Genomic DNA, 72,089 nt, shown 5'->3' with positions numbered 1-72,089 from the left:
GTTGTAGATGAGTGTGGGAGTGGGTTTGACAATAATCCCACATGGGAACTTTTGGGAGTTTTAGAGTTTTTGTATAAAAAGTGGCTCATTTGAGAGCTTAGGGACATTGGGCAAACTCATGTTTGAGCTCTCTTGAGACAAGCTCTCCTTCTTTTCGCATAGAGGTGCAAGCTCTTCTCTCTCCCCATCTACATTGTTGTAAGTTCTATTTTTTGTTAATTCAATGCAATGAGTGGATGTTTGTCTCTCTTCTCATGTCAATTCTCTAGTGTGCATGTTTCTTGTTGATAGCTTCAAGGTTTGTGTGCATGCTAGGATAATGAGTGTTTGAGAATGAAGAATGCTTTGATCTTGTGTATGCAATAGCTTAGCTTTCTTCTTGTGTTGAATGTATGAATGAGTGGGATGATGAGTGAGTGAGTATGGCAAGATTGAGCTTGTGTGTATGTTAAGTCTATGTCAATAGTAGTAGTATTCTTAGCATTCTCTCCATCAATTGGATAAGCTTTTGTGTACCAGTACGGGTTGAATCCCTAGCTCCGAAAGGGATGCAAATCCCATTGGATTGAGCTACATGTGGATCATACTACTCTTGCTACTACAAGTGAGAGAGTTTTCCGTCTCTCCATTAGCGCCGCTGCCGGGGAGAAGACTCAAATCCGGTTGAGAGTGTGTGGAAACCACCACTATTTCCTCTTTTGGTTGCAAAACCATTGAGTGATTAGGTTAAGTTCGGGTGTGCGATCCCGGTGTGAGTGGATAAGGTTAGGATAAGAAAAAAAAAACCATTGAACGGTTGAGGTTTTTCCCGTATTATTTTTTATGTTTTATTGCCTTTATTCCTTTTCAAGTACCGTCATTATGCTTACATTCATTGTTTTTTTTGTCATTTCATGCTTTCATGCTTTTCGCTAACATGTAATTAGTAAAAAAATAAAAATAAAAGAGGTGCGTTGCTAAGCTCTTCCATAGCTTATGCAAGCTCCATAGGCTCCCAAGCATGAAGCCTGCTTAAGGAAGAGAGGGAAAGAGAAGGGAGAAAGGAAAAAAAGAGGAGGAGAAATAATTTTTGTTATATATTTAAAAAAAAGAAAACACACAAAAGGCGGTGGCTATTGGCTGACTGGTTCGAAGACGTTGAAGTTGGCTGTGTGAAGAGGCGTGGAAGTGGCCGTGTGAGAGGGCGTTGACTAGCCGTGTGGAGAGCAAGGCTGTTGACTGCGTGGAGCGGTGGCCGCGTGGAGGTGAACCAAGCGTTGAGACTGGCCGGTGTAGGAGACGAAGGCGGATGCGAAGTGGCTGCTGGCTGGCAACGAGGTGAACCAAAAGCGTTGACTGGCCGGCGGTTGCACGACCAGTGATGAGGAGGAAAGGAAGGCTGGCGCAGCAGGCGTCAGCGCGAATGCAGAAGAAAGAGCAAAGGTGGCTGTGGCTGCATGGCCAAAAACTGGCCGCGTGGAGTTGAGTGAGCTGCAGCCTGTAGAAGGTACTGGCGCAAGGTGTGAAGGCGAAGGAGCAAGGTGCGAAGGCCGGCGAAGAAGAAAGAGCCTAGGCGACAGCAGCAAAAGGAGCTGTGAAGGCAACTGCTGGTCGGCGTGGAGGGCGCCTGGTGTGAAGTGGCGTAGGGCGAGGAGGCCGTCGAAGAGGAGAGAAGGGAGGTCTGGCCAACGCAGGCAAGGGTGGCAGCCTGTAGAAGGGCGGCGACGTCGGCTGAAGCCAAGGTGAAGGGAAGGCAGCTGGGGGCGGCAGGCAGAAAAAGGCCAGCGTGGAGGGCGCCTGAGAGAGCAAAAGAAGGAGAGGCGCTGCTATGGACGCGGCGGCTGCGTGGAGTAGCGAAGAAGGCGAGAGCCTGGGGCTCTGACGCAGCAGACGAAGGCGGTGGAGAGGAAGGCAGCTAGCTGCAGCAAACAGCACGTGAAGGCAGCGAGCGGTCCGGAGCTGATAAGGTTAGTGATTTTTTTGTTTTTTTTAAAATTTTTTTTAATTTTCTTGTTAATTGTAATTTTTTTAAAAAATAATAAAAATAATAAAAATAAAAAACCATAAAATAATAAATTTTGAAAAAAAAACAATTTTTGTGTTTGTATTTTGAGTCCATATATTTTGTAATTTTTTATTTTTTTTAAAATTTCTGTAATTTTTTACATAATTAGAGTAACTTGCATTTTTTTTAAAAAAAATTGTAATTTTGTGCATAATTAGTATTTGTGTGTAATTAGTTTTTTTTTTAAGAGAAGAAAAGAAAAGAAAAGAAATAGATATAGAAAAATTCTGTAAATTTTGTGTTTTTTTTAGGAGTCCATATTCTTTGCATATTTTGTAATTTTTCTTTTTTTTTAAATTTTTGTAATTTTTTGCATAATTAGAGTAACTTGTATTTTTTTTAACCTTTTTTAATAATTTTGTGCATAATTAGTATTTTTTAGCGTAATTTATATTTTTGTGTAATTAGGAAAAAAGAAAAAAAAGGTTAAAAAATAAAATTATAAAAAAAAGAAGTAAAAAAATAAAATCATAAAAATTTTAAAAAAAAGAAAAATAGATAGTTACACACATACTCATTTTAGTTGCATTTAGTGGTTAGGTAGGGTAATATATATATATATATAACAAAACAAAAAAAGAAAAACATAAAAAAACATAAAAAAACCAAAAAAATTTGACCTTATGCACTTACGGTCGGGACGTCACATAGACTCTGCCATAGGGCCTAGGTCACCTTCTAGAGTACCTACGCAGGAAAGTGGGACCCAATCGGTAGGAAATTTGGCAGATATTGCTGAAACCTTTTCCGAATCCCAATCTCATACCCTTTCCAGAACAACTAGCTCATTGTCCATGGACAATCTAGGGCCGTCAAATAGTCATCCCTTAGCCCCAAATAGAACACCCACAAGATCTTTTAATCCATTTGAAGCCGACACCATGGGGTTAACACTCAATGTGAGACTCCAATATGTCTACACGAATGCTCAAGGAGCTGAGATCTTTAGGGATCCACAACAACGGTATCTTGTTAAGATCGCAGACTTCTTCTCAGAATTTGATAGAGCACCTCTAGCCAATGACCAGGGTAACATGTACATGGGTGGAGATGGTGTTCGCTACGAAGTCACCTACCATCCAGAGAATGTAGACAAATTAGGGGAACTCTCTAAAAGCGAGTTCTTAGACTTATCAAAGCTTTCCAGAGCAAGGGAGTCTAGAGATGATTGGCTCATTGAGCCGGACATGCCTGGACCATCCAATGCCCAGTCCTCAAAGCCATCCATAGATGATTTACTTCTTGTAGATCTAAATTTGGAAAGGGATAGGAAAGGCAAGAGCAAAATGGATCAGGGGGCTGAGAACCAATGGGAGTTTGTACGACAAATTCCAGTGACAAAGGTCTTACAGGATGACCCACTTCAAGAGGTCTATAAGGACTCTTTAGAGGGATATTATGCCACAACTAGATTGCCAGAGCTAGATCTTCCTCTAGCACTTGTGGTGGTAGGCGAGAAGCTTGTAGGACACATGAACCGAATAGTTGATAAATGGGCCAATGAATACCAAACCTTAGATTGGAAGGAGATTCGGGAGCTCACGTGGAAAGGACAACCATTATTCATGGAAGTGTTCTCAACAAATACAGCTAAACCAGGAGAGACAGCCTTTCTTGGAGAAACTGTTGCTCCTCCCCTACGAGAGTTCACTAGAGAGGGAAAATCAACATCAAAGTGGACCACTGCTAGTAGCCCAACTCTAGTACCAAGATATTATCCTACACCAAAAGTGCGACCACCACAGATCACACCACAACAACGTTTCTCTCAGTATGACAATCAGAGGGTAGGGGAGCCAACTCGGCCTCCCATAAATGCACCTCCTGAAATGCGGGTAACAAGATCTTTGGAGGGGGTTGGTGAGGCAGGTAATAGGGGACCCACACCAATTTGGGATGCATGTGGACCATCTTACCAAAGAAAGGAACAATTCCCACTGAGAGTGAGAGGTCGTAGGCCCTATGATGAGTATTCAAGACAAGTAAGGCCATCAACTCTTCAGAAACTGGTAAAGAAGTATGAAGGGTCGGGAGATCCATACGACCATGTAGCAGCATTTAGGCAAGCAGTTCGAGCTGAGCAAGTGGCTGACAAGCATACTCAAATTGAAGGATTTGGGCTCACTCTTGAGGGAAAGGCCCTTGCTTGGTTTCAGGCACTAGAGGCTTCAGACAAATCTTCTTTACGAGTTTTGGAAGAGAGATTCATTGTTGCTTTTTCCTTGATGGGGATTCAACATGACACGGTAGCAAACATCTACTCTTTCAAGCAAGGTGAGAATGAGAGTGTTAGAGATTGTGTAAATAGGATGAAGCAGTACATTAATCGTTGCCCAGAAGATGAGAAGCCCACCCAGAGTCGATTAATTTCTCTCTTCTTAAAAGGACTCAAAAATTCAACACTGCATACACATCTCTATGCAAAGAAGCATACAAATTTCAATGAGTGTTGCCATGATGCTATGGATTTCACAGATAACTTCAAATTCCAAGATGGTTCTGACCCTGAGGTGAAACCTAGTAGAGATCAGTGGGGTGATGACCAAAGTTCAGGGTCTAGCGCGCTAGTAAATCTAGACCAGATAGCTAACCTAGTACTAAGGAGATTGGGACAAACCTATCGCCCACCCATGCAGCCACAACAACAGCATCAGCGAATAAGGAGTGTACTACCTACAGGTCCTCATCTTTGTGGAGCATGTGGGGGTAACCATAAAACAGAAGAATGTAATACCTTTTCTCCTCTAGTCACAAACCAACCCACAAAGAAGTGGTGCCAAGCCTGTGCTTGGAACTTTACCCACACCACACAGGAATGTACTCGCATTGCAAGAATGAGACAGGAGCGTGAGCAGCAAAGGGGTGGAGTGGCTCCACAAATACATCAACAGTATACTAATTTTGAACGAAGCCACCGATGGCACAAGAGCAAGCAAGAATGAGACAGGAGCGTGAGCAGCAAAGGGGTGGAGTGGCTCCACAAATACATCAACAGTATACTAATTTTGAACGAAGCCACCGATGGCACAAGAGCAAGCATGACCTGTTCTTGGAGCTCAACCTCCTGCTCCTGGGACTGCTCTTGTGAGGGTTGTTGACTACGACAATTCAAATATGTGTAGAGACTTGGTAAACCCAGGCTATGTGGAGGAGGAATATGCATCATATTCATCCAAGGAAAATCTCTTTGAAAGTCCCGCATATCCAAGCCAAGCACTGGAGGCTCAACCAGGGGAACAAAATTCTTTGATGTTGCTAGGTGGCTACCAACCTAGGACTCCAGGCCCCTCAGGTCAATGGCAGCAAAGGAAAGTAGAAGCCAAACCAATGGGCCCCTGTTTTATGAGTGCGGAGAACCCCATTGGGCTCGTGATTGTCCACATCGCTCAAGACAAACAGCTCGATCCAATACAACAGTACCACAGTTTCCACCAATTGAAAGATATTGTCTAGGGTGTTGTGTAGAACACTTCCCAAAGGATTGTTTGCTGAAACCACATGAGGAAGGCACCTCTCAACCAAAGGTCTCACTCAACCTTGTAGGGGCAGTTCCATCGCCACCTTCATCTGAGAATGAGGATGTTGTGCCACTTAGAGTCATGACTAGATCACAGACACGAAATGCCGAAATGCAGACTGATGAGACACCTCGAACTAGGGATGCAAAGGCAAATCTAGTGGACAAGACACTGCATTCCAATAGAAAAAGGACCACTAGGAGGAAAAAGAACCGCAACAAGCGAACTAAAAGTGCATCCACTAGTTCTCAAGAAGTCTCTAAACAAAACATGAAGGATCAAACTTTTACATCCCAAGAAGTGCACGAGAAGCATCAACCTCAACCTGGGCCTAGTGCCAAACAAGATTGTTGAAATTTGAGCATAATGATGAGCTATGGTGGATCATACACTAGAATCAACATGATTAACAAAGTGATTAGCAAATGATTAAGACGTAATTAGTGAATAATTAGCAGATAGATTAATGTAGGCATGGATACTCAAAAACCAGCAAATTCTCATTAGGGCTATGCCTCAATTTATAGTGTTTACATCAAGCATCAAATCCCCTTGATTTCTCCATGATTCACTCCCTGAATATCTCCACCTTTTGCCTGATTCTCTCCACCTCTTCTCTTTTCCCTGAATATCTCCCAGAATATCTCCACACTCCTAAATTCCCTCATGCTACCCATTATTCTCTCCCAGTAGATTCTCCTAACCTTTTCACAGGTTCTTTCACAATTACATCTCCTCTTTTACAGCCTCTATCCAAGAGCTTGTTCCCACACACACCCTATTCACTTGTATATTTCAACACCTCCCCTCAAGTGAATAATCCTAGCACACCTAGACCCTATACCAAGTTTGCCTCCCCTTACTTGGTAGTCCGCGACCAGTGTCTACTCCTCCCCTCAAGTTATCTCAGCACACCTGGACCCTGTATCAAGTTTCTCTCTTACTTGACAGTCCGCGACCAGTGCCTCAAGTCCCTAAACTCCATAGTCCTTGACACTCTCTCTCTCTATGTGTCCAAGGCTACTATAAGTGCCCGCGACCTTGACTAAAGTGCTCACACATACATCTACCACGTGGCCTACATCATCGGTGGCTCAAAGGTGGTTTTACTTTATTGGGGCAGGTTACATTGGGTTGTGGGGTCTCTCTCTCTCTCTCTCTCAGAGATTTTCATATGGCTCCTCACTCTTTGGAGCCTCACATCTTCTCTTTTCTTCAGTCTTCTTCTCGTGGCAGCATCTGTCCACGCGTCCGTCTCTTCTTTCAGTCTTCTCGGGGCAGCTTCTCTTCTTGTGGCAGCTTCTCTTCTCATGTCCATGTCTTCCTTCGGATCTTCTTCTCGGTGTGGATCCTCTTCTTGGGAAGAGATATTCTTCTTCTTTCATGGCTGGGGCCATGAGCTCGTCCGTCAGGTCATTTTGCTCCATGTGAGCAACATGTTTCAATGTTTTGCTGACAGTTCCTTTGGGCTTTTTATGTTTATTTTGTATCATTATGCAATGCAAACCCAAATTTATGCGGGAGGTCTTACCTCTTGCCTTAATCTGGACAAGGGCAGTGTCTGTTCCCATTTTTACACTGATAAAATGTGCCCAATACATAATGCGTATAGCATTCATTCTCATGCACATTCCAAATGCAACTCTGGCTGTGAATAATCTTGAATTTGAGTGAGATTTACAGGCATTAACCAAGGGTTTAATGCAAAATGATGATTTTCACAAATTTTATCAGCACAATTTTCTAGAAATTACACTAAATTAAGGGTAACCAATTTGTACGGGATGGTTGGAGTATCAAACCAACTCCGATTTGAAATCTGAAGTTATAGGGATCTGTATCAGATACCTAATGGTTAATTTGAACCCTCAATTGCACCAAAGTACAGTGATTAGCACTGATTAATCACTGATTAGCAAATTAATGCTCTGGTTTGTGTGCAGAAAACAGAGTATGCGGGGAGCTCAGATCTGGTGCCTTCCACTTCAAATGAGCTCAAATGCTTTCAAAGGCATCAATAGCAATGAGTCTAGTAGAGGATTAAGCCAAGAAACACAAGATTTGACCAAATAATGAAAGCTTAATCTCTGTTTTACCAAAGTCACCTGCAGATTTGATGAAGAGCTTTGATCTCTCTGTAGACTTGATGAAATTGATTTCTGTCTTCACCAGCTTGTAGAGCATGCTTGAAAACCCCCGGGGCTAAGAGGAATTGAAGCAATTTGATTGGATGAGCACAAGATCTGCAATTTCATCAGAGAATTCTGCGCTGGAAAAAATACGAAAATCTCCTGAACCCGCCGGCGGTTTGCTGCGTTTTCTTGATAGGCTTGAAGCCAAAGACCTTAGCTAGCTTGTGTAAGAATCTTATGCCCTAATTTTGAGTGTGCTAGATGCTAGAGACCCTCCACTGGCTGGGGGTGAAGGGGAAGAGTGAAAACTCACTAAAAACTGATTTTTTTGCTAATTATCTTACTAATCGTGATTAATTCACTAATGGGCTCATAAATCTGGTTGATTCTAGGCATGGCTCTGATACCATGTTGAAATTTGAGCATAATGATGAGCTATGGTGGATCATACACTAGAATCAACATGATTAACAAAGTGATTAGTAAATGATTAAGACGTAATTAGTGAATAATTAGCAGATAGATTAATGTAGGCATGGATACTCAAAAACCAGCAAATTCTCATTAGGGCTATGCCTCAATTTATAGTGTTTACATCAAGCATCAAATCCCCTTGATTTCTCCATGATTCACTCCCTGAATATCTCCACCTTTTGCCTGATTCTCTCCACCTCTTCTCTTTTCCCTGAATATCTCCCAGAATATCTCCACACTCCTAAATTCCCTCATGCTACCCATTATTCTCTCCCAGTAGATTCTCCTAACCTTTTCACAGGTTCTTTCACAATTACATCTCCTCTTTTACAGCCTCTATCCAAGAGCTTGTTCCCACACACACCCTATTCACTTGTATATTTCAACAAAGATAAGGCTAGTACGACCGAGGATAGTTCTGGGGGTTCTGTTTTTGTGGATAAGGTGAATGAAACTCTAGATGCCATCATTGATGCTCATAGAAGTCGCATTGCAGCTTTATCTGAGCTACCCAAGAAGCTTCAAGAATACCCAAACCCTCGTGAGGAGAAGATCAATCTAGCTGTACATCAGCAACTCATTAGGGAAGCTCAATCAATACTTGAGGGACCACCTCCACCTATTCCTCGGGGCCCAACCTCTCTTAAGCCAACATTAGAAACCATACCAGAAGTGTCATCAAGTGGGGAAATGAAAAGTGAGCTCATTTCACAAGCTCCTAGCGAGAGGTCTGCACCAATTGACACCCCATTGAAAGAAGGTATTCTGCCACCACCTAGCCTTGCCTTCCCATGCAATAATGAAGTTATTGATGCTAACGAGGACATGGCAAATGAGATGTGGGCAGCAGTTCATGAGAAAGTTAATGAAAACATGTCCTCTATTATCTCACCTCCATTCTCTGAGGTAGATTTTACCAGGGGCACAGAAAATAACTTTAGACGCCCAAGCATCCAGGAGGAAGTTCAAACACTTCAATGAAAACCTTACCATCATATTTGGGAGAATATGAGAACTGTTCTCAAACCTTGAGGATACCCTCCATGCATAGAAGGTTGACAAAGGAGATGGATATGGGTATCGTGCAAGCTATTTTGTCAGCACCAGTGGCTTGTACCCTACCTTTGCTTGATTTGATAAAGCTTCATCCAGAGTTGTGGAATGATATTGCCACATGTTTGTCAGAGTAGGTATTGCTACAAAAGGGTCACCATCATTGTACTATACACCTTGAGACAAAGCATGTTATGCCAGTTCCTATCAACAAAGTAGGAAAATTTTGTGAGGACGATCTGGGAAATGCAACCCTCCCATTAGAAGTGCGAAAAGTAGCTTCAACTGCAATACTTGATAGTGGTGCAGGAGTGGGCATTGTGACAAGGTCCATTTGGGAAAAGTGGGGCAAACCAGCTATCAGAAGTACCAGGATGCGCTTGCAGCTAGCAGATGGAAGCTTAGAACATCCCCTTGGGCTGCTTGAGAACATATTGGTCACCACATGTGGGATTGAATATGAGCACACCTTTGCAGTAGTGGATTTTGGAAAACATCCAAACTATGAAGTAATATTGGGTAGACCATTCATGCGACAATTTCAAATGATTCAAGATTGGGGATACAGTTATTTGTACCTCCGACACGATTCTGTCATCACAAGAGTCAACCTAAGGAATCACTCATATCGTGATGTAACAAGGTCTCCAATAGATGAGTTTGATTCTGCTTCATCCGAGGGCTCAAGAGTTACATTGTCAAACGGGCGAGAAGACCTGTGGATGTGTGGAGCCTCATGTAAGGATTTCAACACTGAGAGACTTAAGGGTAATCGAAGTGTATCAGATGAGGCATACATTCCACAACCCTTCCCTGAGCACTTAATTGATCCACTAGAATGGAGTCATGTCCTTGCAACATTATCGACCTGTGCTTTACCTAAGCCAATTCAATTTTGTGACTCAGATGGATATGACATTATTCCTATATGAATGGTACAACCACGTGACCTTCTAGATGATTTGTACTATGGGGATGCATCCAAAACAGCATTGCATGTAGAGGAAGTCTCAGTGGAGGATTTAACACTCGAATCTGCTCTTGAAGCTCCAACACAAATGATGTGGATAATCGATGAGTCCTCAAGTGAGGGCCATGGCTGGCATGTTCCAACTACTCTAGTCACTGCTCAAAGAAGGCCAGGCAAGAAGGAATTATCAATGTGGCTACCCAAAGATACGTACAAACTGGTACCATCTAGCCTAGTTGCTAAGCCTCCTAAAAAGCACATCTTTTCCAAGCCTAAACCTCAGATTGTTACTCGTTGGGTCCCAAAGCATGTTCTTAAAGCACAAGGCTATTATGAGGGTGCAACAGCACTTTGGCTTCCCAAATGCCATGGTTTGCTAGGGGTAAAAGAGTGTATCATAAAGATTCCAAAAGCCACCCTTGGTTTTCCATATCAGTGGGTGCAAAGGAAATCAACACAACCTCTTCAAGATAGGATAGGTGGTTGTGATAGCACCTACGAATCTCCTTGTGTTGACCTTCCCAAAACAAGTATTGAAACACCAGTTGTCCCAATTTCTCCTTGTTACACAATTCCACCATCAACTTGTGTGCCTAAGACAAGTCCAACTTCACATGAGTCTCCTTTGAGCATAGATTCTAGCACTTCAATGCCTAAATCCTCTTATCTTGCTCAAATTCCTCGACAATTGCTAACCTTCCCACCTCTTAAGAAGGACATACCAAAACCAAAGATAAGGCATTAACACTACAATTGAAGCTCTTTGGTAGATCAATGTTTGAATAGTGTGGTTCCTTATGCCTTTAGAGGATTGTGTTCTTTGTGAGATGATCTTATTTAAAATGTTTTTGATTGGGATTGTAATGATGGATATGAGTGTTTCTAAATTTCATTGTTCTACGTCCAGATAACTCCTGATGGATACTTGGCAAGATACATGTCCACCATGCATTGACCCCGATAGTACTCGACATGAACATCGCGGGGGTTATAGTGCTCCTCCTTTTCAAACTCATTCTAGGTACTTCTATGCTCCCTTAGGTGAAAATTGCTGTGGGCATCACTTTGTCACGTTATTCTATCAACAGCATCACCCATTTCCACATTGTCAAGAGTGTGCACGACTCTTATTAGGAGAAGCTTCACACATTTGTTGGATATGCCGCTCTTCCTTTAGACGATATGGCACGGGCTTAATGAAACAAATTGTGGGAATTACACCCCAATGCCATAATCTTCTTAATGTGAGAATACCAGAGAGAGGACCAAATCAACGTAGATTACCTGAGGAGGTTCAAGCACAACAATGGAGGTATACATGCTTAAATGACTTGCAACCACCTATCTTGCAAGCCCTCCTTCCCCCAGCCACATCATGTCAATTTTGGATCAATATGAGTACCTATATTGCGCAGTTCCAAAATCGAAATTGTCTGCTGAACCTTCCCATAGAACCAATGCCATATTTTAGCGAGGAAGCACTCCTTCCTCTACCACCTTCTCCAGAGGCCGGTTTTTGTGAAGGGTTGTCCCTGCATCCTGAAGTAATTGATACCATCTTTCCAGCAGAAGTGGACACGGATCCAGCACCAGCGTAAGGGTAAGCTCAGCGACTCCACAATAAGATCAACAAGCCAGGGCACTTTTCTCCCACTGGGTTATATTCGGTGATTGGCACCAATAACAAATTTTATTCCTTTCTTTTCTTTTCTTGTTTGTTAATAAACATTTTGCAGAGATCTCAGCTAAACAAGAGCATACAACCACGCCCCAATAGTCCACCTACTGTGCACACAAATTAGGAAGGGGGAAGACATGCAATGCCTACAAAGAGCAAAGAGAAGCAATCTGCACAACATCAACAATGCATCAATGCAAACGAACAACATCAACGAGCACTATAACAGGTGTATTCAAATCATAATCTTTTGTTCTTTATGTGCTTTTAACTTTTGGTTATATTGTTTGCGTGTTCACACACAGTTGGCTGGTTTAAGTTTTAGATGAGTTGTTACCATGTGGTGAGTAATTTCTAGATTCTTAGAGGACTTAGTAGAAGATATTTCTATTTGAAGACAGTATAGGATATATACCAACGGAGTATGCCAAGTTCTTATGCTCTCGAAGTATATTAGTTATCCCTAGTGGTAGAGCTACCTCTTAGGTATGAGCTAGGTGGTAGGATTAATAAAAAATTTACGAAAATATACCTTAAAAAATATATACAAGTGAATCGAGACATGACGTGTCTACAGCCATGTGGAATGCTTGGTAGGACCTAGGGTTGTCTTAGCACCTTGGGGCCGATGCCTTGGTTTCCATGGGGTGAACACTGACGTCTAAAAGATTCAGAAAAAGACCTTCAAGGACTCTATCGCCTTGATAGATGTTGGTAGGACTCTGGGGTACATTATGGGCCCTCGAGACCAATGCCCTCATCTTCATGGGGTACTCCTTATGTCACAAAAGAAAGAAAAGGGTCTGTCGTCCTTGAGATACTTAGCGGCCTTTAGATTCTCTTGGCGGAGGTCTCTTGGCCATTGCTTGGGTCTCATTGGGATGGAACCTTCCTCTTTATCATCTTTTACACACACACCAAAAGAAATATTTTTTTTTAAAAAAAGAAAAAAAGAAAGAAAGAAAAAAGTTGTCCAATCACCTTTGCTCATGTTTAGGAGTAGGTTTGCCATTTAGGAATAACTTAAATACTAGTAGGACATTGAGACTGCGGACATGGCCATCCGGTCTACCGTCGGTCAGGCGTTACAGCCTACGTGACAGGTTCTCTCCATTTTGGAGTGGCCCCCACCCCTTATGAACTGGCAGGGAACTAGTGCCTGAGGGCCCGAGCTTTTCGAGGAGCTCTATGCACTACTGTCCCCCGAGCCTTTGAATCCAAAGTAAGTAAAAATTGAAATGAACAAAAATCTCATCATGTGAAGGCTAATAGTAAAAATTGAAATGAACAAAAATCTCATCATGTGAAGGCTAATATTTTTCGAGATGCCCTCACAAAAGGCTAATATTTTTCGAGTTGCCCTCACAAAAGGAGCTAATGTCAACCACGTCAACCAATGGAAAGTCGACATTTCATTTAAAGGAAGCGAATAATGTGTTGCCATCTAAGATGCGCTTTGTTCGTCATTTTCATTATCAGAGAACAGAAGAACGTAGCTGAAGTGGGTTGAGAATATTCTGTTTAGCTTGGAACACCTGCGGGAGAAGAGATGCAAGCCCTTCCTGCATCCGCCTCTCCTGCAGCCGTATTAGTGCAGGCAAGCAGCAGCAGCGGTGGCCTCCATGGACTACCGCCATCTCCCTTTGCTTTCCGGCAGCTTTCAGCTCTTCGATTGAACAAGCCTCTGCTTACCGGCCGGCAGAACAACGCTGGCTTCAGCTGCCGTAATCTAGCCGCTCGGCAACCCTTCCGGGTCTTCGCAACGGAATCGTCCGTCAAAACAGAGAAATGGCTTCTCCAGCCTATTGGTAAGCCCTAACCCCCACTGTTTTCCTGCAAGTGATGAAATTTGGAGACGAAGTGGCACTGCACAATCATGAAGTTTTTCATTTTTCTGAATCTGCATCTGACTGGGCAAAATCGGATGTACTCGTCTGCTGCTATTGCTCGATGAATCTGACGTGTAAGTGCCTCCTAGCTTCCTGTGTGGTCAGCCTTTCCCTCAAGGAAAAGGAGCTCCCGGCTGCCGCCAATTGCCCCTTCTCCTCTATGGATAGGTCCCCCCGAGCATTTCCCTATGCCGCTGACATAGTCCTGGCCTCTCCTGGGTCGTGGGAGGCTGAATCCCAGGCATACAATCGAGGCTCTTTATTTTGCAGAATTTGCAGGAGATTCTGACAAGTCAGCAACTGCAGAAGAAATTTTGAGACGGCTGATGCCGCATCCCTTAATTGCATTAGGGGTCACATTATAGTTGAAAATCACATCCTGCTGAGTTGTCAGAGAAATCTGCAGCAGGCTGTGGCTTTCAAAAATTCAGAGACCACCATGACAGCGGGGAATGATCATGGAAAATCTGTTGCAGCTTTCGAAAATTCAGAGATCAGTCTTCAAGAGCCATGACCATTCCCCAATCCATAATAGGCATAATATTGTTTCCTTTCTATTTTCCTTAGCGTGTTGTGGGCCAATATCCTATCAATAACTTTCTTGATAAACTCCCTTGTAGAAGTCACTGAAGCATCCCCATTCACATGTGCACCTGCTCAAATAAATCAGCAAAACTTTCTTTGTAAACTTCAAAGCAGTTTTGCAGATGAAAGAGATGAAAAAGAGTACATGTTGCTCCTCAGAATCTCTTATTGGAATGTGTATCCACTACCAGCTCCATGTTGGGCTTAAGCTTTAAATGCTGGCTCCTCCATATGGACACCCTCATGTGTAAACATAGTTGCAATGAAACGCGTTTCATTCCATCTGAATGAAACGAAACGTTTCATAAACGTTTCATTGGAATGAAACGCGTTTCTTTCATGCTGCCTAGGAAAACCTACGTTTTTCAATGTTTTCTATCTAGAGAGCACGTTTTTCGAAAAAAAAACGTCCACAGGCGACTGGGAAACTGATTGAAGGAGCTCTTGCCTTACACAAATCAGCTCCTCTAGTTTACTATTTGTCATCATTCATGCATGATTACATCTATCAGGCTTCAGCATGCTTTACTTTGTGTATTTCAGACTTCAGTTTACTTTTTTTGTATCAACTTAGGATTCAGTTTACTTTTTTTGTATCAACTTAGGATTCAAACTTTTTGTGTTCAGTTTGAGTGCCATTATTGATGATGAAATCCAGATCTTGATTCTTGATGTTGCCAGTTTATTTATGCCAATTGGTGAGTGACTCAGTTGGGTGCCCACTGTAATTGGGTCACCCAGATTCTTTAGTTTTGGCTTGTAAACATGTTTTGAGGTGTAAATGATGCATGTTTTGAGGTGTAAATGATGCATGTTTAATATTGTTTTGCAAGGAAGGCAACATATTATAAACCTGTATATAAATTTTGAGGCCTGTACCCCCCCTTTTTGTGTAAAACGTTTTTGAAACTTCTAGAAAATGAATGAAACGTTTTTGAAACTTCTGGAAAATGAATGAAACGTTTTTGAAACACGTTTCATGAAACGCCTGGCAACTGTGTGTGTAACATAATCAAGAGACTGACAGCAAGTTCTTGGCACAAACAAGACTTCTGAGAGCGTGATCTCACCAAAAAAGTTTGGTTGCACGTGCATTGGTGTGCCACAGGTTGCTAGAACCTTTTTTCAGTTCCACTATAGAAGAAAAATTTGCAGTCATTACTGTTGGGTGATAGTCTCTTGAAGCAAGATCAACAGCCTGCAGAAACAAGCAAGGTAGACAAAGGTTGCCAATTGGCGAGGGAAATTCCCCATGTGTTGAATAAAAGTGATGAACTCATAAACCTGTGGTGAAAAACACCCTTCTTCCATGTTTCTTCAAACTATGTGAGTAGTTTAGTAGAGTGAACTCCTTTAAGGTTGGTCATTGGGAGGCCTCTTCTATCATGGTCTAATTGATGCTAGATTCCTTCCACCAAAGGAGGATTGGACCTATCAATGCTATGGAGACAATATGAAGCTAGATTGTTTCCAATCCACATTCTGGCGCAATGGCCGTGGACATTTCCCGAGTCCCAACTGGCAGACATAGGTGCATGCCTCCGAGGGGTTGCAGCTGCCCGGAGGCACGTCATACATTGCCTATGAGAATGGTCACAGTTCAGGAACCAAGAGCAACGAAGAACGGTGTTGGATGGTGTTGGTCACTGTTGGAAATGCGGGAGTCTTGCATTAGGACAAATTGAGTAGCAAATGAGCATGGAGCAGAAATGGACAGGTTTGGTCTTACCCAATCTTCTACGTGCAGTTGATGGTCATTGGCATGCCTCGTATGCTTGTTCTGGGACTTTCTAGTGGCTTTCCACACCCGAGAACAAGTTGTCTCAAGAGCCCTGACATACTCTTTGTTTGGGGGATAGGAGGAATTATAAGCAGCTTTCCTTGTGGATGCTGCTGTCCTTACAGCCCAATTTCTGTCCGCACTACTATGCTGCTGCTGGCCGTACACTCTCTGCAGCCGTTGTCTGATACTTACAGCTGTGCGGCTGTCCACACAGATGTGCTGCTTTCTGCAGGCGGTAGACTCTGTACAGATGCCTCTCTATGCCTTGAGATCAGTGCTTTTGCAAAAGTACTCACCAGAGCTTAGTGACCTCAACGTTGCTTTTCAACGAAATCAGGTCACATTCCATACTTGTACTCTACCTTGTGATCTGTACAGTACTTAGCGTACTGTATGGGTGTACTATACACCATACAAAATGCACAAGTTCCTATATAAAGTTTGAAGCTCATGTTTGTCTCACATCTTATTAGGTGTCTCCTATGCATCATCCATGGATCCCATATGCTTTCCCATGCAACTTGCATGCATTATGTGTAATCAATTGTTTCCAATTACCATATTTTATATTTATACTGTTCAAACTAGGAAAAACTGGTGTACTTAACGTACCTTATCTTATCAGCACTTTCTGTACTCGTATCGAATACATTTTGTACGTATCATACCTAATTTTCCTAACCACCTTGTTCAGTGTGCTTTCTTATTTAATAGTGTACCTACAATAACTACGGCTAGAAAAACACATATAACATTAATAAAATTAGGGTTAGGAATTATTCCCTACCCCATGCAAATCCCATGAGCCAATTTATGAGTTCACAAGGTAGTAGATTCCTTTAACCATTCGTGCTTTTGGGGATTCCTTGTGCCCATGAACCCTGTTGACATTCACATGCAAATAAATCCATTCCATGTCCATGTTCATGTCCAAAAATGAGTCACAAGCACATGTTCAGAAGTTCAATCCCATGCAACATGTGTAACACAACAAAAAATTACATAAATTGATATCATAGAAATCTCCATCTTATGTAGCTTTGTATAATATTTCCAAGTGGATGGTCTGGGAATTTGAATTTGAACTCAAGAATGAGCCTCTCTTACCCCAATTCGGTGCCTCTCTTGTGCAAACGTAGGTGCAAGCCTTTTTTGCTCAAACTTCGGAGCAGGTCCTTGCCCAATTTAGGGTGAATTTAGGAGCTGTGTCAATGCCTCGTGACATCCACTGGGGATTATATCGCAGCCTTGTGACAGAAGAAGAGGTGCATTTTTGGCCTTGGAGAACCACTACTTTGTGGAATCCTCTAGCTATGCGTGAGTAAAGGGCACTATTTGTAGTGCATCTAGTGGGTTGTGGTTATATGAGAAGCTAATAGTCCAAGAATAATTCATGAAGGTTGCACCCAAGGACATCTGAACCTTATAAAACCATGCTTTTTAACTCGCACAAACAAACTCTCCTGGACCTAAGTGACAAGTGATTAATTTAACGCCTCTATCCAAGTTACAATGTTTCCATATCCCCATTTCTTATAGCTATAATCGGGACCCAAAGCTTGTGTTTTTGTTAGAATTTGTGAATCTCATTGTGTGTGGGGACCGGATCTTTTATCGGCACACATGTATTTTTCACATTTATGCTGGTTGTGAATTTATTTAGGTTGTGGGCTGCTGTTGGCCAGCTCCATGGGGGTAGTCGGCCACCTTCTGGCCTCCCTATATAAGGTCCCCTTCCCTTCTCACTTGTTTTTCATTGAACCTATTCACAGGCACTTGTTCTTTACCCATCAGCTGGCTGGTATTGCCATTGTAAAAGCCTCTTGCTACATAATCAAGATGTTCATTGTCTGATGTCTCTCTCTCTTTTTTTTTCTTTTTCGTGAAATGGTGTTTTGTGATATTCCATTTCCTTAGATGGACAGGACTTTGGCATATTTGGAGTACACGGAATGGGTTCATCTTTGATTCCTTGTCTGGAATACATGGGCACATTCTATGTATCCGCGGTTTGCTGCTTTGGCAGTTTTCTTCTCTTCTCTCAGCTCAGCTACTACTGGATGCAGATGTTATTTCGTTATGGTCTACGGCGGCTTGGCTGGCTCATCTTTGATGCTTTTATCTGGGATGCTTATTTGGCTAGGAGGCTTTCTTATTAGTGTACAGGTTTGCATGGTCATGATCCTTTAGAGGATCTTTTGTGGGGTTTTTTTTTTTTGGGGCCATAGGTTCTGTGTGAGCCATGTGGCTGATGTACATTTTTACAGATGTCTCTCTCTCTCTCTCTCTCTGCCCCTCTCCCTCTCTCCTATGTTTTGCTTCCGCATTGTGCAGCTTTATCATGGTATCAGTCGCCTAGGTTTCTGCCACCCACATGTGCATTTTTTAGTGTTTTTCCTCGAGTGGTGATCCGGTCCTTGCGTTAACTGCACGGCGTCAAGGTGCAAGCCTTCTTGGCTGCATTTCTTACTTCTTCAAGCATTTTATGCAGCAGCTGGTGGTGTTTGGTCTAATCTTTTGCAGCCAGGACAGCAGTGGAGGGCGGTGTGTTTGCATATGGCGCATGTGGCCCGACAAGTGGTTTCGATAGATCCTCTTATTCCCCGGCTTCTTTCCCCTTTTGGAGGATGCTTTTTGATGCATTTTGGTGGACTGTTTGTTGCTGTCCAACCCCTCTCTCTCAGTTTGAGAGGAGGCTGATTGATCCTCGCTCCTTGTCCCGTTGGAGAAGTGTTGGAGATAGTGTTAGCAGTCATCTCCTGTCTGTACATTACACCAGGGCCTTTGTTGTGGGTGTGCATGCCCAGTTTTGGTGTTCCTCCATTTTTCCTCACTCTCCATGTATTTTTTCCCATTTTTCTGGGTGTGGGAGGGCTGTCGGCTGATTCAGTTGTTGGCCGACTGGTTTGTTGCTACCCGACTTGTCGTGGTGACCTGGCCGATTGCTGGTCACCTGGCCGACTATGCATTTTTGCTGGTGGTGAGCATATATGTTGCTGTTGGCTTGTTTTGGACTGGCCGACTAGCAGCCTGGGGCCATATAAAATGGCCCCTTGCGCCCCACACTTGCCATTGTACATTGTGGGATTTTTTGGTGTGTATATAGCAGAGTTATACAACTTCTCTCTCCCTCTCTCATCTGCGTTTTGCTCTCTACAGCAGTTGTTTTCATTTCCGTTGTGCATTCTGACATGGTATCAGATCCCCAGGTGGCTTGAAGCTTGGAGACAGTGGGACCTCGAGGGTTTGCTGATTTGAGGTGCTGATTGGAGATTGCTTGGGCTGTTTGGGACTTGGAGATCGGGTAGAAGGCGGCCATCATCGTTGGACAGCCACCTTGCATATTAGTTGCAGCCTCTTCTTCTTCTTTTTTCCCACCCACCCTCCCTTCACAAGACCTTGTGAACCCTTGAGATGGCAGACTTGCTTGAGATGGCTGAGAAGCACGTAAAGATCCCTACACTCCCCACATTCCCAGTGGACCGACAGTTGGATGGGAACAACTACGGCATATGGAAGGTAATGATGGAGTCCGTTTTGGAGTCTTTATGACTTGGGCCAATTTTATTGTAGTTGGTGTTCCACGGCCGAAGTTGGAAGATGGGGAGTTACCCTCTATACGAAAGGAACGGGAGGCTCAGGCACAGTTATGGGGTCGTGTCAATGTCCGCGTCCGTTCTTTCATCTTCCTAAATTACACACCAGAGGTGATTAATCATATAAAGCTTATGACGTTGGCCATAGGGATTTGGCAGCATTTGGCTTCTCTCTTAACAGGGTATCACCCATGAAGCAGATCTCCTTGGAAGTTCAGATGTGGGTGATGAATCCTGCAAAGTCGTCAACAATGCGAGAGCACATCAATAAGTTGCAGGCTCTTCAGCAGGAGGTTCATCAGGCAGGGAAAGAGATATCTTTAGAGGACATGGCCATCACCACGTTGTCCCATTTGCCCTCTCAATACTTGGCGTTTTACACCTCTTTGATCACCAGTGGCAGGTTCAACACCATCACTTGGGAGGAGCTTGTGCCAATGGTATTGGACCAAGAAGAGCGTTTTACGAACCCTCCGCAAGGCGGAGGTTTTGAGGCCTTGACTGGCCAATGGTCGAAAGGCTGTAACAACAACAATAAGGGCAAAGGGAAGTCTTCATCGGAGAAGTCTTCATCGGAGAAGTCTTCTGAGAAGAAGCCTGATTCAGACCGTGAGAAACTGAAGGCTAAGCGGACCTGTAATGATTGTGGCGATAAAGGCCACTATTGGAGGAAGTATCCCAAGCAGAATACCAAGAAGGATGTTGATTCTTCAGCTTAAGCTGCAAAGACTCCAGCCTTTGTGCACTTGGATATTTTGGACACAGATGCTTCATCTTCTTCGAGTGAGGAGGCAGTTGGCTTCACCGCTAGGGATACTCGGGAGTGGATTCTTGATAGTGGTGCTTCCAGGCACATGACTCCTTCCCGTGAGTTCTTACAGGATCTGAAATGACAGATTCCACTATACCGATTCATAGTGAGGGTAGGATAGAGATCATTCCCGATGGCACAGGGAGGAAGCATTCCTCATGTTCTTTACGTCCCCGCACTTGGTTTTCATCTATTGTCAGGGCATGAGGTTTGCAAGACTGGCTTTCGGGTGGAGTTTGAGGAGCATTCTGTTGCTCTACGGGACATAGAAACAAGCCAGGTTGTATAGGAAGGCGGAGTGGAGAATGGTATCTACAAACTCTCAGTACTCTCCTCTCTGACAAGCACTTAGATCGGTGACTTGTGGCACTTTCGGTTTGGCCACTTGAATGTGGATGCGTTGCGGCGGGCTTTTCGGGACCACATGGTGGTTGGCTTGCCAGATGTTGGCAGCGGGGAGGGACGTTGTAGTTCTTGCATTCGTGGTAAGCAACACATGAAATCTTTTCCGAAGCAGGCTTCTAGGCAGGCTTCGAAACCTTTGGAGTTGGTACACAGTGACTTGTGTGGACCTATGCAAACCCCATCCTTGGGAGGTTCTTTGTATTTTATGCTGCTTGTTGATGATTGTAACATATTCACATGGGTTTATTTCTTTTCCCAGAAGGGCTAAGCCTTTACTCGGTTCAAGGAGTGGCATGTGATGGCAGAGAAACAGTCTGGCTTGTAGATAAAGACTCTTCGGGCTGACAAAGGAGGAGAGTTTTCTTCCAATGCGTTTTTGTGGTTTTGTGCGGAACATGGCATCAAGCGGAAGCTGGCCAATACACGTTCGCCTTCAGAGAATGGAGTGGTTGAGCGTAAGAACCGGACTGTGGTGGAGATGGCGAGGACGATGTTGGAGCATCGTGATCTTCCTCGTCCACTTTGGGGAGGGGCTGTGGTTACGACTGTCCATATCCTCAACCGATCCCCGACGACTTCAGTACCAAAGATGATCCCCTTTGAGGCTTATTTTGGCAGGAAACCAGATGTCTCCCATTTTTGTGTATTTGGGAGTGATGCTTATGTTCACATTCCAAAGAAGCAGAGGGGGAAGCTTGACTCGAAGTCCCAGAAACTTGTCTTTGTGGGATATAACTCTCTCTGCAAAGGATACATACAGGTTGTGTGACCTAGAGCGGAATGAGGTTGTTGTCAGCAGAGATGTTGTTTTTGATGAGCATGTTCTAGCTTGCACTGTTGATGAGCCGCCACTACTTGTAGACCCCGACGAGTCTGATGATGATTCCCAGTCGATTGTTCGAGTTGGACAGCCTCAGTCAGTTGAGGAGGTTGAGCCTGCGGCGGCTGGAGATGAGCCCTCGCAGCAGCAGGATGCTCCGTGTTTTGTGCTCGCCCAGTTTTGGTGTTCCCCCATTTTTCCTCACTCTCCATGTATTTTTTTTCCATTTTTCTGGGTGTGGGAGGGTTGTCAGCTGATTCAGTTGCTGGCTGACTAGTTTGTTGCTACCCGACTTGTCTTGGTGACCTGGCCGACTGCTGGTCACCCGGCCGACTGTGCATTTTTGCTGGTCGTGAGCATATATGTTGCTGTCGGCTTGCTTTGGACTGGCTGACCAGTAGCCTGGGGCCATATAAAATGGCCCCTTGCCCCCCACACTTGCCTTTGTACATTGCGGGATTTTCTGGTGTGTATATAGCAGAGTTATATAGCTTCTCTCCCTCTCTCATCTGCGTCTTGCTCTCTACAGCAGTTGTCTTCATTTCCACTGTGCATTCTGACAGATAGGTGGAGTGCTGAGATCATCGGTGGCACAAAGGCTTGCTTGTGGAGGTGTGCTATTGTCGTGGATATGGGTTCCCTCTTGGAGGAGGAATCTTATAGTGCAACAGACAGGATGGTGTGGCTACTACTCTTGTCAGAATTAGGGTCATTTGGCCAAGGATTGCAAGAATAGTGGTGAAGCCCAGGCTAGGACCAAGTTCTCAAAGAAGGGCAATGATTATATATAGGATGATGACTCTAATGCTTCTAGTGTCCCCAAGCTGCAAAAGCCAGGGAGGACGTGGATGGTCAGCTTCTATAGCTGTACAGATAGTTTTCCCCCCTATGCTTCTAGCCAAAGGAGGCTTGTGGGCGCGAGAGGGGGGTGTCACATAAGACGTGACTTTTGGTGCATGGGACCAATGTGTTGGAGTTCCAAGCATGTTAAAATATCTGGCGAGACAAGTTCATTTTTTGGAGCTATGGACTGGATGTGCTCCATGTCTATTGCTTAGTGTAGTAGAGGTTATGGATTGGATGAGTTCCAAGTTCATTGTTCGAGATCTTTTGAGACGTAATGTGTTCACCATCTATTGTTGGGGGATGATGGGCGCGGTGTTTTCCGTAGACTCATAATTCTATACTTGGAGCAAAGTAGATTTCTTTGTTGTTCAGGGTGGCATTTTGTTTGGAGGAGTCCGGTTAGCAGTGCTCTTTGTTGGGTATGGGGGAAGAAGCCTGCACACAAACACACACACAAACAAGTGCAAGAGAGAGAAGAACTTGTGAAGCTCAAGAGTGCTGGAAAAGATGTACTCAATAATGATATGAAAGTACAATGTGAGGACATAAAGTAGCCTAGGGCAAAGTGCCCAACACACATAAGTGTGTACACACGAGGAAAAAACCTATGTCCAGTCACAGGGAAAAAGTGCCCGTGAGAGTAAGCTGTGTCATGACCAACAAACCCCCCTCAAGTGAATGGTGTGAACGGGGACAGGGTGTAGTAGACTACTCTGGAAGAGGCTGTAAGCTCAAAGCTTTGCGGAAAGCTTCAAACTTTTCCACCGAAAGAGGCCTTGTAAACCCATCTGCTATATTGGCATATGTAGACACGTAAGCCAAGTCAATCTCTCCTGCATGGAGCCTTTCCCTGACATAATAATAGTGAACCTCAACATGCTTTGTGCGGGCATGAAATACTGGGTTTCGTGCAACTACCAAAGCACTTTGACTGTCAGTGTAAATGGTGGTAGGGGACTGCTGTCCAACACTAAGATCGGCTAGAAGGCGTCGTAGCCAAACACATTCCACAATAGCTGTAAAGGTTGCCTTGTATTCAGCTTCATCATGAGATGCATGAGTCACCAAGAAGAAAACAGTTACCATTGGTTGACACTCGCGTGTCATAGCAACTTGCCCAATCACTATATGTAAATGCAAGCAAGCATAGTGTAGAAGAACTGCCATAAAACAAGGCAAAGTTTGAAGTGCCTTTAAGATAGCGAAATACACGCTTACACGCTTGCCAATGCATAGTGCTCGGACAATGCATGAATTTGCTCAACTGAGAAACATCATACTGTATGTCCAAACAAGTAGAGCATAAATAGATAAGGCATCCCACAGCTTGCTGATAGGTGGCAACATAAAAAGGCTCACCAGCATGCTCAAGTGACAGTTTTAGACCTGGTTCCATAGGAGTAGAAACAGGTTTACAATCTATCATGTGAAAAACGCTCAAGGAGCTGCTCAACATATCTGCACTGAGATGACATGATACCACCCTCAAAAGGTATAAACTATATGCCCAAATAGTAATGTAAATGCCCCATGTTTGGGACATCAAATGCATGCTGCAAATCAGCTTTAAAAGCTGAAATATCACCCTCTTCAGGGCCTGTGAGTGACGAGCATGTCATTCGCCCAAAGAATAAGGTTGAGAACATTGTTCCCAATGTGGCGTACATAAAGTGTACTCTCAGCTGAACTATTCTGAAACCCTTTGGTAGTCAAGTATGCATGAATTTTGTGGTACCAAGCACGAGGGGCCTGTTTAAGACCATACAGTGCTTTATGTAAACGACATACTTTACTTTCTGCACCTTTTTGAACAAAGCCAGGAGGCTGAGACACATAAACTTCCTGCTGCAAATCGCCATTCAAAAAAGCAGTTTTGACATCCAACTGATGCACATGCCACTGCTTGTGGGTAGCCAATGCAATAATAGTACGTATGGTAGTCATATGTGAAGTGGGAGCAAAGGTCTTCTCATAGTCAATACCCTCACGTTGGGCATACCCTTTGGCGACCAAGCGAGCCTTATGGCGATCAACTGAACCATCAGGCTTATGCTTAAGCTTGAAAACCCATTTTGTGCCAATAGCACGCTTGCCTGGGGGCAAGTCACATAACTCCCAAGTAACGTTTTTGTCAATGGAGTCCAACTCCGAATGCATGGCTGCCACCCAATGGTAATCCTCCAATGCATCAACATGAGATATGGGTTCCTCATTACAAGCGGTGGCAACAAGAGTTGTATCCACACAATGTGAAGATGCATGGCGAGAAGTAGTACGTGTACGACCTGGCATAAATGTAGACTATTTGCTATCACGCAAAGTGAACCAGCCATCTAGGAACAGTTTTTGACTTCCTAGTATCTGCATCTTCCTCTGCCAATGCATCACCCAAGGTATCTTGATCAATTTGAGGCATTTCAGGATCAATTTGGGGCAAGTTCAGCTGCTGATTTTGCTGGTTTTCAGCAGGCATAGGTGGCTGTAAATGAGCTGAAACTGGCTCTACATTGTCCACATTTGAATTGAATAAAGGCAACAAAGTATCAAACACATTTTCCGGCCCAATAGATGGCTGTTTGGTACATGAGACAAGTGGTTGAGATGCATATTCATCAAAGATAAAATCTCTTGACACAATGATCTTGCCTGTATTAGGCACATAGAGTCTGTATCCTTTACTCTCAGTACTATAACCAATGAAAATGCATTTGATGGCCTTTGCATCAAGCTTATGTCTTTGTTGTGTGGGCACATGCATATATCCCAAACACCCAAAGACCCTCATATGAGTCACCACTGGAATCCTGCCATTCCATGCCTCATAGGTAGTCATAGATTTCAAGGCTTTAATGGGGCAACGGTTAAGCACATAATTGGCGCACATAACCGCCTCAAGCCAAAACTTGCTGGGCAGATCCTTGCTTTTGAGCATGCAACGTGCCATCTCCATAAGTGTACGATTACGTCTCTCTGCAACTCCATTTTGCTGAGTATAGGGGGTAGTACACTGATGAGAAATACCATGTAATTGCATGTAAGCTGTGAACTCATTTGACAAATATTCCCTCCCTCGATCTGTATGCAATGTGACAAGCTTGTGTCCACAAGCATTTTCAGCCATGGGACGGAAGTCTCTGAAAGCTGCAAAGGCACCTGCCTTCATTTTTAATCCATACACCCAACAAAACTGAGTGTAGTCATCAATGAACGTGATGAAGTACAAGTGTCCTCCAAAAGATGGAGCCCTCATGGGGCCACAAAGATCACTATGAACAAGCTGTAATGGTCGGACAGCCCTCATAGCACCATCTTTAGGAAAGGAATTCCTGTGCATCTTTCCAAGGATGCATCCCTCACATACATTCTTGAAGGGAACTTGCATAGGAGGAAGCTCATGCACCATACCTTGCTTCTGCAAGCGTACAAGAGATGGGAAGTTCAAGTGACCAAACTGAGCATGCCATAACTCAGTGTCACTCAACACACGGGAGGTGGATGCAAGCATAGCATCATGAGAATAAGTACTCTTGTCATACATATCAAGCTTATACAAGCCACTGCATAATGTCCTAGAAAGCGTAAGAGAAGCTGAATCTCTGCTGTCATACACTGAGCAACAATGGTCAGAAAACTGAAAGCATAAGAGAAGCTGAATCTCTGCTGTCATACACTGAGCAACAATGGTCAGAAAACTGAAACCCAGATAATGCAAGGGCTGAAACAGAAATGAGATTCTTCTTGATGCCTGGTACATATAAAGTGTCACAAAGAGTAAAGCTATCCCCATTACATGCTGTTAGCTCCACATTGCCAATGCCTTTAATGGAGTAAGAGGCATCATTGGCACACATAACTATGCCACTTGGAGGTGAATCCTACAAATTGGCAAATAGATCTCTGCAAGAAGTGATGTGCTTAGAAGCACCATTGTCAAAGTACCTGTCACGTGCATCCCGCACTTGGATGCCACATTGACATATCTGTACAGAAAGTGCAAGACCTAGGATGTAAACTGGTCCCATGTGAGCCCAGTCCGGGACAAGTTAGCCAGGGATCCATCTCAGTCGTCCGAGGTCAGGTGTGCATTGTCTTGCACAGGAGTCCAAGGTCAGGTGTGCACTGTCCTGCACATGAAATAGTGCCAGTCCGCGCTGTAAGTCTCCCTCTGGAATGATGTCAGTGATTCTGCGTATCTGGTATGGTACCGGAGGCCAGATCATTGTGTAGATAGTTAGGGTTTGCTTTTAGGAATAGGGGCCAGCCCATAGGGCTACCCCAAATCTTAGTGTGGGCATGGGGATGGTGTGAAACCACCCCCATGAAGGCCAGGAAGGCCTTGGCTGAACCCACCAGCCATGGAGAGGCTGTAGGACAGCCGTAGGGGCGTGCCAGGGGCAGCCGACAGTACATTAAGCATTTATATGGCTGTAGGGCATGTATGGGGCAGCCCATACAGGCTGCCCAGCCCACAGACTGCCTGCAGAACAGTGTCCAGCCCCTATAAATTTAGGCGCATGATGCCCAGCCTACAAGGGAAAAAGGTGCAGACTTTTTTTTCAGCATTTAATGCTGATTTAAAAGCCGTGGACAAGGGCTGAAGCTGGCCGCTTGTTTATCTACTGGCCGACTGCTGTTGGGGAGTAGTATAAATAGGAGAGCCACAATTCATTTGTGTTATCTCATAATTCACCAAGTGCTCAAGCAACCAAAGGGCCAGGACAGCCAAGGGCTTGCTAACGCAAAGGGGTGAAGGACTGCAGGTCAAGGGCAGATATTTCTTAGCCAAGAAAGGTCAAGTTTTCATGTATTTTCTTTCAGATTTACATCATTCTAATAAAGCAAATACACCATCTGTGGAGGGGGCCCTATAGAGGGTATTTGGGACCCAATACTGTGTCCTCTCCTCTCTCCCTCTCTCTCTCTCTCTCTCTCTCTCTATTTTCTGCACATCTTCATTCAGTTTTGTGCATTAATTCCGTCGTGAAAAGTGTGTTGATTTTTGAGCATTGAAGTTACCGTTCTTCTCCGAAGCTTCCGCATGTTACAGTGGTATCAGAGCCTACTTCAAGTGCAAAGATTTAGCAAAGAAACTTCTTCGGATTGTGAAGCAAAGGTTAAAGCAGGTGGGCAAGCGATGCCCAAAGTTGTCTTTCAGGAGCTTCGGACCTTTTCCCATCAGGAGAAAGATTAATGAGGTGTCTATGCAGTTAAAGTTACCTCCGAGTTGGACTATGCATGATGTGTTTCACGTCAGTTGGTTAAAGCCATATGCAGGTCCAATCCCTTCAGAAGTCAAAGACGAGGCGGAACCAGATATTGTTGATGAAGCAAAAGTTATGGTTCCAGAATAGATCCTTCTGCACCGTTTCAAGCATGGCTCAGGCCGAAGACAGACAGTTCCTCACGAAGTTTCAGGACTGAGGGATCCACGAAGCGGTATGGCTTGACAAAGACTTTTTTGAAGACTATCCGGCGTCATTGACGGATTATTTGGAGGCTATGCAGCTTCCGTCAAGTTAAGCAGAAGGGGATGTCACGTGGCATCTAAGTGCATCCCGCACTTGGATGCCACGTTAACATATCTGTACAGAAGGTGCAGGACCTGGGATGGTAAACTTGTCCCATGTGAGCCCAGTTCGGGACGAGTTAGCCAGGGATTCATCTCAGTCGTCCGAGGTCAGGTGTGCATTGTCCTGCACAGGAGTCCAAGGTCAGGTGTGCACTGTCCTGCACAAGAAACAGTGCCAGTCCGCGCTGTTAGTCTTCCTCTGGAATGATGTCAGTGATTCTGCGTATCTGGTATGGTACTGGAGGCCAGATCATTGTGTAGATAGTTAGGGTTTGCTTTTAGGAATAGGGGCCAGCCCATAGGGCTACCCCAAGTCTTAGTGTGGGCATGGGGATGGTGTGAAACCACCCCCATGAGGGCCAGGAAGGCCTTGGCTGAACCCACCAGCCATGGAGAGGCTGTAGGACAGCCCTAGGGGCGTGCCAGGGGCAGCCGACAGTACATTAAGCATTTATATGGTTGTAGGGCATGTATGGGGCAGCCCATACAGGCTGCCCAGCCCACAGACTGCCTGCAGAATAGTGTCCAGCCCCTATAAATTCAGGCGCATGATGCCCAGCCTACAAGGGAAAAAGGCGCAGACTTTTATGTGTTTTTTTCAGCATTTAATGCTGATTTAAAAGTCGTGGACAAGGACTGAAGCTGGCCGCCTGTTTATCTACTGGGCGACTGCTGTTGGGGAGTAGTATAAATAGGAGAGCCACAGTTCATTTGTGTTATCTCATAATTCACCAAGTGCTCAAGCAACCAAAGGGCCAGGACAGCCAACGGCTTGCTAACGCAAAGGGGTGAAGGATTGCAGGTCAAGGGCATAGATTTCTCAGCCAAGAAAGGTCAAGTTTTCCTGTATTTTCTTTCAGATTTACATCATCCTAATAAAGCAAATACACCATCCCTGGTGGGGGCCCTATAGAGGGTATTTGGGACCCAATACTGTGTCCTGTCCTCTCTCCCTCTCCCTCTCCCTCTCTCTCTCTCTCTCTATTTTTTGCACATCTTCATTCTGTTTTGTGCATTAATTCTGTCGTGAAAAGTGTGCTGATTTCTGAGCATTGAAGTTACCGATTTTCTCCGAAGCTTCCGCATGTTATAGTACCAATCTCCAGTTGAGATGGACATACAAGAAGCAAGCAAACTGCATGTAACCACTAATGCATATCCCTCATGAGCAAAGTTAGCCTCTTCTTTAGTGTCCACAGTAGCAGCCAAACCTTGCTGCTTCTTTTTCTTTTCACTCTCAATGCGCTTCCTACATTCCTCAATAAGATGGCCAAGTTTTCTGCAATAGTTGCATCTCTTCTTTTTCTTGTTGTCACCCTCTTTAGACGAGGTAGAATTTGAATGGGCATGTGGTTTGCCCTTAGGTTTACCACTAGATGCAGCCCCAGATTTACCTTTGTTTTGATCAAAGGCACCAAATGCCTGATCAGCAGAAAGCATAGTGGTCCTATTAGAATGAGACTGCACCTCCTGCAATAAGAGTCACCAACTCATCAAAGGTATACAAGTTTGGATTACCCTTCATGAGTAGACGAAGAGTAGTAGCAAAACTTTGATAGGATTTTGGCAAACCCTGAAGCACTGTAGATACAAGTGAACCATCTGGAATGACCTCATCAATGTTGATGAGCTGCTCTCGCAAATCCTTGATGAGTGTAAGGAACTTGTCCATTGAATCACCCTCATCCATATGCTCAGACTCAATCTTCTTACGAAGATAGGCAACATGAGCCTCATTGCGAACTTGATACAAAGAAGCAAGTACATCCCATGCACCCTTAGAAAAAGTGCATGAACGAATGTGCGGTATAACCTGCCTTTTGCATGAAAGGGCAATCAAAGCATGTGCCTGAGCATCCTTGTTATCCCATCTGAGCTGTTCTGGAGTGGGTGGCAAAGGTGCAGAAGATGTAGCACCACCTGAAGATACATCATCACCTGCATCAATGGTTCCTGAAGTACTTGCTGCTCGTGCAGGAGCAATGGGCCTGACATCAGCCCCTGATACATAAACCCACAAATTCTTATGTTTCATCATGTATGCCCACATAGGATAGTTGGTGCCATCCAACTTATCCTCAACGGAAAGCATTCCAAATAAATCACCAGTGTTCCCAGACATGGCGGTCACAAGTGTGTACAAACAAGTAGTAATGCTGTAACACCCAAAAATTTGGGAGAAATGCCCCAATGTCAACTGAATCTGCCTACAAATGTCTATAAAGGACGTGCAAATGGTGTCAATTTTTGCGAAATCCCCAAATTTCAGTGCAATTACGCACCGAATCAAGCAAAATCAGTGCCAATGTATGTCAATTTTGCAATTTTGAGCTCAATTATGACAAGCCCCAAAATTAATGCAGCCAATTTGTTGATATTTTTTTAGCAATTTCTGAAATTTTAAAAGAAATAAAAAAAGATATCAAATTGGTTACTGGTTATTGTTGGCATAGCCTTCGAGGAGAAGGGCGCCGCCAGATCTGGGGCGTTGTACGATGCAGGGCGACAGGCGGCGTACGGCGTAGGAACAGTCAGCACAGAGCAGACAGGTGGCGACGGCGATGCAAGGGCGACGGGCGGTGATGCGTACGATCATAGCGGCGTAGTGCAGGTAGCGCAGAACCGTACAAGCGGTGTAGGACAGGGCGGCGAACCTAGATTTGAAGTCGGCGAACACAGATTTGAGGCGGCGAATGACGGTGAACACAGATTTGGTGGCGGCGGCGCGCACAGAGCTGACAGGCGGTGGCGATTGCAGATCTGGATTTGATCGGCGGCGATGGCAGTGGCGGTAGGGGGACAGTAGGGGAACAGTAGGGGGACAGTAGGGGAACAGTAGGGGGACAGTAGGGGAACAGTAGGGAAAACCCTAACCCTAATGCAGCAAAACCCTAATGCAGGATGTGTGCAATAGGCTGAAGCTCAAGGGCTGAAGGGCAACAAGGGGCAAAGTTTGTTCAAACCCTAACCCTAACCAGGCTCTGATACCAATGTTGAGTATGGGGGAAGAAGCCTGCACACAGACACACACACACAAGTGCAAGAGAGAGAAGAACTTGTGAAGCTCAAGAGTGCTGGAAAAGATGTACTCAGATCATGCGCCAGTTATATTGACATTGGAGGAGGGGACACGGGAGCCCAGCTTGCAGTTGAGGATCCCAAAGAGGGTACTTACAGATCCCAGTCTCGCTGACGACATTGAGAGGATCTGGCATGATAGTCAGTGCTCTGACCAGGATGCAGCGGGCTAGTGTGCCCAGGGACTCATCGATCTTAGCTCTTTTCTACACGTTGCAGCTTTGACACGACTGGGAGAGATTCGCGAGCGGGAGCAACGGCTGAGACGCAGCCTTGCTTCGCTACAGCGCCTTCAGGAGCAGCAGCCTGCATGTGAGTGGGTGGCGTCCCAGCTGAGCCAGGCACGCCAGGAGGTTAGAGAGGTAGAGGAGCAGAGACATGAGTTTTACTATCGTCGTCAGGCCTCTCAGTGGACGCAGCTTGGTGATAGAGTGACTGGAGAGTTTTTTGAGATCACTGGACCCCGTCATGCACGAGCAGGAGTCCGCCAGCTTGGTAGACCGGATGGATCGGTAGCTACTGAGCTCGGGGAGATCAGAGCCATTGCCACTGCATTTTATAGTGACCTGCTTTCAGCGGAGCCAGCCCACTGAGGATCGAGATGTTTGCAGACAGACTGTGTGGGCCCATGTGCAGAGGAGGGTCACAGACCATATGCGTACAGTTCTAGGTGCGCCTCTGTCAGAGATTGAGCTTGCCGAGGCCTTGAGGGTCCTGCCGCGACATAGTTGCCCAGGGGAGGACGGACTGACGCCGGCCTTTTTTATGCGCTATTGGGACCTTTTGGGGCCAGGCCTCCGCAGGGGCTTTCAGCATGTTTTGGACACTGGGGTGATGCCGCAAAGCTTTTCAGAGGGCTTGATCTATCTTATCCCCAAGGGGGAGGGAGTATCAGATGATATTCGGCATTGGAGGCCTATTACGATCCTCAATACTGTCTACAAGGTCTTAGCAAAGGCCTTGAGTTTGAGGATCCAGCCCTTCCTGAGGGAGTTGATTCATGCTACTCAGACAGGATTTGTCAAGGAGCGTAGTATCCTTGACAACATCTTTACTTTCTGGGAGGCGACAGCCCGAGCTAGATTTCTTGGCGAGGACTTGGTCGTGATGCTTCTCGATTTTGAGAAGGCATACGATAGAGTTGATTGGGGTTTCTTAGAGGGCACTATGCTTCGCCTGGGCTTTGAGCCAGGATGGATCAGAGGGGTGGCAGCTCTGTATTCCACAGCTCGCAGCCAGGTGCTGATTGCAGGAGGACGGGGGCCGAGTTTTGAGCCGAGTCAGGGGTGTCCTCTCGCCCCTTTCCTTTTTCTCTTCTTTGCGGAGGCTATGAGTATGTATTTGACGGCAGAGGAGGTTGGTTTGAGAGGACTTCAGCTCCCAGTCCGAGGGGAGGACCTGCTTGATGCTGAGTTTGCAGACGACACGGGCTTATTTTTGCATGGCCAAGAGGCCAATCTTATTCGGGCTGAGCAGTCGCTCCAGGTTTTTAGTGCAGCTTCGGGAGCATTGATCAATTGGCGCAAGACAGTGGCCTTTTGGATCAGTAGTGCTCCGGCATGGAGCCCGGACCCCGGTTTTAGATGGATTCCTCCAGGCACAGCAGTGCGGTATTTGGGATGCCAGATTGGCCTAGATTTGTCACATGAGCAGCAGATTGCCCCGCTTCTTCAGAGCATTCGGAAGAAGCTATTGTATTGGAGTACAGCTCGACTATCCTTGGCTGGGAGGGTGGTGGTGGCAAATCAGGTGCTGTTAGCGACCATGTGGTACATTACGTCTTGCTGGATTTTCTCGAGCTCTTGCATCAGCCAGGTACAGAGGCTGATGAGGAACTTTCTGTGGTCTGGGCGGGACGGTCAGCCAGCTCGGGCAAAGGTTGCATGGGCAGTTATTACACTTCCGCTGGCTCAGGGAGGTTTGGGCATTATAGATCCAGTCGATGAGATGGAGCAGGGCAGTCAGGCCATCAGATTTATTAGGGGCCAGCCTCGCCTGGTTCCGGCACCGGATTTCTCGTCCGCCAGCTGGACACATGAGCGAGATTTACGATGGGAGCTCCTCAGCAGCCTCACCATCTGGTTCACCTGGAGGGCCCGGTGCTTTACGGCCTTTGAGGGGAGATTGGAGCCACCAGCAGAGACTGTACGGGGGATTTGGCAGGAGTTGATCCCTGCGAGGACAGTACGACCGCATCCGGGGAGACTCGGATGAGGCGATCTTACGGCGCCAGGCCTTTCACACCACTTGGCGCTGTAGCCCTTTCTACACCTTACACACGGGATCCCCCTGTTGGCACTACAGGCCACCTGTTTGGCTCTCCCCCCCCCCCCCCCTATTGTATGATTTAGCCGCTCAGTTCTTTGTACTGATGCTTGTATTTTGCAGCACCTAGGGAGAGTCTCCCGGGCTGCCATGCTGTAACCCTAACCAGGCTGTGATACCAATGTTGAGTATGGGGGAAGAAGCCTGCACACAGACACACACACACAAGTGCAAGAGAGAGAAGAACTTGTGAAGCTCAAGAGTGCTGGAAAAGATGTACTCAATAATGATATGAAAGTACAATGTGAGTACATAAAGTAGCCTAGGGCAAAGTGCCCAACACACATAAGTGTGTTCACATGGGGAAAGAACCTGTGTCCAGTTCACAGGGAAAAAGTGCCCGTGAGTAAGCTATGTTCACACCTGAACTAGCCAGGAGTGGTCATGACCAACACTCTTTCCAAGGTGCATCCGGTATTTGCAATATCAAAGTGTCCATGGTTGCATCTTCATTAGCTTATCTTTGTCAAACTTTTGCACACTACGAGCTTCTGAGGGGGTGTTAGAATTTGTGCATCTCACTGTGTTTTATTAACACATGCATTTTTCACTTTTATGCTGGTCGTGGATTTTTGTAGGTCGTGGGCTGCTGTCGGCCAGCTCCATGGGGCTAGTTGGCCGGCCTCCCTATATAAGGTCCCCTTCCCTTCTCACTTGTTATTCATTGAACCTATTCACAGGCACTTGTTCTTTACCCATCTGTTGACTGGTATTGCCATTGTAAAAGCCTCTTGCTACATAATAAAGATGCTCATTGTCTGATGTCTCTCTCTCTCTCTCTCTCTCTCTCTCTCTCTCTCTCTTTTGGTGAAAAGGTGTTTTATATTATATGTAAAAATGTACATCAGCCACATGGCTCACACAGAACCTATGGCCCCCCCAAAAAAAAACCCTCACAAAAGATCCTCTAAAGGATCATGACCATGCAAACCTGTACACTAATAAGAAAGCCTCCTAGCCAAATAAGCATCCCAGATAAAAGCATCAAAGATGAGCCAGCCGAGCCGCCGTAGACCATAATGAAATAACATCTGCATCCAGTAAAGGTAGCAAAGGCAAAAAATAGGAAATTATGCTAAGCATAATAACCTGAGCTACCTTAACCCTCACATGCATAGGCCACCCTTGAGCTTTCCAATACACAAATTTATCCGAGATCCGAGCATAAATCCAAGCAAGAAGCGCTTGGGGATCCACATCCACACCCACCGGATACCCAAGATGACGAACAATGTCTCCTGTATGCACCACACGGCCTTGCCACCCTAATGCCTCAAGATCGAATTCCGTGCATACAATGAGGGCTGATTTTGTTGAATTTATTTTCAGCCCAGAAGCCAATGCAAAATTATTCCAAGCTTCCATTGCTCGATCTATATTGGCTTTTTCGGCCTTGAGAAACATAAAAGTGTCATCCGCAAGGGCTTGAGCAACCAATTGCTTGCCATGAGGGAGATGCAAACCAACCACTTCACCATGCGATGCCATAGCATCTAGGCGAGATAACATAGGATGAATGGCAATGGCAAAGAAAAGAGGGCTAAGAGGACAGCCCTGCCGGAGAGAACGGGTGAGAGAAATACCATCCGAAAGTCCTCCATTGAGCATAATCCGCGTGATAGAGCCAGAGCCAAGTAAATGCACCAAATTAGCCATTTTGGGACCAAAGCCCATGGCTGTCACTGAGAAAGGAAAGACCAGCTAACATGATCAAAAGCTTTTTCAAGATCCAGCTGCACCATCACAATCTCTTGCTTCTTTGCCTTCGCATAATTCACTTCAATTTGAACATTAAGAATATTATGCAAAATATTCCTGCCATGCACAAATCCATATTGATATGGATGAATAAGAGTAGGAAGCACCTTCTGCAAGCGATTGGCAAAATTCTTCGTAAAGATTTTATACATAATACCCATAAGTGAGATCGGGCGCCATTGAGCCAAAGAAGTAGGCGAAGGGACTTTGGGCAACAAACGAAGTATGCCCAACTTCCAATCGGCAGGCATGTATCCCTCATCCCAAACCCTTTGACAAATAAGTGTCAAAGGCTCTGCAAGTTGATCAGCATATTTTCGGAAAAACTCATTTGTTAAACCATCCCAACCAGGGCTCTTTCCCATGGTAAGTTTGGAGAGAATAGCTTCCACTTCCCCTTGAGTAACAGGAGCATCAAGCTGAACTGCCACATCAGGGTCAACTTGTTATCGCACTTCAGCAAACAATGACTCCCTTGCAGCCAGGACAGCCAGCAAGACATCCTCTCGAGGGGCAAGCAAATCTTCATAAAACCTGATGCAATGCTGAATAACCTCAGAAGGTTGAGTAACAAGGTTGCCTTGGGCATCCATCAGCCTAACAATATTCTCACGCATATGTTTTTGATGCAACTTATCATAGAAGCGATGAGATTGACAGTTAGCATCCCGCAAAGCATCAAGACGTGCAAGTAGTTTAAAGCGAACATATTGTGCTTCCTGCACCCTAGATAGCTCCTTTTTCAGCCATTCTATGGCATCCATGTTGGGTGTTGGACTCACACACTCACACACACAAACCTGCACATTAGGGTTAGGTGCAGGGTAGAGAAGCTCACACACAGAAATGAGAGAGAGAGAGAGAGCCCCAAAAGTGTGGTATCCACAAAATGCAAGTCAACCCTTGCATGTGTGCCACATCCATATAATATAGAAGTACAAAATATTATATGTTAAGTGTCCTTTCACACTTGATGTCCAAGGGGAAAAACCACATGGGAAAAAATGCCCTTGGTTAAGCCCTGTTCACACATAGCACTACCATAAGTGAGCATATGCCTACAAATCCCCCCTGTAGTGGAAGTGTGAACCTGTACAAGGTAGCAGATCACTCTCTGTATGAGAGTAAGCCCAAAGCTTTGTGGAAAGCTTCAAACTTTTCTCGAGGTAAAGCCTTTGTGAATAGATCTGCAACATTATCCTGTGTAGGGCAATAAGATAAACTGATCTCCCTTGCATGTAGCCTCTCTGACATAGTGATAATGAATCTCTATGTGCTTGGTATGTGCATGAAATACTGGATTTCGTGCCACGGCCATAGCACTCTGGCTATCAGTGAGAATGGTGGTGGGTGTCTGCTGACACTCACGAAGATCAGCCAATAGTCTCCTCAACCATACACAATCTACTGTAGCTATAAAGACTGCCCTGTACTCAGCCTCACAAGTAGATGTAGCAACAGTGGGTTGCCTTTTGCATGAACTGCCAAGAAAAAAACAATTCCCATTGGTGGATTGCCTGGTATCATAATCACCAGCCCAATCTGAATCACTGTATGCATAAAGCTGCAAGCTGCCTCCCCTGGGATAGAACAAACCAAGATCCAGGGTACCCTTAAGATATCGAAAAATGCGTTTGACTGCTTGCCAATGCTTTGTGCCTGGGCTGTGCATGAATTTGCTCAACAAAGACACCCCAAAAGATAATGTCTGGCCTCGTGTTACACAAGTAAATGAGGCATCCCACTGCCTGGCTGTAAATGCCGGCCTGAAAAGGCTCTCCAATATCATGCATAGTAAGCCGTACACCTGGTTCTACCGGAGTAGAAATGGGCTTACATTCATCCATGTGAAACCTTTTTAGCAAACTTTTTATGTACATAGTTTGCTGCATAACAATGCCATCATCTGTATGCATAAACTGTATGCCGAGATAGTAGTGTAAAGGCCCCAAATCTGACATATCAAATTCAGCTTTCAAATCAGCTTTGAAATCTGAAATTTGTGCTTTGCTTGTACCTGTAATGAGCATGTCATCTACATACAAGATGACTATGAGAATATCGGCATCGGTTTTCTTCACATACAATGTGCTTTCAGCTGGACTATTCTCATAACCTTGGCTGGTTAGATGAGCATGTATCTTATCATACCAAGCTCTTGGAGCTTGCTTTAACCCATACAATGCTTTGTGCAACGTGCATACTTTATGTTCCTCACCAGGAACTACAAAACCAATGGGCTGATTTACATATACTTCCTCCTGTAAATCCCCATTTAAGAATGCAGTTTTGATATCCAATTGATGCACTTTCCATCCTTTATGGGCAGCCAATGCAATCACAGATCTTATTGTGGTCATTCTCGAAGTAGGAGCAAAAGTCTCTTCATAATCTATTCCCTTTTTCTGGGAGTAGCCTTTAGCCACAAGTCTTGCTTTGTACCTGTCAATAGTACCATCAGACTTTCTTTTGACTTTGTACATCCACTTTGTTCCAATTACATGCTTGCCTTTAGGCAATTCCACAAGATCCCATGTATTATTCTTCATGATAGAAATTTCAGCTTGCATAGCTTGCAACCAATGCTCATTCTCATGTGCTTCTTCATAAGAAGAAGGCTCTTCTGAATCAAAGAGACCACCCATTGCGAATGCAGACTCCCCACGATGTACATTCAAAGCATGGCTGGAACTAGCCCTTGTTCTACCTGTGAGTGGAGCTGCAAGTTTGCTTTCTTGCAAAGTTTTCAGCAACCATCTTGGCACTGACTTGGCTGTGTCTATGGCTGTTTGCTCTTCCCTGACAAGATCTTCCACTTCTTCCATAGAAGGGGGCTGAATGGTTGGCTGGTCCACATGTTCTACATGTGGATTTTCTTGTGTAGGTGCTGGCTGGTCTGAATCCCCCCTAATTGCAATGGGTAAAAGTCCATCAAACATGTCCTGTAAGCCTGTATCATTGCTTTTATACAAGCTGACCATGGGCTGTTCTGAATTTTCAGCAAATACCACATCTCTACTCACAAAAATCCTTCGTGTAGTTGGATTATAAAGACTGTATCCTTTGCTCTCATTGCTGTAGCCCACAAAAATGCATTTAATTGCTTTGTCATCTAGCTTTGTTCGGAGTTGTTGTGGCACATGTGCATATGCCAAACACCCAAATGTACGCATATAATCCACTGTTGGCTTTCGGCTATACCAAGCCTCAAATGGTGTTATGGTTTTCAAAGCTTTTGTTGGACACCTGTTCAACACATGAGTTGCACACATTATAGCTTCCATCCAAAATTTGTGAGGCAACTTTTGTGCTTTCACCATGCATCTTGCCATCTCCATGAGAGATCTATTTTTCCTTTCAGCTACACCATTCTGCTGCGGTGTATAAGGCACAGTACATTGGTGTTTGATGCCCTTTTGAAGCATATAATCCTTGAATGCATTTGACATGTATTCTCCACCTCTATCTGAGCGGAGTGTTTGGACTTTACATCCACACATATTTTCAGCCATTGCTACAAAGTGTCGAAAGCATGTAAACACATCTGCTTTCGCTTTCAAAGGGTAAGCCCAAGCAAACCTGGTGTAGTCATCAATGAATGTGACGAAGTAAAGATGCCCCTCTATGGATGGTGTCCGCATTGGACCACATACATCACTATGTATGAGCTATAATTTACTTTCAGCTCTAACAGCTCCATCTTTGGGGAATGGTTTTCATTGCATCTTTCCCAAAATACACCCCTCACATACATGTCTTGGTGGAGACTCAAGAGGCGGCATATTATCAACCATATGATGCTTCTGCAAAAGCATCAAACTCTGAAAATTTACATGCCCAAAACGAGCATGCCATAGCTCTGCATCATGCATAGCAGGAGTGTGGGCAGCCACTGTATTTGCATCATAAGTGCGCTTGTCATAGCTGTCCAGCTTATACAAGCCTTTGTATCGTGTTCCAGAAGTGACTATTTCATAACCCTTTGATGGGTCTTTTACCAAACACTTCCCATCTTCAAATTCAACCTTTAAACCTTGGTCGTTTATGTCAGAATACGCAGCGGAGATGATGACCAAATCTGGGAACACAAGAGCAAAAACGCAGGCAGAAAAACAGCACAAGAGAGAGACAGTTGTAGGCGTGTAACTCTGCTCTAAATACACAAGAAGATCCCGAGGAATGATACAAATGAGGTATGGGGGCTGAGGACCTATATATACCTCCCTAGAGGGCAGTCGGCCAGCATAAGGAAAAGCCCACGACTGATAAAAAGGTCCACGACTGCATAAATGCAGTCGGCCAGCAATCTGGTGCCCAAAACTGATCAAAACCAGTCGGCCAACAGCAAGAGTGCCCACGACTGATAAACACCCAGTCGGCCAAGACTGTACTGCTCTTGGCACCCTCTGGCAGCCCTCCCAAGCCTCAGAAAAAATGGAAAAAATAGGGGAAAAATACGGGGAGTGAGGAAAAATGATAAAACACCTGATAAGGGCGGGCACACCCACAACAAAGGCCCTGGTGTATACAAATAGACAGGAGATGACTTCTAACACCCCCTCTCAGCTCCTGGCTGTGTAACCAACCACTGGGAGCTGGGGTGCCGCCTGAGCAAATCCTGAGAGCGACTTCGTGAAGAGGTCCACCGTACTGTCCTCCGTCGAACAGAACTCCAGCAAGATGTCATCAGCAACGATCTGTTCACGAACAAAGTGCCTCTGGATGACCATGGGTTCCTCCAGTGGAAGCCCAATCCTGCCATGCAACCTCCTCCTCCTCCGTAAAACTGCTCCTGGGCCATAAGTAGATCCCCTCGTGTTCGAATCTCCTCCCCAAACCGAGTCACTCCAACCGTGGAGTTGGACTCCATCCAACAATCCCCCTCCTGTGTACAAGAGTCCATGATCCTTCGCATGCCGCAAAAACCACAGGAAACGCAATCGTGCCTCCCAAAGAGTCATCCGCAACCAAGAGCTCAACTGCCTCATCAGGAAGCTCCCGTCCAATCTGGTGTCCATCAACCAGATCAATGAACCATACAGCTTCTGAGTCACAGAGACATCACACTGCTCACAAGGATCAACACCTGTTACGGTGCACAAACAAGTCCTGGAAACCTGATGAATCCTGTCAACCACCCCCTCTGAATCCGGAACCACAAAGCCTGGAGAAACCACCTCCTTCTGCAAGTAAGCACCTGTCACCTGCCTGGCTTTCCGCAAGGTCCCCGTGGAAAGAACATCCTCAACTACTGGAAGTTCTATGTCCCGAACACTACGAGACATCAGAGCATAAGTGACCTGTTCAGCTTCCTCTGACTCACGAACACAAGAACTACCAACATGAGTACTGGAGAGTTCCTGCCAACTGCTGCCATCTACTGGCAAGCTATCCACCACTTGGTCTCGGAAAGCCCGCACCTGCAGCGTATCCACACTTGAGTAGCCATTACCAGACTGCCACTCATCACAATCCTGAGGACCTGGGAGAGAGAGTGCTGAAAGCCTGTAAACTCCATTCTCCACTCCGCCTTCCCAAACCACCTGGCCTGTTGCTTTGTCCCGGAGAGCAACAAAATGCTCATCAAACTCCACCCGTACGCCAGTCTTGCAAACCTGATGCACTGACAACAGATGAAAACCAAGTGCCGGAACATACAACACGTGGGAGGAATGCTTCCCCCCTCTGCCATCGGGAACTATCTCCATCCTGCCCTCACTGTGAACTGGGATAGTGGACGTATCCCCAGTAAGAATATGACCAGAAAGCTTGCAGAGATCCTGTAAACCGGAACGGGAAGGAGTCATGTGCCTGGAAGCACCACTATCGAGAATCCACTCCCGAGTATCCGTTGCGGAGAGTCCTCCAATCTCCTCCCTGCGTGAAGAAAATGAAGCATCGGTGTCCATCACCTCCAGGTGCACAAAAGCCGGAGTCTTCATGATTGCTGCTGAGGAATCTTCACCCTTCTCGGTCTTCCGCTTGGGACACTGCCTCCAATAGTGGCCTTTCTCGCCACAATCATTACAGGTCCTCTCTGCCTTCAGTTTCTCGCGGTCAGCGTCGGACTTCTTCTCAGAAGACTTCTCCGATGAAGCCTTCCCTTTGCCCGAGTTACGGCCTTTCGACCGTTGGCCAGTTAAGGCCTCCGAACCTCCACCCTGAGGAGGGTTCGTGAATCGTTCCTCCTGGTCTAGGACCATGGGCACAAGCTCCTCCCACGTGATGGTGCTGAGCCTGTCACTGGTAATCAAAGAGGAGTAAAATGCTGAGTACGAAGAGGGCAAATGTGACAGCAACGTGATGGCCATGTCCTCTGACGATATCTCCTTCCCAGCCTGAAGAACTTCCTGCTGAAGAGCCTGCAGCTTGTTAATATGCTCCCGCATCGTCGACGACTTTGCAGGACTCATAACCCGCATCTGTGCTTCCAAGGAAATCCTCTTCATTGGCGATACCCTATTATAAAGTGAGGCCAAATGCTGCCATATACCTCTGGCCAGCGTCATGTGCTTGACATGATTGATTACCTGCGGTGTGCAGTTGAGGAAAATAAACGAACGGACCCTGGCGTTGACACGATCCCACATCTGCGTCTGGGCCTCCCGGTCCTTTCGGGTTGACGGTAACTCCCCTTCCTCTACTTCCGGCCGTGGAACACCAACAACGACGAAATCGGCGAGATCGTAGGACTCCAGAACGGATTCCATCATCACCTTCCATATGCCGTAGTTGCTCCCGTCCAACTGACGGTCCACCGGGAACGTGGGGAGAGTCGGAATCTTCACGTGTCTCTCGGCCATCTCAAACAGATCTGCCATAGCGGGATGTACTCTGAAAAGGGTGGGTGGGTGGGAACAAAGAAGAACTGATACCTGCAAGTGGCTGTCCAGCAAATCAGCCCGCCTTCCTCTTGCTTCTCCTCTTCCCGATCAGCCCAAAACAGTCCACCAATCAGCCACAAAACAGTCCCCCTCTTGCTCACACAAATCCCAAGACCTATCTAGAGCCTAGGCTCTGATACCATGTCAGAATACGCAGCGGAGATGATGACCAAATCTGGGAACACAAGAGCAAAAACGCAGGCAGAAAAACAGCACAAGAGAGACATAGTTGTAGGCGTGTAACTCTGCTCTATATACACAAGAAGATCCCGAGGAATGATACAAATGAGGTATGGGGGCTGAGGACCTATATATACCTCCCTATAGGGCAGTCGGCCAGCATAAGGAAAAGCCCACGACTGATAAAAAGGTCCACGATTGCATAAATGCAGTCGGCCAGCAATCTGGTGCCCAAAACTGATCAAAACCAGTCGGCCAGCAGCAAGAGTGCCCACGACTGATAAACACCCAGTCGGCCAGCACTGTACTGCTCTTGGCACCCTTTGGCAGCCCTCCCAAGCCTGAGAAAAAATGGGAAAAATAGGGGAAAAATACGGGGAGTGAGGAAAAATGATAAAACACCTGATAAGGGCGGGCACACCCACAACAAAGGCCCTGGTGTATACAAATAGACAGGAGATGACTTCTAACAGTTTATGGCTGAGACGGAGAGCAGATTTTTCTTTATCCCTGGAACATACAATACATTTTTCATACATATATTGGCACCATTGGCTGCAATAAGTATGACATTACCAATTCCCTTTACTGGATATGTGGTATGATCTGCACATGATACAGTGCGGCCATTTGAAACATAAACCAAGTGCTGAAATACATCTTTGCATGAAGTGATGTGGCTCGAAGCACCACTATCAAAATACCATGATGCATTCTGTCTGTCAGATGCAATGCAAGACATATCAGTGTCTGAAGCTCTTGGTGTGTCACTAGTGCATGTGACCAAAAAAGTGTACTCTTCCTGGATTACATTAGCTGATTGCTGTGCTTTGTCATCAGAAGAGTCTGCTACTGCATTGCCTGCTTCTTTCTTTTTCTCTTTTGCAATCCGCTTCCTACATTCACTGATGTAGTGTCCAGGCTTATGGCAGTAGTGACATTTGCCCTTCTTTTTGGTCTTGTTTGCATCCCCTTTGTCAGACTTTTCACCACTAGAAGAGGGCTGTCCATGACCAGCCTTGCTAGACTGTTGTCCCCCATGCCTAAAGCTCTTTGCTTTACCCTTATCCTTGGCTGTAAATGCCATTTCTCCACCACGGTTGCTCGATAAGTTTGCTCTTGTTTGCTCTTCCTGCAAGAGTAAACCCACGAGCTCTTCAAAAGTGACGGGATCACCACCTCCTCTCATTGAGAGGTTGAGAGAGGTGTGAAAGCCCAGGTAGGAAGGCGGTAAAGAATGAAGAGTGTTGGTGACCATCTGTCTGTCTGGGATAACCTCATCAATGTTGAGCAATTGTTCCTGCAAATCTTTCACTTTGGTGAGATGATCTGCCATGGAGTCACCCTCATCCATAGAAAGAAGATCCAATTGCCTCTTCAAGTAGGCAACTCTTGCCTTGTTGCGTACCTGATACATTGTTTCCAATGTGTCCCATGCAAGCTTCGATGTCTTGCATGAACGAATGTGCGGAATAATAGTCCTTTTCACTGAAAGGGCTATCAATGACATGGCCTGTGCATCTCTAGAGTCCCATCTCTTCTGCTCTTGTGTGGGAGAAGGATCTACATCAGGAGCTCTTTGAGCACCTCCCCTTTGAGGCGTGGGGCTGGCTGTATGGTAAGTGGGCGTGTGTCATCACCACACACGATGCCCCAAAGCCCTTTGGCTACCAGCAAATTACGGATCATGAAACTCCAGAGGGAGTAGTTAGATCCATCCAGCTTGTCCTCCTGGGTGAGCACACCAAATACATCTGTAGCATTCTGTGCCATGTCAACAAAATATATCTGCAAGCAAACCAAGCACCAATGTGCACTGCCAGGCAACCAAATGTCATGTGCAAATGTATGCCTGCAAACCAAAGCAAGTGTAAACCTGCACCAAATTGTCCAATTACACACAATGTGTATACATACACGACAAATCGCAGCTGTAATGCCCAATTACATGCTCCAATCTGAAAATCCCCAATTTTTATGCACTCCAAGTGCTTCAATGTGCATCTAATTGGCCAATTTTCACAAAAGCCCCAAATTTCTGCAAATTTAAGAGGTTCAATTTGCCAATTTTGACCTCAATTTTGAAAACCCCCAAATTGCTGCAAATGAAAGAGGTTCAATTTGCTGATTTTGACCTCAATTTCAAAAAACCCCCAAATTGCAGGCAAAGCAAAATGCCCAATTTTTTCAATTTGTCTTGAAATTGAGAAATCCCCCAATTTGCCTGAATCCTGTACCACCTGCAAATTCAAATCTTCCTGGCAAACCCCCAAAATTTGTCGAATCTGCTTACAAACCTTATTTTGTTTACTGAAACAAAGGTATCTGGGCAGCAATGATGCACAGCCGGGGAGACGTTGCAGGTGGAGACTCAACAACGGGAAGGACACGAAGATGGAGGCTGGTGCGTGTAGCTGGCAGCAAGGTGGAGGCGGAACCGTGCAGGTGTCGAGGACAGCTGCAGTGGTCGAGGAGGCCTGCAGAGCGCTGGTGTCGGGCAGGACCCGCCGGCGGCCTTGCACTAGCACGGAGGGCGCCGGGCGGCGGCGGCGGCAGCGGCTGTAGATGTCCGGAGGGGACCAGGCACAGGCGCGTTGGGCAACGGGAGTCGATGGCGGTGGCGGACCAGCAGAGGCGACGAGGCACTGGTGCCGGAAGCTGTAGGCAAGTCGCTGGCTGTAGTGAACGGAACTTCGAAGGTGGGCGTAGCAGAACAGAACTTCGGAATGGTGAGGGAGCGAGTCGGCGTTGGGCGACGGCGACGGCTTGAACGGAGACGCCGGATATGAAGCGTAATGGCGTCGGATGGAGCGCCGGCGAGGGCCAACGAAGGCCGCGACGGAGCAGGGGCCGGCCGGACGGCAGGTGACGGAACTGGGCGGCCGGAGTGGGGGCATTGACGGAAGAAACACCGGCTGCATACGGCGGTGCCGCCCGCGAGCTGGGTTGCGGCGGCGGGCTCCCACTAGTGCCGCCTATCTCTGGTGGCCGGACGGCGGAGTAGCGACGGAATCGACGGACGGACGGCGACGGAAAAACACAGCGTCGACGGAATTTTGCAGGCGACGGACGGAACGTCGGATTTCGACGGAAGTTCGCAGGATTTCTTCCAGCTGCAGATTTCCAGGGCCAGCTCCCAGCTCCCAGCTCTGATACCAAATGTTGGGTGTTGGACTCACACACTCACACACACAAACCTGCACATTAGGGTTAGGTGCAGGGTAGAGAAGCTCACACACAGAAATGAGAGGGAGAGAGAGAGAGCCCCAAAAGTGTGGTATCCACAGAATGCAAGTCAACCCTTGCATGTGTGCCACATCCATATAATATAGAAGTACAAAATATTCTATGTTAAGTGTCCTTTCACACTTGATGTCCAAGGGGAAAAACCACATGGGAAAAAATGCCCTTGGTTAAGCGCTGTTCACACATAGCACTACCATAAGTGTGCATATGCCTACAATCCACAACTTCAGCATCCATAGAGTCAGTAAACATGAACGCCTGCAAGCCCTTTAAAAGCGACTCAAGAAGAGCCACATGCTGTTTTTGTATAGAGGCATTAGCAAGACCATAATGCCGCGCTAGTGTTGGTAAGGAACACTGGCCAAGCATGATAATCAGCCATGGACACTCTTGTGGAGAAATGTCGTATCAACTGACGCATATAAACATAAAAAACTTCATGCTCCAAAAAAGTGTGATTTAAGCGCAAAGGCAAGCGTCCCAACAAGCCTTTATATGCATCCACAGAATGATAGACCATTTCAAACACAAGCGGCCAATGATCCGACAAAACCTGTTGCTAATCAACCATCATAGTAAGAACCTCTGGCAAAAGGAGATCTTGATGTAAAATATACATCCTATCCAATCTAGCATAAGTGCCCCGAAAGTGTTGTGAGGCATAAGTGTAACCCCTTTCATCTGGATGCAACCAAGACCACATGTCTTGTTTTAGGGACCTTGCTGCAAAAGCTTCCCACGCCATTCTCTCCGGGCCATCCATTACAGAATGAGGCGACATGGCTTGCTCCCTGGAGACACACATATTAAAGTCTCCCATCACAAAGCTAGGATGAGAGATTGAAAGAGCAGACACGAGCATTATTTGGAGCATACACCCCTAACAACCATAAAGGCGTATCATCCCAAACAATCTGTATCTATTATCACTAGAAATCTTCCATGAACATCTTGAATCACAAGAGAAGGCTGAAACTGCGAACGAATAGCAAACATAACACCTGACTGCGAAGCAGGATGTCCGCTGTAGAAAACATGAAACCCCTTATATACATAGGCTTTGCCAGCCAACTTATGTTGCTTATGTTCAACTGCACACAAAACATCCCAACCATGAAAAAAAGTTGTACGCCAAAGCCTGAACTGCTTTTGGCGCGAAGAAATACCCTTTACATTCCATTGTACAATTTTCATAAGCCTTCTTGCATTTTTAGACATGGTATTTGTGATCTCAGACTGCCCTTGGAGTTCCCGAGCATGTGCCGAAGGGTAATGACCATCCCATGGCGAGATGACCTCACCCTTCGAACCAAACACAAGAGGCAATTGTTGTTGTGCTTCTTTTGTTAGGCGACTTCTAATAGGATAGCGTTCTACTCTATCCACCCCAAGAGCCCATGTACCTTGAGAAAGTTGGCCTCCCGGCCGCTCAATCCTGGTCTGTTGCTGGGCACCTGAACCCAAAGGGCGACGAGCATATGTATGTAAGGGCCCCTTATGAGTACGCAAAGGCCCCCGCCAAACAGCATCTGAGAAATCCCCCCGCGGGACAACAAATCGTGTCTTTTTACCACGTACTTCCACCCATGGCTGCTCAACCTCATTCTGAACATCCACATGTACATCCATGTGTGGGCATCATATAAAGGAGCATCATGCTCATCTTCACGGGCAAATGCCTGGTAGCAACAACTTGTTCTTTCTTAGGACATTCGGAGACAAAGTGGCCCATCTCACCACATTTGAAACAGTGGCCAGCAAATGTATCCCACCTCAATGCATACATTAAATGTTGTAGCCCAGCCATATTGACACGCAAATGTGTCGGCCTAGGTCTCCCAGTATCCCACAACATGCATAGACGATTTCGGTTTCTAGATGTCATTCAAGGCACCACCAAGACATCACCGATACCTCGCATGAGACCTGGTAAAACACGCCAAAACATTGGTGGGAATTGTTTCACTTCAACCCAAACTGGGCAAGCGTGGCGCAACATATCTTGGTACTCTGCCATAGGCTTCCCCGGAACCACATGAACCAACTGCCCATCCAAAAAGAGTGGCACCTGCTCCAAGACTGCCCTACGGGCTTCCGAAGTGCGAAAAAGTATTTCATAAAAGCCTCTCGGACCATCATAAATCTCCTCAAGTACCTCAGGCGACACCAAGCGGCCCAACCATGCTCTAAGACGAGGCAACAACGGAATACGCCCAGTAAAGAAGAAGATAGCAGCACGATCATGAAAATCTGCTAGCTGATGTAGCAACAAAGGAGTCTCCATGCATACATCAGCCACACCACCATTATCTACTGCAGCCATTTGCACGCTATTTGCCTTCACATATTCTTGCAGAAGCTCACCAGTGATCTGCAGCAAACGTGCAAACTCCGGAGAAGGTACCGGAGAACTTTCCTCTGCATTCTCTCCAACATTCACTGGAGTGTAGCTTGCATCAACATCAAGCCTTTGACGTTTTTGTTGCTCCGAGGCATCTGAAGCATAACCCACATCCTTCTCGATCATCTCCTCAATAAGATCCATGTTAAGGCTATTGGCAGCCATGCCACCAATAGCAGCAGACGGGTCATCCATGTACAAAAGCAAAGAAAACCCGTTCTCTCAAACCCTAATTCAGCACCTAAAAACCCTAATTCAGCACCTGCAAACCCTAATTCAGCGGTCTTAGTTGCCGTCAGTTGTGCTATAGCTTCTTGAATCTCAGCTCTAGCACTACCCTATCCGCTTCTTTGTCCTCTCGTTCTCTCTCTATCCTATGGTGGATTCTCTCTCTCTCTCTCTCTCTCTCTCTCTCTCTCACTCTCTTCCTGCTGCCCACGACTGCGCGCGCGCGCGTGCACACACACACACACACACACACACACACACACACACACAGCTGTCTGCTGCTCTCTCTCTTTCCTCTGCTGCAGCTGTGAACCTGCGCCAATTTGACTGTACAGCGCCTGATTCTCTCTCTCTCTCTCTCTCTCTCTCTCTCTCTCTGCCCCTCTGCCTCTCTCCTATGTTTTGCTTTCGCATTGTGCAACTTTATCAGTTTTGTGGTGTTTGTGCAATTGTTCTTTGAAAACTTTTCTTGCTATCGTTCTCTGCCTAGTGCATTTAAAGGTCAATCTCTTCTGCAAGAATACCTAACTGATAGGCCAAATAGTCTCAGTAGCCTGTAGGTAGCTCATGATTTTAACGACTTTTTGAACTTGCATGCTCTCCTTGATTTTGTTTTAGGGCAAGGTTTACCCATCTGTTGGCTGGTATTGCCATTGTAAAAGCCTCTTGCTAAATAATAAAGATGCTCATTGTCCGATGTGTGTGTGTGTGTGTGTGTGTGTGTGTGTGTGTGAGTGTGCCCCCCTCTCTCTCCTATGTTTTACTTTCGCATTGTGCAACTTTATCAGTTTTGTGATGTTTGTGCAATTGTTCTTTGAAAACTTTTCTTGCTATCGCTCTCTGCTTAGTGCATTTAAAGGTCAATCTCTTCTGCAAGAATACCTAACTGATAGGCCAAATAGTCTCAGTAGCCTGCAGGTAGCTCATGATTTTAACAACTTTTTGAACTTGCATGCTCTCCTTGATTTTGTTTTAGGGCAAGGTTCGTTTCTTTAGATCTTCAATTGGTTACCTCAATTCACATCCAGTAATGTAGACTCACTCTTTCTCTAGTGTATATCGGAAAATGGTTTTGAAGTGGACTTTGTTTAGGGCTCATGCTTTTTTGATCAAAAACAATGCTGACTGTTAGTTCTTGTCATGCGCGTTACTCAATCATGGTCAAAGTTGTGGCAGTTTTCAATGTGCTTCAGCCTGCAAGAACTTCTAACTTTATGTGAGTGACTCTTTGTTTTAACAGGCGATGGAGACTGCAGTCACCTTGATGAGGCGGTCCCATTACCAGGAGCCTTCGAGCTGTCAGCTGTGAGTTGAAGAGCCATATGAATGCTTTGTTTTTCAGCAAGGCCTGGCTTGTTGGATTATACACTAGCATTCATTGTTTGTGCAATGCTGCAGGATGCAGCTACGGTTGGTCGGGTGCCTGAAAAGGCTGACATTGTCATTCCAATTGCTACAGGTGGTTTATTAGCTGCATATCAGATGGATTGAACTGTGTCAATCAGTATAATCGTGTTCCAGGCTACATTTCATGACAATTCAATTCTTGTTCTTGTGGCCTTTGTATAACAGTCTCGGGACTTCATGCCCGTCTTGAGAAGAAGAGTGGGACACTATATGTGACAGACTTGGACAGCACGAATGGCACATATATAAATGATAGGCAGATCAAGCCTGGAGCTGTCACCCCTGTGCCTCCTGGAAGCCGAGTAACTTTTGGTCAGTGTGTTGTATTTTCAAGGCATTTGTCAACATAATAAATTACGGATCACTATGCCAGGATAATCATGCATTCTAGGCTAACCTGAAAGTGTCGGACTGGTAATGCTTAAATATCTAGTCTACCATAAATGATTGTACTGTTAATAAAGGACTACTTAATCTAGTGATATTTAGTAGGTGTAGACAGAGACTGCACCAGCTACCAAATTGGCTTCTACATTACATTAAAATAACATAAATGAAGCTCATTTGGGAGTGGGAAATTCCTGTTCAAATCACGTGTGTGACCTTGCAACAGGCGTTGATAAAAGTGAGCAGAGCAAAGTGGGGTCCAAGTTAGTTGGGGGCCACGTTTTTCTGGAGAAGAGACTGGTTAGGGCTGCTGCGATTGGGTCCAGCTTGGTTGTGATCTTGGAGCAAGGGTGCGGGGTGGGTGCAAGTACTGGAGCCTGGGGCACATGCTTGAACGGGAGTGATAGTGTGACAATAAATGGAAAGGGTTTTGAAGGGAAAGAAGCATATATATTGAGGTTAGCTAAATTCAACCAACACTCATTAGAGGATTACCTAGTCAACGTGTGGTTCTACCCTCGAAGCCAGGTCCACATGCACTAGAATCAATGATTGCAGTCTGCTGCACAAATGCACACAATCATATTAGGTTGCCAATATTAACATCCATTCAATGAAGGATTGCCCAACCAACATGCAATTCAAACTCCTCATTCATTGAATTAAAGTCCACGCATGTTCAGTAATTGCAATCTGCAATGTGCACGTGCACACACATGCGCACAGTCACGCACACACACAAATAGGAGAGTGAACCCACAGGGGAGCAGCTAGCTATTGAAGTGTCCTTTTTATATTCTATATACTTAAAGCTACATGTTTGTCATCGCTCGTTGCGATACTTTGAGTGTGATGCTGAAGTACGGTGGCTACTGTTGAATTGAGATTGTTGGCCCCCTTGCTGGAAGATGCAAAGTACATGATTTATGTGGCAACATCGGCCAAGATTATTGTGGAGAGTTCACCAAAAGTTGAAGCTCAGCAGGAGGAAATTTCTGAAGGTGCCAGTGAGCTTCCATGACCGAAATTGGCCTAGGAGACAGTTTAGGAGTTCAGACTGGTGGAGGATCCTGTACTTCAAGTACCATAGTGGAGTCAAGATTAGGGGTAGGATATGGTCCGATTTGGGCTGGATAGATGTAGAACCATTGCCAAGGGGATGTACCCCACCAAGGCAAGTAGCACTGGCGTACGGGGATATGGAGTCCTAACATTAGGAGCATGGAAAATTGGCCAAGATGAGTACTATGCCCCAGATGAGGTCCATTTCTAGCTCCTTTTCTGTAGGGCAGGCATTTAAACTGGCTAAACATTGTGGGCCTTGGCTCTTGCCGGAGAGTCTAGACTGTTTAAAAATTGAAGTAAGGATCTCAGTCATCCATCGTATGAAGTTATGCTCTAAAGTCCACCTATAGTGAAATGTTTTAGACTTCTTCTGAATTTGAATGCTGTAATTGATTCTTACCTCATAAATTTGTAATTTCTGTACCTTGTGAGTCTTGTAGCAATAAGTTTACTTTTGCATTTGTATCCCATATGTTGTTCACATGTTTCCTTCTTCAAGCGTGCTCACTTTTTTTAAGTTACAGGTGATGATCACTTGGCTGCTTTCAAGTTTTCCAAACTAGAAGAGGAAACATCATCATGACATTCTATGGAAGGTAAGTGTGGAGTGTAGTCAAGTGCCAAGAAGTATCTTTCTGCTTATGCATCGAAGGATTTGTATCAAAACATAGATTTGAGAATATGTTTGCCTTACCTATTGAGGTCCATGTTTCTTACCCTTTTTATTCAATTGGTGCTTTACATGAAAGCAATTATTTTAAACCAGTTCTTATCTAAATTGTTTTATAAATGCTACGATATGTCATTCAATGCCCTTTTTTTGGGGTTGATATTCAATGGAGATGACTGCATTTGAATGTCTATGGTTTTTAGTGACAATGCCATACATAAGATGGATTGAAAAGCTTGAGATTGATGAAGTGGAGGGGCAAAATCACATTCTCTTCTTTAGCACCACTAATGAAAAGTGTAGGAGAGAGTTTCTATTGGTTCTCTTGGGCAAGCATTAGAAAGGGACAACAATGAATAGTAGAGAGCTCAAGAGGTCAAATTGGAGGTTAACAGCTCTTGCTAGGTGTGTTATTGTAATCTTACAGAAGTGGGAGCAAAGTATGGAGTGTTGATTGCTCACTAGGGTCCAAAACATGCTTCCAACATCAAGATGAGAGTGTAGGTTGAGACATTTGCCAGTAGGATGAGTTCAAAGCTAAGTGGCCTGAAGACAATTACAACAGGGAAGTTCTCAGCACTTAATGGGTTAGGTTATTTGATTCAACTAAGTCTAATTAATTGTGTGTAGAAGGGTTTTGAGAGGCTAGTATAATACCAGAGGAAAATTCTCCAAGAAATACTAGAGGTGGTACCTCATACAATGCAAGATCTTACTACCAAATATCGTCCTTTCATGGGGAGTACTGCATGTTACTCACGGTAGATGATGGTCTGAAGTGGAAAGTGTTGACACAGCTGATGAGGTCGGGGGGTCAGGATCATGAAACTGTGAAGGATGAATCATGCGGAGCCAATGGGGCAAGGGAGCCGGACCGTAGCTGACTTGAGAAGGGCAAGGTTGCAAGATTTGACAAGGCAAGATGATGAGCAACATTCTCGATGGCCATGGGAGCTTGGAAAACAATGGAATGGCAAGGAGACACACCACCCATGTGAGGAAAAACTTGTCTCCATCTTGAATTGGTAAGTTACACACCTGGGGATGAACTATACATATTTTAATATATGTTATGGATACTAGTAACGCTTTTTTGCACATGTTCAATGCTTGACATTGGCTTTGCCAATTAGAACTTTTCATTTCCCAAATGTCCCCATAATCCATATTTCATGGAGCCGTAGCTTCAGGGTTGCATCGACTCTCAAGCAGCACCGTGTGTTTTCTTACACGTGCCCTTTGTCATTTAAACTTCTGATTTCTTAAATATCCCAATATTCCACATGCTGTGGAGCTGTAGCGTTATGGTTGCATAGAATCTGTAAGGCAACAATGTTAGTGGTCTTTTCCATAAACCTCAAGAATGTCAAAGCTGGCTGAAGCTGGCGTTGAGTTTGTCAAGATGTGGAATTGCATCTGGAGAAGTTGAAGGAGAGATTGAGTGTCAAAACCCCAAAGGATCTCCTCGTAGAACGTTCCTGATACGAGACTCAAAACCTGCAAACAAACCAAACAAACAAGAAGGGGGTGCAGGCCTGACTCACCTCCCAACCACGACAGCCGTGGGCAAGTCCACAGACTTGGCTGTCCCCACCGAGCCACGAGCTGAGCTAACTAGATGGACGTATCGACAAATCTCTACCTCGTGACGTCCCATACTGTCACGAAGCTACCCTCGCGGGCCTCGAGATTGCTGCCGGCCTCGGCTGCATGAAGCAGGTGCATGTCTGCCCTAGATCCAGGCTCCAGACCAAAGAGCTCTCACAAATTACGCGAGACTCTATGTCACTAATGACTAACCTTGGCCACCCTTTTATAGGCTCTTGGCCAGTCATCGGGTGTCCACACTTGGGCGCCCGCCCCCGTCCATACTTGGGTGCCCGCCCGTTAGTCTATCCCTAACTCAGCTCGCCAATCTGCTTGCCTAGCTCCAAGCTTCCCCAAACCTCGAAGCTAGTCTTGTGTGCGTGTAACACACGGTAGATACACACTGTGTACATGACATACTCCCCTTCCTCTAAGAGCTTACTTCTGAGCTCACTAAAAAGCCAAGGTAATCTCTCTGAAGAGTAGTCAATGTCTCCCATGTAGCATCCTCCTCAACACGATCCTTCCACTTGATCTTGTATTCCGTGATAAGCGTATTACGTAATCTTCTTTCGCGAAATCCAAGAATCTTTTCAGATTCGTGTGGAACAAATGTCATGTCTTTGGCATCTATGATTTCTTGAGGAGTAACTAACTGGTCTATTCTACCCAGTACTTCCGTAAGTCTACTGACATGAAATACAGGATGAACTTTCACATGAGAAGGCAAATCTAGTTCATATGCAACTGAACCAATCCGTCGTGTAATTCGAAATGGTCCACAATATCTAGAGGATAATTTCGGAGATCGACCTGTTCGTAAAGTCTCGGGATCTTTCGGAACTTGCAAATACACCATCGTTCCTTCAGAGAACTCTCTGGGTGAACGATGTCTATTAGAATAAAATCTGTCTCAATCTTGAGCACTTCTAATAGATTCATTTAATTCATTGACATCCATGGAAGGAATGAGAAATGAAGAAAGTAGAATCAATACACAATGGAAAGCAGTATACAAAGAAGAATCCATTATATTTCCAAAATCAACTGTATTTACAAGAGGTCCCTGAGAGGGATGTATACAATCACCTAAGATACTATACTGGGTGTTCCTATGTTGAAAAGAAAAAATATGACTAGACCAATCTATGTGGACTTGAAGAGTCTTAAACCACTCAATCCTTTCCAATGAACAAGTCTACATGTTCTAGGTGCATAATATAGCATTCCAGAGTATCTTTGTGTAGTCCTGAATCCGGATTGGTAGTATCTCCACCTTTCGATCCCATACTTGCCGACCCGCAGATAGGCGTACCTCATAGGTATATGATCGTTGGGTGTCGTATCAAGACTCAATTTGTGCACAAGTTTGTAGTTAACAAAGTTGTGTGTCTAGAAGAATGTGGATTCTATGGCCGTTCACTTCTCCATAAACTCGGAGAAGATTATGCAAGCCAAAAACTTTAGAGTTGAACAAACAATCAGAACATGTACTAGGGCGAGAAAGTACAGTAACTGACGTACCTATCAAAGACAACTGGTTGGCTGCCTTTGGCTTGGGTCCTGTATTGATCTTTGCACCCTTTTGCTTCGAGCACTCGTTACGCATGTGTCCTTCTTCGTAAATAAAACAATGTCTCTCCTTCTTGAGCTTCAAAGCCTTAAGGAGTCGTTTCTTCTTCGCTGGTGTCGAACTGGAATTCTTCGAAGGTTGGTGCGAAGACTTTCCTTCAGTCGTGTTAGCCATTGGTGCAGAGAACTTTCTTTTGTGCTTGTTTCCCTGCTCGGTAACGGGTTTAGACTTGGAAGAGACCATTGTATCATCATAGATACGAGTTGAATGAATGGCCTCGTCCAAAGTTTTGCATTTGTTATTTTTAACCTGTAAACGGTATGAGTCGGGTAAACCGGCTACGAAGAACCCCAAAAGAGTTGTGGGATCCATCTTCGTAGCTTTCATCTGCAAGTCTTTTAATTTCTGGAGGTAGACCTCATAAGTGTGATGGGAGTAAGGAGCGGAAGCAAGAGGGAGAGGAAGAAGGGTGAGAGCAAAAGAGAGAGCACAAGTTTTGTGGGAAGCAAAAGTCTTAGAGTGTGACTTCCCTTATTGCCTTTTATACAAAGAATAGATAAGGTGATGACGTGGCATTATAAGTACCACTTATACAAGGGATAGCACATTGTGTCTTTATCCCCAACAAAGTGAGGTGCTGCGAGGTCATGGTCAAAGTTGTAAACCGGGCAACCACATCATAATCATCCTCTTTCTTGAGGAATTCTTTCTTGAAGACATCTTCGAATTGTGCCCAAGTCGTCGGCTTAGGGTTGAGTTCCTTCCACCAAAGCAAAGCTTTGCCTGAGAGGAAACCTACTGCTAACTGGATCTTTTTCCCATCGTCATATGGATGGAACTGAAAATGGACTTGCCACTTATGTAGCCAAGTACCCACTATCTCCTTGGTACGCTGCTTGTGCTCGCCCCCGAACTGTTCCGGAGTAATGTTAGGGCCTATAGCAGAGGCCAAGGTATCCATACCCGGAAGAGTAGATAGGGTAGTGGTCAAAAGAGAGATGGAGTTCTGCAAAGCCTGCATCTGCGCGGCGATTTGTGCCTGACGTTCCGAAGAAGAAGCTTCAAGAGCCACTTTAAACTCTTGGGTGGAAATCCGATTTTGACACATAATCATCGAAAAGATCGGCATCGGTATCTTCCGTAGCCGACAGGACAGGCCTTCGCGTTCGATAAGGGGCTCCAACTCGGATTCTTGGGTCGATATCTTGAAGAGGGCAAGGGGAGAGAAAATTCGATCTTGCACAAGAAAAGTGCTAGAGAACTTGAGAGCTTGAGAGCTTGAAAACTTGAGAGATGTGTGGCAAGAAGCCCGCTTAAGGCGTTTATATAAGCTTCCTCGAAAGCAAACTTGAGCTTTTGCTTTTGTGTTTTTATATATATATATATATATATATATATATATATATATATATATATATATATATATTCTGGTTTCTTTAAAAAAAAAACACCTTTAACACTAAGTGGGACTTTAAACACTTTTAAAAAAAGGTTTAATCCATTAAAAAAAAACAAAAGCGCTTGAATGCTTTGACTGTTTTTTTTTTCCGCCCACCTGGATTCAGCGCCGCCTGACGTCTGCATGGCCTGAAATCTTCACCGCCTGCGCACTGCTTTGCTGCTTGCGAAAAGCTGTGGCCGCTTACCAGCCTGGCTGCCTGCCTGCCTAGGCTTGGGGGCGCTTGCCTGCCTAGGCTTGGCCACCCGCCTTCCTAGGCTTAGGCGCCTGCTGGCCTATGCTGCCCAAACCGACAACTTACGTGTGCTTGCGCCCCTGTACACCCGCGCCCACAGTCCGTGCAAGACCCGACCAACTGTACCCTGTGTATACAACAGCCGGCGATGCTTTCTCTCGCTCTCTCTCTCTTTCTCTTACAACAATAGCCGACTGGCTTTTTTTTTTTTCTCTCACAACAGTTCATATGACTGCAAAACACATCTAACCTTCTTCATGTTAGACAAATCGACCCTTCCTAGACCACCATCTCCATCATCACGAGTTTCTTCGATGAAAAAAGCATATACTAATCTGAAAAAACAGCAGTATGCATAAACAAAACAGCAAGCTTCTTGAACACATACCTATCTTCGACCTCATCTTTTCTACCTACCGACTTGCTTGTTCAGGAGGCATGCTCTGATACCACTGTCAAAACCCCAAAGGATCTCCTCGTAGAAGGTTCCTGATACGAGACTCGAAACCTGCAAACAAACCAAACAAACAAGAAGGGGATGCAGGCCTGACTCACCTCCCAACCACGACAGCCGTGGGCAAAGCCCAGAGACTTGGCTGTCCCCACCGAGCCACGAGCTGAGCTAACTAGATGGACGTACCGACCAATCTCTACCTCGTGACATCCCATACCGCCACCCTCACAGGCCTCGAGACTGTTGCCGGCCTTAGCTGCATGAAGCAGGTGCACGTTTGCCCTAGATCCAGGCTCCAGACCAAAGAGCTCTCACAAATTACGCGAGACTCTATGTCACTAATGACTAACCTTGGCCACCCTTTTATAGGCTCTTGGCCGGTCATCGGGCGTCCACACTTGGGCGCCCGCCCGTCCATACTTGGGTGCCCGCCCGTTAGTCTATCCCTAACTCAGCTCGCCAATCTGCCTGCCTAGCTCTAAGCTTCCCCAAACCTCAAAGCTAGTCTTGTGTGCGTGTAGCACACGGTAGATACACACTGTGCACATGACATTGAGGCTAGCAAAGAAGAGCCTCTATATAGCCTCCACTGTTTAGCTTTATGTTAGTGAGCATGAAGCAATCCACTTTAGTCTTTATTCACAAGAGATAGTGCTGTAGATATGACACCAGATTGGGTCCCAATCTACACACTTAATGGCCCCCTCCCACAAGCAGGAGTATTTGCTTTATAACTTCTTTACAATGTAGAAAACTTAATGAAGACATTTGACTGAGGATTGCCAAATGCAAGGATGATGTAGACCAAAGGTTGGCTGAACCATCAAACGGTTTAAGACAACCATCAAGCCACTTCGGAAGCCTTATGCACACTGAGAGCTGCTGAGAGGGATGCAAGAGTGAAGGCTGAATGCTGAAGAGAAGTCATACTGCGTTGGACTGTAGCACACTTAAAGTGCTTGGCTGAGATGATGTATGCACAATCCCTAGGACTTAAGCACACATACTTTTGCACTTGTTTACTGCTGAAACTATGAAAGAACGAGATGATTATGCAAGGGATTGAGGGGTTATTTGCTGCTGGTCGGTTCTTCTTACTGCTGTTGGCATGCTATTATATGCTCACGGCTGCTGAAAATAAGCATTAAATGCTTCTTCCATGTCATCGCTTCACACGTGTGAGCTAGGCTGCTGTCCTACTGCTGGCTGACTGCACTAATAATGGCGGACTGACTGTATAATGCACAATAGAGCTGCTGACTAGCTATAGATCACTTGTATGCCCCTTTTTGGTGGCCCATGGTAGCCCATATGCAAGGCTCATAGGGCTGGCCTAGAGCCTTGAATCCCTTTGCTAACAAAGCTTCTATATGCTTCTACACATGCCTAGGCTAAGATTACCTCATGAACGATTGTTCTCCAAGGGGGGTTAAGTGGCAGACTCTGACTCCTAAGGCTTGGAAAGACCTATGTAGTTTGTGCCTGACATGTCTCTGGACAAGGGTTGACAATGGGGTCATGGTGTGACAAATTCAACAGGGTATCAGAGCCATGTACCTCATCCGCTTGTATCTGCCCGACCAAGGGCCGTGCTTCCGCCTTACTGCTCTTTGTTCGCTTGGTGCCTCACAGCCCTGAGCCCAGCACATACAACATGGGTCTAATCAACATCACCAACCTACCCACCTGTGATATGCGAGCTTGTCACTACTGGCTGTCTGCTTGGTGACTCACAGCCCCGAGCCCAGCACATACAACATGGGTCTAATCAACATCACCAACCTGCCCACCTGTGATATGGGAGTTTGTCACTACTGCCCGACTAGACAGCCATCAACACCTGTGCGCAGCCCGACCACATGTCCATTGTGCTCAGCGCTACTTGCCGGACCATCTACGCCAGCGCCGATCTACAGTAACTACACCGCCTGGCACCGCTGCTCAGCACGCCGCTGCCACTTTGTCGCTGTGACAGTACAACTACTCCAGAAACCCCGCCTATAGCCACTTTACCTAGTGCCACCTCTAACTATGTGCCTCGGCCAAGCGGAATCAACCAAAAAAAAAAAAAAAGGAAGAGAGAAGCACGTGTGTCAAAGCAACAAAGTGGACATGCAAATTTCACATTGTGAAGTTTTCATCAAAGTTGGAGCCAATTGATATTGTGTTAATTCTTTTTATCTTCAGTGGTGCATATGCCCTATCAACTACCTTTTTGTTGTAATAATTCTTTCTTTTTGTTATGATCCTTAGTGCTAGGCTTCATTATGGCTGAGTCTACCCTGATGACGTTAGTGGGGATGTCGTAGTATCTAGTCTATACCATATATGCATGATGGAGTTGATGGTTTATTTGCTTGTGGATGACTACCATGAGGTTATAAATTGCACTTTCTTACAAGGTGAATTTGGGCATGTTCTTGGATTCATCTAGGTATGTCAAAGCAACAAAGTGCTTCTGCACATTTCATCTCATGTCATTTTGGGTTTTTATTTTTATTTTTTCTACAAATCTAGCTTAATCAGAGCATTAATCCTAAATACTTTATCTTTTTTCAAAATTTAGGACATAAATCAAGCATTAGAGTGTTGCTATAGCCTCCTATAGCATCCCCTTTGTTTGGAAAACCCTAATTTTTAATTTTTGGGGCATTATTTGTACTGGACTAGACATTGACATTGGATACATTTCTCTGTTAAGACCTTCCCAGATTTAAAGCATATCATGGCTTCCAACTTGTTCGTGCAGAGAAGGACTAAAGGAAAAGATTGCTATTGAAAGGAGTGTAAACATTGTAGGGTAAACAACCACAATGAAAAGAACCACTTTCACAAAAAGACAGATATCATTGAAGGAGAAAGAGCTTCCCACACAGAGAAAGCAAACTATTGTTATGATGGTTTGGCTTTTTAAAGTCCAATTTATATGTTGTTTTCTGTTCAATTGTTGTATGTTGTTTTCCGTTGTGTGTGACCTGATCATGTGTTGTCTCTACCCATGGGATGCCATAATTGGCTTGTGAAACTAGAGCCATGAGATTTATCCTTAACGAGGAAAACTAGCATGAGAAACCATAAGCGTACATTTATCCTCGACTCGATATGAGGTAATCCCTTGAGGAGGGGTTTGTTGGGAATCAAGATCTTACCTCTGTGTGAACGCACTCTTATGAGTACGGTAGTGTTTGTGTGTGAACCACTTCCTAGTAATAATATCTAGATATTTGTGTGTGCTTGACATAAGCAGTGATGTCATTAGAGCAACCTTTGTAACCTATAAAGGTGCATGTATTGCATTGAAGAAATCAATCAATAGTCACATCATTGAGTTGTGTATTTCTCTTTCTCTCTACTATGAAAGTTAACAGGGACATTTCTTGCCCGTTTGAGAAATACCCAATCTCTCTCCTAATAGTTGATGTCTCGTCTAGACTTGTTGGCTTGCTTGGTCTAGGCTTCCTGTGCTTTGTCTAAGCGCTCCTTCATGTTAAATATTAATAGTGATTAATGTAGGAATAAATAAGTGCTTGGTGGTTGTGTAGACTAGTACTCTAGTGTATATAAGCTTAGGCTTTAATATAGTGGTTCTAGTGTGTGTGAACAAGTGCGGTTAGTGTGTGGGTTCTTTTGTGTGTGGAAACCACCTCTTAAGAGGATCTTAAGGAAGCAATGATGTATGTAGGTGACACCTCTTAGGAACACTTGGCATCATAGTTTAATATGTGGCATATGTCGTGGCAGTAAATGTATGCATCTTGTAAAGGGGAGCCTCTCCTCCGAAAAGGACCAAATTGTATATCATGTAGTGATGGGTGAACTCTAGTAGGAACAACAGGGGCACTTTTTACCCTCCATAAGAGGGGGGTTTTCCCTCGTCCCCCCTAAGTGTGAACCCACCCTTATTTCATTATAGGGTTCATCTTATATTGTACATTTGGTACATATCATGTAATCTACAACATTGCTTTGTGTCCTCTCCTTGTATCTTCTCACACATCTTTTGAGGATATCGTCTTTGCCCTTCTTATATAGCTCTCCCGCAATCAATTGATATGGTGCAGCTAGCTTAATAAGCCAACGCATCTTATCCTTGTTCAAGGGCCGATCTTGTGGAAAACCATGAGCTAGGTACTCGGATATTTCCTCGCTCCACTCAGGTACCATATCAATCTTGAACAGACATGCATCTGGAATCGTCAATGCCAGTTGCAGGTTTTTCGTTTGGAATTCTTGACATATGGTTTGCCAACACATGTTGTGTTCCCTTTCTCACCGTGATCGTAAAGTCGAACTCAAGCAACCATCATCTGATCCTTCCCGTGGTGCATGGCTTGTTCACCAGATATAATCAGGCTTGATAATCCACAAAAAAATACAAACTTGTTGGTCCAACAAGTAATGCCTACATTTCTTAACATCATATACCATGGCCAACCCTTCATGCTCAATTGTGGTGTAGTTTATTTCTACATCATTTTGTTGTCAACTAGTAAAACAAACCGGGTAATCCAATTTGAATTCCCTAGGTTGTGCCAATACGCATCCTATAGCAAAATTCGATGCATCAATGTGCACATGGAATACAAGGCCCAGTTGGGTGGTCTCAAAATTGGTGCACTAGCCAGTGCTTGCTTCAACTGATCGTATGCTTTTTGGAATTCTTCAGTCCATTCAAAGACGAAGAGTAGTCTATACAATGGCCTAGCAATTTCAGCATAGAATATGATGAATCTTCGAGAATACCCAATGTGTCCCATAAACTGTTGGACACCCTTGTAGCTTGTTGGCGGTGGTACATCAATCGCAGGGGCATTATGAGGCCAAAAGGCAAAACCGTATATGCATAGGTCCCCCACATTATGTTAAAAGGCGTCTTGTGTTGGTCTTCTGGTGCAATGGACACCTGGTTGTAATGTGAAAACCCATCTAAGAAGCTGTAGGCTTCCTCACCAGCTACCTGTTCTAATACATCCTCCATATATGGTAATGGGTATGGTGGTCTTTCCTGGTAGCTGCATTTGGCAGACTTATAAGGAGATGGTTTGTTCAGTTATGACCAAATTATCCCCAAACAATTGCCCTTCCATGGGATGTGTCTTCCACGTATGGAGATCAATCTTCAGAATTTGCGAATCCTTTTGTATATACACTTGTTGTAATGCCCAATCGTACACCACCTTGGCTTTCCTCATGAAAAGTCTGCCCAAGATAATAGCATATGAATATGGTTGGTGCAGAAAGTCCATTACAACAAATGCATGATAGTAACAAAACGAAAAGACCTTAAGCTTAACGTTTTTAATAATCCCATTGGCCTTGAGGATGTTCCATCTACCATCTTAACGATTAGGTCCGCTCTTTCAAACTTTGATTTTTCGTAGTTTTCCCAACATCGCTTAGTGATAATGCTCACACCCACACCACCATCAAGGATAGCAAGTGCTTGGTACCCGTTATGGTGGATTGGAATTGTGGCATTCGTATCATCGCTCTCATAATACCTCCCGAATTGGTTGATAGGTATTTGGATGAATCTAGGTGCTCCCTTTTCATAAGGTTCTTGGTTTTTCTCTACCAAAATTGTCTGTCTCTCCTCTGTGATGGTCATTGGGTTCATTCTTTCTTTTAACCCAATCCTTGACATCTGTCCATAATGCCAGCGTGTTGCGTAGCAATGATCCAAGCAACATTTTATAGACAGTATTGCTGAGAGACTACCTATGTCCCTCGCTTCTCTTGCAGGTGAGGGCTCTTTCCACGTGTTTGTCTCATATTCAATCATAGGGAATGAATGGTTTTGTACAATTCTTGATCTACCTCTGCAAACATTCTTGCCATCAGATTACTATGAGTCCCTTCCTCGGACCCTTTGGGAATTGGAGTAGGTACATTCAATTTTCTTTCCTTCAACAACTCATTCCATGGATACAATGTATCCCTAGCCTTGTTAGCCATCAATTTGGCTTCATGGCATAGCTTTCCCCTCTTCCAAGGGTTCTTCAACCAATACCTGGTTGACCTTGGCCTGTGGTGAATGTAGTGGTAGAACATGTGGTGGTAATGGCGACATGTCCTGCATCCTGAACATTTCTCTTGGTAAGTAGAATGTATTCAGCTACCCTGCAGCCACATTGGGTTGCATCGGTGGTGCTCGTAAAGCTAGTGGCACTCTGGGTGCTAGCAATTGTGTTAAAGGCTAGATCCTCGGGTATCTGCACATGGCAGTATTGTGGTTTCCTAGTCTTTGACAGTGAGCAGACTAGAGTAGCTGCCTTGGTCTTAGGTGAGGGGGTTCAGTGCTCGTATAATTTTGTCTACAAATTGAGCACCAAATTAACTCTCTGTGGGGGTAGATATGGGCATTCCCTGATGCTTCTCTCTCATCCCTAACTTTTAACTTTTCTAAAATGGCAATTCTGAGTTCTTCAACTATCATGTTGCCAACTTGCTTGTTCTTGGGTCCCGCATCGTGACGACTAGAGACTCATGATGCTCCTACCACCGAAGCTACCTTGACATCTTCTGATTGCGGCAACTCAAGCATGTTATCTTCATACACAATAGTCAACTTCCAACACGTAGTCGGTCGGGCTAACACTAGATAATCATGCATCTTATGATCTCGAACTCCTCTCTGAAAGCAAGGCAATAATTGATCATCAGTTAGTCTTTCACTGAGTTTGCATCTTGAGTTTAGGTGTTTGAGTCGAGAAACATAATCCTGCATGGATTCATTTTATTTTTGCTTGATGTTATGGAGTTGAGCCATAGGACTCCATCTATCACCACTTTGAGCAAAGCTCGGTATGAACACATTCTTAAGCTGCATGAAATTGACTTTATGTTCAGGTTTTAAGGTTTGATACCATTGGTGGGCTTTCCCTTCTAAAGTTAGAGAAAAGGCATGGGTCCTCATCTGCTGATAACTTCTGCACGAGTTTTGAAATAATGTGTGGCTTCATCAGAGATGGTCTGGATTCAAGGGCCATGCCTAGTTCCCTAACCATGTCTCTATCCATTTTTGCGGATATATTCAATAAATCCGCACTTGTGGCTGTATTTAGATTTGTGTGGGGATCCACTGCAGGTCTCCGAGGAGCTATTCCTCCCCTACCTAGACCTCGTCCTCCACCTGTGTAGGTCCATCTATCCAATCCGGGTCTATGGCTAGGTCTCGGCAATTGATCACCTGGCTCATCTCAGTAGCGGCATCATCCCTCCGTTGTTGAATTAAGAGTTCCATGCTCTACAAGAATGTGGGATTATTGATCATTTCATTTATCTCCTCTCTTGTGTAGAGCCGATCCTCTCCTCCGGCATCTTAAAACTCTATCAAAAAATCTATGAATATCTAGAACAAATTTTGATATCTATGATATATGGCTTTTCACTTGAGCATATTGAATATCCTACTGTTGTAATTCATGAAGACTAGTTAGAGCTTAATACATTTGTAAATGCCACTACAACTCCTCCACCCCCAAAGCATGATGATAACAAGGAAGAGGAGAGTGCTTATCCCCTCTCTCCTCTAAACTTCTCCCATCTCATGGGCAAGCCCCCAAGCCCACTAACAATGAGGGACTGACTAACATGGAATCTTCTTCTCCACAACATGATTTTCCCAGTGACACACTAGCCCTCGAGGAGCCACTGGCCCTGAAGCCTGTAACAACAAGCTACATAGAGGTAAACCCACAATCTATATAATTGTCTGCTAATTATTTTAATGAAATGAACATGTTTTGGTGTAGTTGCCCCAACACAGATTATGAAGACTTGATAAGAGTTTGCAACCTAGAGCTCAAGTTAAAGTTGTTCTTCAAGGTGATGTTCATGTAAGTTATACCATTTAACTTTATGCTTTCTACTAGGATACATGCATGCAACCTTTAAAGACATGATAGATACTTCCTTCTAGGACACCAGTGCCATATTTCAGACAAACTCTCTACAAGATCCATTCAAGGAGAAACCATTATAGATTTGGAAGATAGGGCTTTTTGGCATTGAATTTCTGGACGATAGAAAAAACATTAGGTAGGGGGAATGTTAATGTTAACCCCATTTTAGGCTTAACAAAGGCACTCCCTACTACACACAAGAGTAGCCAAATTGTAAACGGAACTTTGAAAATTGTATACATTATAAGAAAAGCTAGGAAATGACCAAGCTTAATAGATTAGGTTTAGATTTGGGTACCCAAGTGTGAATAAGAGCTAACTATATATAAGTGAATTTCTCATAATGGAAAGACACAATCCCCCTTTGTGCCAATTTAGTTGTACTTGTCTACTTTCTCTTATCTTATTGAGAGAGAGAGAGAGAGCTAAGAGTAGAGTGTACGAATCTTGGTACATGTGCCTCTTTCTCATTGTGTGAGAGTGGGAGAGGTGAGTCTTTGCAAGGAGGTATAATATCTTCTTGGTGGTGATAATAAGAAGGAACGCACAAGAGCTTGGAGCTAGCAACCACTAGTGCTTCTTGGAGGCTATGAATCTCGAGCCGGAAGGAAGGTAAGTCCCATACGATGGTTTATTCCAAATTTTCTAGAATGGTAGAGCTCCGGTGTGGTTGGGAATGAGCCATATAACATATATACTTAAATAAATAACACATACACACATTGTGTATATAAGACATTAAAATGTATGTATGTATGTATATATATATATATATGTATATATATATATATATATAATAACCCATATTGGTAGTAAGGATAAGTTATAAGACATATATATATATATATATATGTGTGTGTGTGTGTGTGTGTGTGTGTGTGTGTGTGTGTGTATGTATGTATGTATATATACATATGTATATATATATATATACATATGTATATAACTCCAGCAACAAAGGTAAGCATCATATACATCACTATCCAAAGATGTCTCTCATCGGTCGATGGGTGGCGGATATCCTCAATGTCCTCCATGGTGAGTACTCTGACTGGACGTCTCCCATGCCGTGTTGGTATGGAGATCACGACCGCGCGCACAGATTTTCAGCCTGCATGGTGTTTGTGTTTGCCCTAATTTATCAATGGGTGAGAGAGAAGTGGTTCCATCAGCCATATTGGGGTTTTATCCGTGTAGATAAAATTTCCATCCGAGCAATGGAGAATTCACAATCGCAGTCGCGTGCAGATTTACAGCCTGCATAGTGTTTGTGTTTGCCCTAATTTCTTTGTGGGTGAGCCTGAAAGTGGTTCCACTAGTTGTGCAGCTGTGCTAGCTGTGTTGAGATTTTACCCCCCTTTCGGAGTCATTCATGTAGACAGATTTTCCATCTGGGCAGTGGATCTTCTCCTCCTCTTTATTTGCAGGGCTGTAACATAACTCTTCTCCTTCTTCTGGTGTAAGCACTAATTTGTGGTGTTGAGTAGTAGAAATGAGTCATGGAGCCATAGATATGGATTTTGTAGAGGCACATGTCTCAACAGAAGATGCAGAGAAGTTTTAGAGTCGAGGGCCAGAGCAAGAGAGCCTCAAGATCAGTCTAAAAGGTAGAGATTGATCGGAGGTGAATATGGGGGGGGGGAAGGAGGCTGGTTAGATGCTTTAGGAAACCTTACTTCTTGATGCACCTCACGAAGAGAACCATGAGGTGGCTTTTGACTTTCAAGTTGAATAAGCTAATCAGATTTTGCAGCCATATATGATGGCAAATCGTGTTAGGGCTACCAAGGTTCCCATAGAGGAAGTGGTAGATGCTTGAGTGGAAACATGGCGGTTTGTGGCACAAGTGGAATCCTTTCATAACAAGGCTGCAATTTTCTTTTTTACTGGATGAATTCCATTCTTCAACATGATTACAGATTGGTTACATGACTTATTAGATAGTAATTTTGTGGAGAAGATCTTTGACGGTCCTAGAGGATTCTATGAGGCTCTATTCTCATTCAAAGAAGTTTGAGATTTGGTTATGCAGAAAGTCCCATTATTTCTAGATGGACAGTTGGTGCATGTTGTACCTTGGCGCCCTATGGAAGAGTATAGAGATATGTTGTGCGAGGCATGTCCTATTTGGGTTGAGGTTGTAGACTTTCCATCAACTATGTGCGAATTGTTACCGTTGACCATGCATACTATTGGGGAGGTTGGTGGAGCCCAAAATGTCGTCCAAGAATAAAAACAGGATTGGCATGCTTTGGGATACTAGGAAGCTACTTTGGGATACTAGGAAGCTACTGGGAAGCCTCGACTTTGATAATTGAGGTTATTTGGGCATGGATTTGACTCTTTGTATTTCGAATTAAAGTGGGGATCATTTGCAGGCCATTGCTTCCGTTCTCGGGAGATGGCTGTAAAAGTGGATTGTTTTACTTGTCATCTATGTGGATGACTTGATTATCACAGGTGATCATGGTACAGATGTGATGCATGTCAAGAAAGCATTGAGTGGGCAATTTGACATGAAAGACCTTGGTGAGTTGAGATACTTTCTTGGAATTGAAGTGATAAAAGATCATGCAGGTACATGGTTAGTGCAACGCCAATATGCATTGGATATGTTGGCAAAGTATGGCATGACAGGTGTAAGCCTATGAGTACACCTTTGGAGCAAAATGTGAAATTGCGGGCTGATTTTGGTGAGGAATTGGATGATCCATCTATGTACAGAAAGATGGTTGGTAGTCTCATTTACATGACTATCACACTCCCGGATTTGAGTTATGCTATGGGGCTAGTAAGCCAGTTTATGCAGAGCCCCAGAAAACCTCATTTGGATGTAGTGAGACACATTATGCGATATGTTAAGACCACTGCACATTATGGTCTACTTTATGAGAGTGGTAAAGGCTTGGATATACATGGCTACACAGATGCTGATTGGGCAGGTAGCTCATATGACAGGAGGTCTACTAGTGGTTATGCCTTTACACTTGGAAGTGCCGTGGTGAGTTGGAGTAGCAAGAAGCAACCTACAGTTGCTTTATCCAGTACAGAGGCTGAATACAGAGGTGCAACCATTGCTACTTGTGAGGCAGTATGGATAAAGAATCTCTTGGCAGATTTGGGTGAGCCTATTGATGGCAAAGTTGTCATTCATTGTGACAACATGAGTAGTATACAGTTGGCAAAGAATCCAGTGTTTCATGCGAGGACCAAACACATAGAGATCCATTATCACTTTGTCAGAGAGAAGGTGCTGGATGGTACAGTTGATCTACAGTATGTGAAGACTGAAGAGCAGGTGGTAGACATCTTTACAAAGCCACTTAGCAGGGAGAAGTTTGAGTACTTCCGTACTATGTTGGGAGTACGTGAGATGAGCTTGAGGGGGAGTGTTGAGAGCCTTGATATCCCAAGCTCATCTACATCTTCATCTATGGCAGTACATCGTGAGCTTGAGAGGGGCTGTTGAGATTCAAGCTCGATGTCAGTGTGAGCCAGCTATGCTATGTGCTGGCATGTTAGGTAGGAACATGTGTGAGATATAAATGACCGCATGTCCAGCTGGTCATAGTGTGTGGACATTAGCTAGGGTTAGATGTGTGTGGACACAACTCATAGTGTGTTGTGTGTATTATGGATTATGGCTTTATGCATTGTGTGAGAAGGGAGATGGCTTCTCTCCATGGTTAGGGTTTGTAATATATATTAGGGTTTGCTCCTGTGTGTGTGTCTCCTCTTCCTCTACCGTTTTTTTCAACAGTTCATAAATAACTAACCCTATCTTGGTCCAATATGACTCAATCTATGCAATGAGCTGAAGAGAGAATATGTTCGAATGTGAAAGGTATCATGTCATCCTCTGGAGATAGCTTGGGGACTCTAGATAGATAGGTTTTGGCAAGTTGCTACTCCAATTGAAAGTGAACCTAGTAGAAAAATGTAAGTTTTGTTTCTAGGCAATGCATCATATGATAAAAATACATCTAAGTGTTGTAATCTCACAGTAGAAAACTGTATCTAAGTGTTGTAATATCACAGTAGAAAACTACAAGTTTTGTTTCTAGGCAGTGCATCATATGATAAAAATACATTTAAGTGTTGTAATCTCACATCTAAACCTGGCTCACCTTTAATACTAGCTGTGAGACCTTTGATACATTTAAGTGTTGTAAACTTGGTTTCCTTTGTTAAGGCTTGCTTAATATCCTCTCTATTTTTTCTCCTTCTTCTCACCCTCCACTTGTCAAGAAACCCTACTTCTTCCTAGCTTCTCTCGCTTGAGGTGGCCTTTGACTTGGGTATTGTAAAGATGTATTTAAAGTAGATTCTCACATAAGAAAATCCCTAATGATATGTAGGCTTACTCCAGAATTGTTTTACAAGGTTAAAATATACCATTTTTTAACTTGTGTAGGCATTCACAACCTTATGATACATCTATACCCAAATCTCTCCATTAGCTTCCTTAGAGCATATTGAGATGTTCATATTAAGAGGTTGTGTTGAAAGATGTAATCGCGGTGTTGTGTGTATGTGGGAAAGCACCCTAGAGGTGCAAGATATTGTGGTGAGATAGGAATGCCACATGGAATATTGTATGGTGTGTGAAAGTTGACCAAAAGAGTGGAAAAGGAGTTGCCACATGGATGATGATGTGTAAAGTGGGATAAGGCTAGAGAGCCTATATCATTGTATGGTTCATTATGATATGCAGTACAAGGGAATAGTGTTGAGTGTGCAATCTCCCTCTCTCTCTAGTCATGGAGTTTTTAGTGTGGTTTAATCCACCTTAATCTTGTGTCCTTCACCATGACCAATCCCATTTCTAGAATCTTAACATGGTATCAGAGCCAAATGGGCTCTTGGTCATGGTGTTTATTATGTATATTAGTTTGGTTGTGTGTTTCTTTGATTAAGCATCATTTTCAGTTATTATGAGAAAAAAATTATGCACACTCATATTATCATTTGCGTTTGCATTTGTGAGGATTTGAGAGAGATTTGGTGCTACCATTCTCAAGTTTGAGAGGAGATTTGCAACAAGGAGGTTGCATAGAAGCTGCCCAAGAGAGTTGCAAATGGAGTTTTGCAACATAGAGAGCTTGATCATCATCAAGGAAGCTGAAAATGGAGATTTCAGCATTATGAAGGCTATGGAGTCTTCATCACCGTCAAGGAGAAGCTGCCAAGAGAAGATATGCTGCTGATTATGCCTCAAGAAGGTTGGTTTTGTAAAGTTTTGCCTCAAAGTTTTGTGTTTGAGCATGGAAGAATGCTCAATGTTGAAGGGTTGCTGGTTGTTGGGATATGTGGATCCCATGGCTCTTGCATTTGGGCAAAGAGCATGTTTTAAGGTGCATGTTTTGCTTGGCTGAAGCAAGTAAGGTTTGAGGCTCAAGATGGAGTCCATGTATGTGCATCAAGAGGAGGATGCACATGTGTTTGCTCATAGAAAATGAGTGAGTGGTGGAAGTAGTGGAAACTTTCACATGTGAATGCACCTCTGGTTTCTCATAGGGAGAAACTCAAAGAAAGAACCCTTGAAGGAGCATGCAAGAAAGCATGCATTGTGGAGCTCAATTAGGAGCTCATTATGGCCATGTCAATGGTCATGGAAGACCTCAACTTGGAGGTCTTGGAGAGGCAAAGCAGCAATGGGAGAGCATGCAGATTTGAGAGCTCAATATAGGAAGCTCATGGAAGCCATTTTGGATGGCTTGTCTCAAAAGGAGGTTCTTAAGGAAAGCTCTGTGAGAGCAGATCTCTCAACATGTAAAGGACAAAAGAAGTACACTGCACTCCCAACAGAGGTATTGAAGCCATGATGGTTGGGGTGAAGAAGCTCATGGTATAGTCTACAAGGGGCCCTGAGAAAATCAGAGCGCACAGCATGGTTTAGCTTAGCAAGACATCAACAAGTGACTAAGCAGATGGAGTTCAGCGAAGAAGAATGGAAAAAGTCTTACGAGTGCAGACATCACGGTCAACACAGCTAGATAACTTTGACTACACAGCAGACAGATAGTGCTCACAGAAATTACGGCCACCCTTAGAGGAAGAGACGTAGAACAATACTCTCACAGACGGGTGAAGTGGGAGAGATCCCATGCACATTGTGGAGCCAAAGGCCCCATTAAAGGTCAAGCAGATTTTGCACAAAACTCGAGCAGAAATAGACGAAGAGAACTGAAGCTAGACAGGCACAGCAATTGCAACAACACTATCGTAGCAAAGAGCAGGCACTTGCGCTCACTCTGCCACTCATCAGCGAAGCTGCTCACACGAAGCAGCACCAAGAATGGCACGATTCCGTGAGTAAGCGTCTTGGGGGCAGTCTCCATGGTAAGTAACGATAGCGTATGGAGAAGAGAGCTGAGCAGAAGTAGCCGAGGAGAAAAGCAGTCGAGAGGAAGGACTCCGCCATAACTGCTATGCAGAAGCAGTCGAGAGGAAAGCAAAGAAGACAGCCCACTGATGTCAGAGAATCTGAGAATGGCGTTGAAAATTTTAAAAAAAAATGAACGTGACGCGTGCCAGTAGCCTGCAACGCAAGTGACAAACATTTTTTTTAATTTTTGAGAGAAGATAATTCAACTTTCTTTTTTTAAAAGAAAGGTCCATTCACACAAGGATTCTAAGGTTGTAACTTTCTTCAAAGATATGTTCACACATCAAAGGTCACCTACCCGATTACGACAAAAATAGATTGTATAATTTTTATTTTTTCACCCAAACATGATGATGGATAAATATCCACGAGCATGCGTGCTCAAAACAAAAAAAATTTGTAATCATCCATGGTATGAGGGTAACCATGCCCGAGCTCACCGAGAAGCTCAAAATGGCTGTTGCGTGATGTGTGCATGAGCGATGCACGTGTGAGGTGTATGCGCATGGGTTGGTTCCCACCCGAATTTCTACGTTCAAATCGGACTCAGTGGTTCCGCTGTGAGCGAGTCGGCTCAAAATGGACTAGGTGTCTAAGATGGTAGACACGTGCACACATGTTTGGTTAATGGACACTCCAATGTATCATTGAGGGGGAGTGTTGAGAGGTAGCGATTGCGGTTGTGCA

The 72,089-nt window shown here is 44.7% G+C and overlaps 1 protein-coding gene across 6 annotated transcripts; it reads left to right on the top strand.

The window, feature by feature from the left end:
* Nucleotides 1-13,319: 13,319 nt before the first annotated feature.
* LOC147614378 (zeaxanthin epoxidase, chloroplastic-like) lies at nucleotides 13,320-60,054 on the top strand. 6 transcript variants are annotated; one of them, XR_015263111.1, is made up of 7 exons: nucleotides 13,320-13,677; nucleotides 49,514-49,578; nucleotides 49,672-49,732; nucleotides 49,846-49,992; nucleotides 50,294-50,525; nucleotides 51,657-51,728; nucleotides 59,860-60,054. XR_015263111.1 is itself a non-coding variant. In XM_086780915.1 (6 exons), exons 1-6 carry the CDS (start codon nucleotides 13,419-13,421, stop codon nucleotides 51,658-51,660), a joined length of 768 nt encoding a protein of 255 aa, XP_086637041.1. In that variant the 5' UTR covers nucleotides 13,320-13,418; the 3' UTR covers nucleotides 51,661-51,989. The 6 variants fall into 6 exon arrangements, 5 of the variants coding, with proteins under 5 accessions (XP_086637041.1, XP_086637044.1, XP_086637046.1 ...); XM_086780915.1 differs by lacking the exon at nucleotides 59,860-60,054 and having other exon boundaries at nucleotides 51,657-51,989; XM_086780918.1 differs by lacking the exon at nucleotides 50,294-50,525 and having other exon boundaries at nucleotides 13,323-13,677.
* The last annotated feature ends 12,035 nt before the right edge of the window (nucleotides 60,055-72,089 follow it).

This window comes from Cibotium barometz, chromosome 42 (assembly GCF_041138505.1).
Source record: "Cibotium barometz isolate CiBa-2024 chromosome 42, ASM4113850v1, whole genome shotgun sequence".
In the NCBI taxonomy this organism is placed as follows: domain Eukaryota; kingdom Viridiplantae; phylum Streptophyta; class Polypodiopsida; order Cyatheales; family Cibotiaceae; genus Cibotium; species Cibotium barometz.
This window is presented reverse-complemented; position numbering and strand designations above follow the sequence as displayed.

What these genes read in the sequence shown, in the direction of transcription:
- LOC147614378 (XM_086780915.1), top strand. Translation starts at nt 13,419, where the DNA reads ATGCAAGCCCTTCCTGCATCCGCCTCTCCTGCAGCCGTATTAGTGCAG. An exon ending in ATGGCTTCTCCAGCCTATTG is followed by an intron (nt 13,678 to 49,513) that starts GTAAGCCCTAAC and finishes TTGTTTTAACAG; the next exon opens with GCGATGGAGACTGCAGTCAC. An exon ending in TGGAAGCCGAGTAACTTTTG is followed by an intron (nt 49,993 to 50,293) that starts GTCAGTGTGTTG and finishes ACCTTGCAACAG; the next exon opens with GCGTTGATAAAAGTGAGCAG.